This window comes from Lygodium microphyllum, chromosome 12 (assembly GCF_053477565.2).
Source record: "Lygodium microphyllum isolate KBCC chromosome 12, Lygodium_microphyllum_v1.1.10, whole genome shotgun sequence".
NCBI lineage: Eukaryota > Viridiplantae > Streptophyta > Polypodiopsida > Schizaeales > Lygodiaceae > Lygodium > Lygodium microphyllum.
The window spans coordinates 55,317,327-55,389,415 of record NC_141146.1 but is presented as its reverse complement, the minus strand read 5'-3'; positions in this window follow the sequence as shown (position 1 = coordinate 55,389,415).

Here is a 72,089-nt window from a genome sequence, read left to right as displayed (position 1 = left end):
GTTGGTTTGTAGGTAAGCAAACCGGTGGGCGGCTATATAGTAGATTCTTGAAGCACCCATTGATATTCGTTCCATGTACAAAGGTGATGGATTATAGATTTTCTCTAGGATGTTCATCATCCCAAGCCTTTGTCGATAATGCGGAGAATGCATTGCAGTCATAAACATGACTCGAAATACTAAGAACTTGTTCCACGCTTCGTAATTCTGCAAGACAGTATTGAAGGTAAGGAAATGTTTGGACAACAACATTTTCTTTACTTCATCTTATTAAGTTTTCATTAAAAAAATTCGTTTTTAGTTCGCTCTGATACCAACTGTAACGTGTCCACTTGTATTTTCAGGACATGTCTTAACAATCCATCAAAAAGAATGTCAAGAAAGCTTCGCCCGTCACTCCCATGGAATGTTACAGGGTTTGCGATCTAGGGCTTTCTGCGTATGCCATGTAGCGGAAGTATTCGGGTCGTTCCCACTTAAGATCGACCTGAATTAGGGTTTTCTTGATTGGTCATTTCCTAATGGCAACTAGTGTCAGACCCAAGCGAACTACTTTACGTAGAAACGCCAAGTCCAAAGCGGATTCATGTTGCACTTGGTTCAAGGAGAATGGGAAACAAGAGGGATGCAAAGCTCAACCTCTCTGCCATAAGGCATAATCCCATTCCGTTCCCCTAAAACAGCGTAAATTGGGTTTAATCATAACTCTGGGTCAACACTTTTGTTATTCGTGTTCATTGACGATCTTCCTATTGTCCATCGCGATTTGAAAAAAGTTCCCGGCCAACCGGGACCACCCATCCGTAGGACGGACCTATGGTCCATCCTCCGCACTTTATTCAGGTTGTTTTAGTTATTTAATTACCTAACACATTAGTTGGACATGTAACAACCAGCTTCTTTAATTAACCCGTTAGGCACTGGTTCCTTCACGTAATCTTATCACTTGACATAGAAAAACAATATTAGACAAGTTCCTTATTAACAGGTTATCAGATTTATCTTTGAAATACAAAGAATCCAGCCTGTAGGCTTATCCACAATCCGTCCGAAGGCTATCCAGCAATCCACAGGGATCACTAATCCAAGTTTTCGCCCGTAGACTAGTATGCGGGCCTCGAGATCCAATCCGGAGTCACGTTAGCCTCTTGTGCAGGGCCCGAAAGGTGAGGGATTTACGGCCAGAGCCCTCTGGCACCCAAGTGTCCTCCTGCTCCAAGTAGCGCTCAACAGAGAGACCTCTTGTGACGGGTTCGGTCCACTTGCCTGGCACGGTTAATAACCCCGTTGGTTAAGGCAGGTAGTCGGGGGTAACTGAAGCTGCCTCTCCCTTCAGGACTTCAACCTGAAGTATAGATATTCATTTATCTTTTAATTCATTGATCAAACAAAGCCAAACAGTGCTCTAAAATCTGTAGCAAGCACAAAGATTTCCATTGATCGTTTTTGTTGGCAAACTGCTAAGGAATAAATCCTTCCTTTTGAATGCATCCAGCACTCGATCCGGGATAACTTGCAACTTGGCAAAATCCCCTTTATCTTGGGTTAGGGTGTATGCTATTAACACAACTTGGTCAAAACTTAAGTTTATCAGTTGGTCTTTAGTTTCCAAACAATCTTCCTTACTCAAGAAGGATACTAAATGTAATATCCCGAATGCACGCGTGAACTGTCTCAATAGAGGATAATGGTATTGGATAAATTCTTTAGATATAAGCAAAATTTTTTTAATTAATTTTTTTAAAGCAAATCGAGATGGAGGAAGAGGGGAATAGTATGGTAGGCAAGCTCCTTGCTGGAGCTTGCCTAAAGCTATGGCTCATGCACCTCGCCACGTCCAGCATCAAGGCCATTCCACCTCACGACTGCCATCAAGGCCTTCAAGATACTCATCATCCACGTAGTCATTAATCCCCTTTTTCTCCACGTGGCCATCACACATCCAGGAAGCTTCTAAGGGGGCTTCCCTAAGCCCCCTTCCCGTGGATTCCCCACCCAAGTCCCTATAAAGTCCCCCCCTTCCCATGGATTCCCCACCCAAGTCCCTATAAAGCCCCCCCTTCTCGTGGATTCCCCACACAAGTCCATATTACCCCCCCTCACGGGTTCCTTTTAAACCCCCTTTTCCATTGCAACACCCACAAGCCCCCCTAGCCCGGGCTTTGAAGAGAAGAAGGGGAAGCCTACGAGCCCTTCCCACCAATCACCCACAAGGCTGGCCCTAGGATTTTAGGGAAGGAGAAGAAGAACTCTAAAGCCTCCATTCTTGCAAGGCCCATTCGCAAGAGCCCTTTCCGCGAACATCCTTGTAAGGCCGCAATTTTTTTGAAACTCCATTCATAAAAGCCCCATTTCCACAAACCAAGCTCCAACCTTGTAAGGCTTCCCATAAGGCCAAATTCCGCAAGCCGATATTCTCAAGGATCCACACTTCGGAAGGGATCTCCTACGTACGAGGGAGAAGGGCAAGATCTTGAGGCTGCGTACCAAGGCAAGTAAATTCATCGATCGGGTAAGGATAAAGGCAAATCGAAAGTCCAAAATTACGCCTACGATGGGCCCTAAAAAGTCACAAGGTGCGCCTGCGGGAGGTTCTTCTCCTAATATTCACGTGGATATCTCCCCAAGCCCACAAGTCTAGGTTTTTACTAATTTTGATTCCATGCAAAAGCATTGCATTAATCATGATAACTTCATGGATTAGGAAGCACCTATGCACGCTCAAAATCACCTAGTCAAGTTAAATGCAACTGGAATTAAATCGACTAATCGAACAATGATTAGAATTAGTTCATGACATGAAATTAGATCATTGGTATTTTCCATTTAAAGAATTTTCTATCCATTTAACGTCCTTAATAGTATTTTGCCTTGTCGTGCATGTCAAAGTGATGGCCTAGAACACCTATTGCCTATCATTAAGGTTGAAATTATCAAAGTGCACCTTTGACTAAGCATGGAAAGATTAATCGCACGTCACATTTTTAGACAAATATTCATTGAATGATTCATTAGGGAAAGTCATTAACCTCGTAAGAAATAGAAGAGCATGGAAATGATTCTAGGAATTTGCGTGTTTACGTAAATTGTGAGATGTTACAACTAGCGTTCTCCTTAAGAGATCAAGTTAACATCTCTAGGGATGGTTCGTCCTTGTCACAAGACAAGTAGATCAAATTATCTAAATCACCTAACCTGCAAGGGATTCACATAGGATGGCTCGCGACTGATACGATAAATAACCCAAGCGCTAACTAGGGCTTAGCACGTTAAGGACTCGACCTAGTTTTGCACTTGTTGCCAAGATGAAATCCTTGAACCAAAGGTCCTACCCACATTCATGGAATGAAGGGACAATTGGACGCTCATGCATAAAACGGTCTAAGGTTTCTACCCTAAGGATCACTCATTTAAATGATGAAACTCGGATTGAGTTGGAATTCCTAGGACCGAACGTTGTCGGCCTAGTGTAATTAGGAATGGGTTGGGTAAGAAGACACCCTAAACCCTGCTTCTCGTCTGGAGATAATTCCGTGACCAGAAAACGTCATTCAATGGGTAAAATGATCCCATGGGATAGATGCGACATTGTGCAATAAGTTGCAACGTCGCATAGACTTGTGGTTTGTTCACAAGAGAGTTTTGCCATTTCTTGAAATGAGGTTGGCAAGTTCTTACACAAGTTTAACTTGCAAGAGGATGAGTAGTCATCCTGTTACATCACCTTTCTTGGGGAAAATTGCAAAGTAAAGGGAAGTTAGGTATTTTCTTGGAAGAAAATGATCAATCAATAAATTGGAGTGACATGGTCGCCACAATTTACTATTAATAAAACCTAAGGTATTGGTTAAGTTGGGTTAACAGGGTATGGCCCTAACCCAAGGTCAAAAGGGTGAACAAACAAACCCTTGGGGATTTTGCCAAGTTGCAATTGATCCTGGATCGAATGCTGGATGCATTCGGAGAGAAGGATTCACTCCTTAACAATTGGCCAAGTAAACGACCACTGGAATTGATTGTGCTTGTAACAGTTTAGAAAGCACTGTTTGCATTGTTTACTCAAAGAACTAAAGGATGAAATGATATCTAATGCTTCAAGTTGAAGGCTTGAAGGGAGAGGCAGCTTCAGTTACCCCCGACTGCCTGCCTGACACTAACCAAGGGGGTTGTTGACTGCGCCGGGAATGTGGACCGAACCCACCGCGAGAGGTCTTTCCGTTGAACTCTACTTGGAGCAGGAGGACGCTTGGGTGCCAGGGGGGGCTCTGGCTGTAAATCCCTCGCCTTCCGGGTCCTGCACAAGAGGCTAACGTGACTCGGGATTGGATCTGGAAGCCCACATACTAGTCTACGGGCGGAAGCTTGAAATAGTGATCCCTGGCGGATTACTGGATAGCCTTCAGACGGATTATGGACAAGCCTACGGGTGGAACTCCTTGTATTTCAAAGATAAAATGATGAAATGATAATAAAGAAATTTTTTGATATTGTTTTTCTATGTCACGTGATAAGATTACGTGAAGGAACCAGTGCTTAATCGGATTAATTAAAGAAGCTAATTGTTATATGTCAAATTAATGTGTTAGATAATTACATAACTAAAACAAACCGAGGAAAGTGCGGAGGATGGATCATGGGTCCATTCTACGGTTGGGTGGTCCCGGTTAGCCGGGAATTTTTCTCAAAAATCTCGAAGAACAGCGGGAGGATAATCGAAAGCAATGACCTAGAGTTATGTCTTACCCGATTTATGTTGTTTTAGGGGAAGGGAATGGGACTATGCCTTATGGCAGAGAGGTTGAGCCTTGCATCCCTCTCGTTTCCCATTCTCCTTGAACCAAGTGTAGTATGAATCTGCTTCGGACTTGGCGTTTCTGCGTAAAGTAGTTCGCTCGGGTCTGACGCTAGTTGTTGTTAGCTAATGACCAATCATGAAAACCCTAATTCCGGTCGATCCTAAGTGGGAATGGCCAGGATACTTCCGCTACGTGGCAGATGCGGAAAGACCTAGATCGCAAAACCCGTAACATTCCATGGGAGTGCCGGGCGGAGTTTTCTAGACATCCTTTCCAAGGGACTGCTAAGACGCGTCCTGGATGATACTAGTGGACACGTTACACTAAACTAGGATGATTATTCATCCTCTTGCAAGATAACTTGCGTAAGGACATGCCAACTTCATTGAGAGAATCTTGGCCATTCCCTTGTGATCCAATCACAAGATCATATGACTCCGCACTCGTTGCGCAAGTGCTGCATCGAACTATGAGACTCTGGAGTCACGAAACAATCTGTTTCAGGTTCTTTAAGCTGACGTCGTTAAACCTAGGGTTTCCAAGCTTCATCTTTGTAAGATTCTCAAGGACAAACCCTAGTTCCTTTTACGATTACAATTCACTGTCCCTACATTCAGTGAATGTGGGCAAGTATTTAAGGTATAGGCGTTTCTTGGAATTTAACTCATCAACAAGTATTTCGCAGCTTAGGTGTTTTAAGTGTATGTCACTTTGGTTAACTCTAGAAGATAATTTCGAGATTACTTCCACATGATTCGTTGTCTATGCATAAATTGATTTTTCAATCCTAAACTTTATCGATTTGAGGTTAGGTTAATTCCAAATAATCTTCCTACACTTTGCTAACAAAATTCATGCTAAACAAGCAACCTTTCCATGATGATTCATTGCAAAGAGGATATGCATTAATAGTACGAGATGCAGTTTATACTTCTAGGCTTAATCGAAGTATACTATTTGAATGGATAATAATCTAGCTTATAATTCATTTCAATGCATGAAGCTATTTGCTAGAAATACGTTTATGCTTTCTTTATTTTGCATGTTCCATTAAATGTACTAATCACTAAGTTCCTTCGTCGTGAACAACTAGGACAAAAATCATCCTATTGCTAACAATTAACCTTGCACAATATCAAATAAAAATTAGGAAGGAAAACCTGGGTTTGGGGTGACATATCCACATGGATGCTGGGAGACGACCCCCCCGCGGCTGCGCCTAGGATTTTCTTCAGAGGCATCGCAATTGTAGTCTTTCGGACGTGGAAGGAGCTTTACAACTCCTCTTTGGAATTCCACCATCGCTCCCTTGCACCATCTGTCAAAAGTAGTTTTTGGAAGGCTCTCTCCTTGAATTCGGAAATTCGACAGGGTGTTTCAGAATCTTTTACAACTAAGACCCATTGAAGCCATGGGAAAGGCTTAATGGCCTTTGTAAGCTCGCACGAACGGGAATAAAAAGGTTTGGAAAAGACACAAGGTGCAAGAGAATTCTAAGGGAAAATAATAAGCGTAAAGGTTATAAGTAAGGGTTTAAGGACCCTTAGGCAATTTAGGGGAAAAGGGGCTTATGAGGGTTTACACACGGAGGGGGGAAATAATTCCGAGGCCAATGAGGAAGGGCTAAAGGAAAATTTAAAAAAACATAGGGGTTGGGTTCCAACTATGGGAAGGGGTATATAATGCTTTAAACACGGGGGGTAATAAAAAGGGTTTTGTAAGGCACAAGAAGGGGGTGAAAGGGTTTTTGAAGCCCATAAGAAAGGGCTTAAAGGTTAAATCACCGGGGGGGGGGAGGGGGGGGGTTTCGAAGCTAGGGGAAAGGGGGGCTTTTAGGGATTATACATGGGGGAAAAAGTAATAAGACCCTTAAGGCCTTTGTGCTCTTGGGGGGAGTGACTCCAAAGTGAAGGGAAGGGGTTTTAGCACGAGGGTGAAAGGGGCTTAAGGGCTTTTAAAACCTGCCGGGGGGGGAAGCTTAAACGGCGACTAGCAAAAAGTTGGACAGGCGGCGAGGCCTGCGATTGCAGATGGCAGCGTTGGGAGGATAGGTAGGTGGACGGCAGAATTCAGGCGGCAGCGGCAGAGTGCTCCCTCAAGTCTTCTCTTTCTCCCGTCGACTGCATCAGCGTGGGGGCAGCACTACCTTTCACCTTCTCTAAGCATCCCGGCTGCCTCCATGGCAATGGCCTGCTCCTGTTTAAATAGGGGAGGGGAGGGGGGATCCTCCCTCTCTACGTGGCGAGAGGCATGGCACTCCACACCTGTGAGCTCCCATCGAGGAGCTTCTACAACCTTTCTATTCCCCTCCCCTTCCAACACATCAATCAGCTGGGGAGGGGAGTAATAATAAAAATTTACATTAATCTTAGGCAATTAACAAAATTGATATATCATTATCCCTATTACCTAAAACGGTTAGTTCACGCGAAGAGGAAATTTAGAACTTTACATTCTTAAAACCCTTTGAGCACACATTATATGTATGATTTCTTATAGGTGGACTCCCCAGGGAGAATATGGCTAATCTTTGACTAAAAGAGATCTCAATGAGTCAAGTTTAACATAATCTTGTTGAGAAGCATGTGTCCAAGCTTTGTCCCATTAAAGAGAGAGTTAGAACTCTCTTTCTCACACAAGGTCTTTCAAAGTTAATAGCCTCTTTTAGCTACCTTCCCATGAATGCTATTTTGGGTTGCCAATCAAGCTATTCCATACCTAACAATCCTTAGGTAAAAAATTATTGGATGAAGGCACTACCTAGTCACAAAGGGATTCTTATAGCATCTTGATAATCATGCATCCCTTCTCTTCCATGATCCTACCCACCATGCAATAGATTCCTAGTGGGGATACCTTCATTGTAACTATCCTACACATCATTAGTGGTTGTGGCATCTTGATAATCAGGCATTTATTTTTAGCCATAAACTTGCCTATCATGTAACTTTAGCAAGCATACCTACACACTACACATATCGTGCATCACTTTCTTGCAATGGTCTTGTCCATCATGCTATAAATTCTCAACAAGCATGCCTTCATAGTGACTATCCTACACATCATTAGTGGATGCAATATCTTGACAAGCATGCATCCCTTTTTCACCATGGTCCTACCCATCATGCAATGCGATTTTAGTAGGCATACCTTCACGTTGCATATTGTGCACCTCTTTTTTCCCATTTTCCTTCGCATCATGCAATACATTTTTAGTATGCATGCATTGACTCCCATTACTGTGCACATCATTAGTGGTTGTAACATTTGATAATGCATCCCATTTTTGGCATGGTCCTACCAATTATGAAATGCATTTTCAATAGTCTTGCCTTCAATGCAACTATCGTGCACAACATTATTAAGTTGGCTATCATGAAATGGTTTTGCAATATTCATTGATATGACCTTGTACATCATGTGTTGTGTGGTTCTGATCGTTTAAGTCAAAATCTATCTCTATATTGGACTACATGTGCTCAATGCATTTGGGACATTGGACACACTCCTATTATTTCAAGACCTTCAACCACTTAGTCAATGACTACCTCTCACCTAGCTTCTTGAACATGAACATAAAATATATTTATAGTGAATGGGCACGCAAAGCATACCCTCAATGATGAAGGATTATCTTGCCATAGTCCATGATCTAAGATGCACCTCCTAGATTCTCAAACCCTCTATAGCCTTTGTTATGCTAAAAGAGAGCATGGTTAGGCATGAGAGAGCACAATAATACATGCAGACTTCACCCTATTGGTCCCTCATTCTCACTCTCACTCTTTTGCTCTTAAGTCACCTCTCTCTCTCTCACACACACATAAGAAAAAAGCAGGAAGGCCAGAACCAAAATTTGGCACACAGGTGAATAGCCTTTTCCTTTCTTTTTAAATATTTTTATATAAAAAGTTAGGATTAGGGTTTTCCCAATACCCTTGGATATCCTATCCATTTTTTGGACCAAAGATTAGTCTTCTCGCCTTTCATGTAGTTAGATCCATATTTCCATCTTGCGCACTACCAATTATCATTATAACTTACATGGGAGGGAGCATGGCTCTCGTTTACAACAAATGATTTATTTCCTCAAAGCATAAAAATTTCCAAAAATTTTGAGCCTTCCATATTCTTCTCTTTCTTCATGTCTTTTTTTTTTCAAACTCGTTAACATTTGCCCCCATCCTAGTAAAGTGCCAATTCCATGGCACTACACCAATGGAGCATGATGTGGTTGGCAAGAAGTGTTGGGTGAGTTAATGAAGAGATCCTAGAGGGCCAAGTTACTTTGATAGTACAAGGTAAATATGAAACATATGAGGGAAAGAAGAAATGTGTGGTGAAGAGGAAAATGGTGGAAGTCATAGGAAGTAGGAAGTATGGGCCACTTATAGCAATGGTCCTTCATGTGCTCCATGTGATGTGAGGAAATCTACCATGCTATCCATGTGAAGTGAAGAATAAAAATGTGTCACACTTAAAATATTCAAAGATATTGATGTTGGATTTCACAAGAAGGAAAAGAAAAAGAAGAGAGAAGTTTTTAGTTTTAAGAGTTACATGAGCTATAGTCAATTGATAGTAGTGTATAGAATGCACTTGTAGAGGTCTATTGTTCACAAGTTTACTACCCAAGTGGTAGGTAGATTAGTTCAAATTGTGTGTGCAAGTATTCAATGAGGAGATGGTTGTGTTTACCATAGACTTTGTAGACTCAATCACACTTTCTATGTATAGAATGAGATACTATCAATGCATTAGCAGCCCAACCAAGTTACAATTTTACTCCTCATTACATATTTTTGAAGGGGCTAGTATAGTTCAAAAAACTCTTCCTTTTTGCATTTTAGATGATAGGACCCACACTAAAATATTTTTTCAACATTTCTTTATGCTACATCATGGCTAGATAAAGGAGCAAGTCTTGTAATTAGAAGAGCAATGGGTTTTGTTAGATGGGGTTGGATCTCAACTCAAATAAAAAAGACCATTCTTTCGTTTCTAGGTACATGTTTAACCATGACACACCACTTCTTTTGATCTGGGCATGGGAAAGGAAAACAAGGTGGAGATGGTGCACTTGTGATAAGGACATAAGTAGCTTAAACAAGATAGAGGAAGCTATAATGTGATGCCGATATTGTAAGCTTCATGAGACAACACATGAACATAGGGCTAAATGCTATGTCTATTGCAAATAACAATAATATGGACAAGGTATTTTGGGAAGTAAAACTTGATGATGTTGAGAGAACTAAATCATAGGATTTAAACCCATTCAAGGGTCATGCTCCTTAAATATTTTTTGTGGTTATTCAAATAGCACAAACTTAAGAATAAGAAATTTGGCATGCTTTTGTGGTACTTCTATGCAAAGAAAGTGGAGGCAATGCACAAATAGGTTGTATGTTGAAGCATGGACATATCATGTGCCTAAGGAATACAATGAGATTGACTTCAAGCATGATGATGAGTGATTGTATGAAGGACATCATGGCATCTTTTTTTATGCTTTGGAGATTGGTGAAAACTTTGCAACTATTGCAAGGATGAACAATGAGCACGGTCTAGATTTTTATGTGTTGAAATGCATCATAGTAGGAGCATATCCATAATGCAATGACAGACAACTAGGGAAACAAGATTGTTGTAGATGCTTATGTGATCAGAGGACATTGGTACAAGCAAGTGGATGGTGTATCTTTTAAGTTGATCGACATGAAGAAGCTTTGATATACCCACATTCAGTACATGCCATGAATTCTCCAATGGATTTTATTTATCCAAATATGATTTGCTACAAGATGTGTGTGAGGATGTTTTTTGACATACATGAAGAAATTTATAATAATATTTTATTTGAGGTGTGATTCTTATTGTGAATTGCACCGACACTGATGCATGATGATGTTGGGCAAAAGGCATGCATTTCCAATGTGCCAGCAACTCTCATTTTTGTTTATTGGCATCTAGTAAAACATGAATTTGCATAAGACCTCTCATTTTTATTATTTTATATATATAGCTATATTGGTTTGACAAGTTTAATGATAGAAATTTTATGTGATAGAAGCCCAAAAGCTATAGTCTAATAGCTACCACATAGGAGAAACAAATAGAGAAAAAAATGAGGTGCATGGATAGTGGGTGGATAGTCGTCAAAAGGATGTTGTCCTACAAATGGAAGGATAAAAAAAATTGGGTGACTTCCTTACAAAATTCATAGGACCAACACCAAACACTAAATACCTAGGGTCATGATCTAGAACTCAACTAGTATTACCTTAAGGGGCTAAAGTGAGATTATTCCTAATGAGAAAATTGATTGAAGTTTGCTCCTATTTGTCTCTCACTCTCTTTTCTTGATGGATTATAAAATGATCCTTCTTGGGTGGGTGGTAGATTGGTGATAGAAAGCCTTAAGTCATAGTTCTCTAAGGTTGATCCTAGTGGGTCAATCCCATGATATTCTACTACTAGGTAGACTTGGGAGTCACCTAACGAGCTTAGTCTATGAATCCTAATTGGCCTAGATGGTATTTCTCAAGAAAGGAAACCAAGAAACTATCCAATTTTGTCTCTCTTGGGTTGGGTTGGGGTGCATACATTAAACTGTCCAACTTGGTATAGGTGCATCCCTTAGAAAGGCAAAACTAGTCTTACATTGTGCCAATCTAGCATAACAAATACATTGCACTATTGTACTTTTAATGTGAAAAGTATTCATCTAATCATTCTTCACTTCCTTTGAGAGGAGTATCTTGGCTTCTTTACCTAGAGCAATGGTAGAAATGCTCATTTTCTATGTTAGTAGGCTAGTACCGCCAAATGGCCTCCAACCTCCAAAATATCATTAAATTGGTTCTAGTGATCTAAATAGATATCTTGCTCTAGATTTTACTACATCATTTGAATCTCTATTATGCTATCAGTTATGGAACTTTCATAGTTTTATATATCTTATATTCATTCACTTATTATAAATTTCATCAACATAAAGGAACATTAAAACTTTGAAATAGAACTTATGTAAGGTCTTTGCAACTAGATGTTGACACACAATGTGTTATGTGAGTACCTTTGACTATTTGTTATGCATTTTCATTCCTCTTATTGACATGGTTTGTGTAGGGTCTTTGCAACAACATCCTAACACATAATGTGTGTTGTAAGTACCTTCCAATGTGTGGTATGCATTTGCATTTGTAATATTTCCATGCAATAAAGTTAGTTGGTTAGTTTGAAATTTAGTTAGTCAATTAATAAGTTAGTAAGATTACTAACTAAAGACTAACGAATGTAAAAACTAACTAACGTTAATAGCTAATAATTTATATTTAATTAAAAATATATTTTAAAAAAGAACCGAGAGTGGTAAATCCGATATTTTTCTGGAATTGACAAGGACCATAGCCACCCTTCACGAAAGTTACAATGTGAACGAGACTTATGAACCATATTAATCACTAGTATTAATGTGTATAGTTTGGATGGTCCAAAAATATTAGATTTTGAGTAAAACTAGCATATTCTAGATATTTTAGATATTATCCTCAAAAGAAATGGGGATTTCTAGAATTGGATGTCATTTAAAAGAAAAGACAAGTGATGTTTTAGTTAGTTTTGGAGATTTTATAAAAAGAAAAAAATAGAGAGAGAGATTGGCGAAATCACGTGTGCTGCGATTGCAGTCTACAGGCAATAGACAACACTTTGAACAAGGAGAGAAAAAATGAGTGATCTGAGAGCTATTTAACAAAGTGTCTTAGGCTTTTACCCCCGTTTTAGAGCCAATGAAACCATCAGATTTATGAGTTAAGCATTAGATTAGTGAGTTTTCCAAGAGTCCCTCCACTAAGAACTCTTATTCTCAGCCACCACTATAAGATATAGGTCTTATACCGATGTTAAAAGCAATGAAAATGTAAATAACAAAATTTTCCCCGTTGTCGCAAAAAGTGTCATTATTGGCGATGCCATTGAATAGTCAGTATTAGTGTCGCTATTTGCGTCGGTATTTGCGACACTGATACCAACACAAATAGTGACGTTGATAACGACGCTCTGCGATGCTAATAATGACGCAAATAACGACATGTGCTGGTAAATTTGCAATGCTAATAGCGACGGTAATAGGGAAAAAAATTATGCTAGGGCAACAAGCTACCCTGCCACATATAGCACTGTGTGCTTTATTTGGGCCATACAAAATAGTTTTTGCACTGTGTACAATGCTTGTGTAAACAAAAACAAAGTGTACTTAAATCATAACACTGATACATAAAATAAATACATGATCACATAATGAAAGCCACTGGTACAATCATGACAAGATATCACTACTACATAGAAAATGTCTATACAGATCAGGCAACCAAAAAGAAGGGTGTATGAGCTCCAGGAATCCAAGGGTGAGCTACATATCCTCGCCATCCGAAATCTCATCCCACCGCAAAGGAGCATCAAACGAACTCTGCAAAAAAAAAACAACTACACATCAGTCCACCATACAATAATGCATTCTAATTAAACATGGTAACTACGGACAAGTAATATGAGTGACTTACAGGGCTACCGCGTCTCTACAATCGATCGATCAATGTAGTGAGACCGTGTCTCTCTGCATATCGAGTCTCAAGGCGGATCGGATCAAGAATTGTAATGGACTGCTGCAAAGAAAATAAAATACTAACAATTAGAAACATGATTGTCAGTACAAAGGATATTGCAAGAAAATAAGCAAGCAAAACAAAAGAAAAACTTATAAAGTCCTTCAGATATGTCGTGTGGCTGCCACTCCCAAGATGATGGACCACTCTCGCCTCTAGTTGTGCCCTCGCCGCCTCGCGCTGCTGACTCCAACGTCTTGAGAATTTGTAGTCTCCTCCCTTAGTGGGCACTAGTCATGCGTGTCTAGCCACTCGAGCTTTGCAACCCCACTCTTGAGTGCCTTCCATGTGCCCGATCGTCTATGTGACATATATGCAGGTATGCAGTCCATCATCCAGCCCGTAGAAAATCTATATGTTGTGGCTAGAATCAAAAATGGCTCATGCAAGGATGCTACTATGTAGTCCTTACTCCCCTTTGGTATGTTTTTTCAATGATCTAAGATGTTGTGCCGAAAAACTTGTTGGCACAACTCTCTCATGAGAGCCATCACCCTCCTCCCCTCATCATTCATGATGATGGCTCTTGACCTATCATCGATAAGATAGGCATATCCCTCTAGGATATGCCTAAGATGGGTCTTCTCCCATTTGCGTCCATGCTCCTGGGCATATCTAGGAGACCCCTGTACATCCAGTGTACCGACCGGGGTAGTATTCATTGGTGTAGCACCCATAGGGGTGCCACCTGTAGACGGCTGAGCAAAAGCCAAAGTAACTAGAGTAGACGTCCCCACAAGTGTGACAAATCCTGGAGGTGACACAACTCCAACAAAATGACAAGACGAAGACACGCGTCCGTGCCTTTACAACAACCACCTGAGCCATGCTCCCTAGAACTACCACGAGAGCGAGGAGTCGCACCTATATCCCATGCCGACCGCGGGCTCATTGCCTCCGTATCTCTACAGCATCCCCCTGACCCTGAAGCACTCCCTCTCTCTGGCCCTTAGGGGTTTCACTATATATATATATTCTTTATATATTGTGCGTTCATGGCCTATTTATAAATATCCTAATCTATGAATTTTTCTTGAATAAAACACAACCCTTTTCTATTCAATCTGTAAGTAATCCTTTTATATGACACCTTTTTGTATGTAAAAAATGTATAAAAATAGTGTTTTAAAAATCCCTTATTTTGAACTCACGCTATATATACATATATTCATGAGCAACCCCCCCATGCTCTGGCCCAAGTCTAGAGCATCGACCTCATCTGCTCGAAGCTGAAGCATCTGATGGTACTGAAGTAGATCTACTAGAATGGCCTAATGATGTCCGAGACAACTCCTGGTCCGCCATGTCTCTAAATCTCGCCATCTAATCTGGAGACATGCGCATGAAGATATCTTGCAATTCCTCATCACTCATCCCTCGACTCATCCTGAAAAGGTCACCTGCACAGACAAAAAATGATGTTAGCATAATCAATTTAAATCATACAAAGCACGGTAATATAAATCCTAAAAAAATGATCTCACTTAAAGTGCATATCTTATGTATCCTTATAAGAGATTAGTCAATGAATTGAGTAAGTGAATGCTCTAAGTATGAAGTATCCTATGGTCCCATGTTAATCTCCTGACACAGCTCCACATACACTTGAAGTCCGATAGAGATATCACCACAAAAGGATGAGTCAACCTCATTCTTAAAGAATTCTTGGACTCCTGTATTTCCATCATTGTTAGCTAATGTTGGCTCCTCTACATGCTCCAAGCTTTCGGTGGCCTCCACCCCTTGCAATATCAACCCCTTTATTTACATATTGTCCTCATCTATGCTCAGAACATTACTTTGATCATGTACTCTCGCACTTCAGGGAGCTGAAGGTATAACATACCACCATCGAGGTTGTTGGGGATTTGGATAGAAGATTACTTGTTCACAAATACGTACAAGAGAGATTAAACTATTGTGATATGTACTATGTCGTAATACAAATAACAAACCAATAAGTTCATGCACATGTTCACAATGGGCTAGCAACACAAAGGTGTCGCGCAAATCCATCCATTTTTTTCGGAATCTATTTCAAGAAATCCAAGTGGACCTCGTCGAACTATTGCTCCAGCTCCTTCAAGTACCACTTTGAACCACTGCACATTGAATAGTATCATGGAGAAGCTATGGTAATCCACCGTAACAATACTTTGCAAGTTTCTAAAATACTCCATCTCATTTATAATTGTGTTTAGATCCATTGCTTGTCATCAACTCTCATGCTCTCTCAAACCTTGCCATGATACCACAGTCCATTGTGGGGCACATTTTGTCAATATGCTCCATGTGAAAATGCTGCCCACGTTGTCGCATATAAAATATAGATATGACAAAGCCTAAATATGTCATCACCTTTGGACTAGATCCCCTCGAGAATTCCCACCCCTCCATTGATACCTCCGCCCCTTCGCAAGATGCTGTGATCAAAGCTCCATGCAACCATCGCATTGACATAAACCACATCATCTTCTTCTCCATGCCCTCGGGATATTAAATCCATCGATGGCACGTACTACATCAAAATTTAGATTGCGCTTCCTCTCGATCTTGCCTAGCGATCTGGTACCTGGCAAGCCACGTCTCCATAGAGGCATGGTGCAACATACAAAAGCGATTCACCTTCTCCTCCATTGCAGCATCCATTCTTTTTTCTACCCCATTTCCAACCACCACATCTCTGGTCAGTCTATCATCGTCCTTCAGTGAACATAGCATTTTGTTGTCTGGATCCACCATTGGTAGCCATTGTGAAATATGCACTAGCACCTTAGACACCAACCAACCTTTAGCCATGCTATCTTTTAGCCGAGCTTTTTGTCACACAAAGCCTTTCAGGGTTTTCATGAAGCACTCCAAGAAAAACATCCATCACGTATGGATAGGTCCAACAATCTCCATTTCATCTACAAGATGCAGAAGAAGGTGGATTTTTATCGTGAGCATGCTTGTAGGCAAGTGTTTCTCAAAGAGAGAGACCGTCTCCACTGCTCCCCACCTTGCAGATTCAATAGAGGACATCTTAATCTCCTTCTCTGAGATCCATTGCACCAAATTTGACAACCTGTAAATGGCCCCGCATATTTCTGGAGTAAGGCATCTTCTGATCGCGATCAGTAGTACAAACTGCCACAAATGAGAAATCATTATGAACAATGGCTACGCTCCAAATAGCAAAATGCACATGCCAATTACAATCCGTTTGTAGTACAAACATAACATATCTTATGCCAATCATGGGATTTTAGCCTTGATAATTGGTCGTCTTTAGAAAATGCAAACCTGAGAGAACGCATCATACTCGTCGGAGTGCGGATAGACTTGACTACTTGCTTCACAATGCACTCTTATTTAGTGGACAAAACCCAAGGAGCGCGAGGTAGCTGCACGCGACCATTAGCACTCGACTGCGGCCAAAGCGCCTCCATCTTTCTTACCTCCTTCAAATCCATTCATGCCCCTATAGTGTCTCTCTTTCTTGTGATGTGGTCCCATAGTAAGCTGCCCACATTCTTGAAAATATGCATGGGATCCAACAAGTTGTTGATCTGTACGTGGGTCTAATATGGAAACTCGTAGAAAACTGAGAACTATCGCATTCCATTTGGATGTGACTTTGCGGGGACCATTTTCAGCTCGTACCAACTTGCGGCATTCATACGTGTTGGAGGTCGTCCAAGAAAGCCTTCCCTGAGTTCATGACCCTCTGGCAAGAAAGCGACGTGTCCTTGATATACCATCTTCTTCATGGTTTGTGACCTTTGGGAGTCTAACTGTGGCCCGCACAATGGACATGCATGATAACCTGAGGTAACCAGACCTGTTCCAACACCTCTATCCAATGAATACAAACTTGAACGAGATAAAATATACATATTAACAACGAGAACAGAAGCCTATTTACCTAAGCGCTCTCCAAATCCCAAAAATTCTACCATCAAGCTTGCTCATATCTTGCACGATGACCCCCTCCTCCCACAAAATCTTAAGCTCATCGACTAATGGATGAAGATACACATCCATATTTTTGACTTTGTAGCGGCTAGGGATGAGTAAGCTAAGGATGAGATGTCCTTTCTTCGTAGAAAGCTATGGAGGAATATTATAGTTGACAAGGACTATAGGCCATACACTGTAAGAAGTTGAGCACGGACCGAATGGGTTCATGCCATCCATTACAAGATCGAGCCAAAAATTCCTTGGCTCTCGGGCAAATCATGGGAAGGTAGAGTCAATGTGGCTCCATGCACATGAATCCACTGATATTCATTGAACTCCATCTATGGACCTTTTCTGCGCATGCCACGTTGTCAAGCTCGCCATGCCAGACATATGAAACATGTGGTTTATGTAGGGGATAAGCAAAAAGTGTATAAGAACTTTTTGAGGGATGGTTTGCCCTTGCAAGTCCTGTCGATACCTGTGAGCACCACACTTTGGATATGTCTCCATAGTCTTGTATTCTCCTTGAAACAATATGCAATCATTGATACATGCATGGATGCTGTTGTAGTCCATGCCAAGCTTTCGTAAAACATGTTGTGCATCATCACGAGACTTAGGCATGGTATTTGCAGTGGTATCTTCAAGCGAGATACTTGGCACCCATCATATAATGATATGGATGCTTCCTCTCTAAGTGGATCTGAATTCTCGACATCCATGGGAATCAATGCATCGATCATTGCCTCCATCTTAGGCTCCAAGATTGTAGGTAGGTTTGGAAGGCTACCTGTCTCCTCTGGTATTGACAGTATAGATTGGGTAGTACCTTCCAAGTGGTGGATTGGCTCAGGCACTCCATCCATCGCATGCCCACGAACTCTTCTAATTGGCGGCAAAGGGTGCACTCCTCCTTTGGGACAAGACGTCACCTCCTTGGATAGAAAATTTTCCGGCCACACCCAATCTTCTTGTATATGGTATTCAATTAGCTTGTGAGTACAATGCATGATTGATATTAACTTTTCTTACCATTTGCTGAAAATCCAAGATTGCCTGATCAATGATCTCAGATTGAAACTCATCGAAGTGTCGTATGTATTCTATAGACAATCGATGTTTTCGTCTAATTGCCAGCTTGCATTAAGAGCAAGGACATTGGACACGCTGATTAAGATACGCCTCGTGATCTTGAATAAGAAGACCTTCATAATTTTCCATTTTGTCTACGTTACGACAAACAATTTGTTTTTGTTATCATTCTTTTTTTTTTCTTAAATTGTTTGAGAAGGGATTTCTTCTCTTGTAATTCAGCAAAAATTAACGTATGTAAAGTCTCTCTTGTTCCTTCTTCTTTTTTCTCTTCCTCCCCCTCGCTCATTTTCTTTAATGATCACGGCTACGACTATGATGAAGACCACGACCACAACTACGACTACAACCACGACCACGACCATGACCACGATCATGACCACAACCACAACTACGACTACAACTATGACTATGACTATGTCTATGACCACGACTACCACAACCATGACCATGACCACGACCACAACTATGACGACCATGATCGCGACCACGACTACGACCGCGACTACAACCAGGACTATGACTACAATGACCACGACCATGACCACGACTATGACCACGACCACGACTACGACTACCATGACCACGACCACCACCACGACCACGACTACGATCACGACCATGACCACGACCACCACTACCACTAGCATGACTACAACCACTATAATAACAAGAAAAGAAAAAAAAAACTACTACTACTACTACTACTACAATAAACAAGAAAATAAGAAAAAATACCACCACCACCACCACGACTACTACTACTACTGCAACTACAATAAACAAGAAAACTAAACAACAATAAATAAGAAAAGAAAAAAAACTACTATAACTACTACTACAACAACAATTAATTTTCTTTTCTTTTTTCCTCTCCCTCCCTCACCCTCTCCCTCTCTTTCTCTCTTTCCCTATCAGGTTTAATGTTTTTTTTCTCTCTTTTTCTCTCTCCTCTCCCTCTCTCATTTCCTTTTTTCTCTTTCTCTCCCTCTCTCATTTCCTCTCCCTCCCTCACCCTCACCCTCTCTTTCTCTCTTTCCCTATTATGTTTAATGTATTTTCTCTCTCCTCTCCCTCTCTCATTTCCTCTCCTTGCCTCACCCTCTCCCTCTCTTTCTCTTTCCCTATTAGGTTTAATATTTTTTCTATCTTTTTCTCTCCCCTCTCCCTCTCTTATTTTTTTCTCTCTCCTCCCTTCTCTCATTTCCTTTTCTCTCTTTCTCTCCCTCTCTCGTTTCCTCTCCCTCCCTCACCCTCTCCCTCTCTTTCTCTCTTTCCCTATTAGGTTTAATGGTTTTTCTCTCTTTTTCTCTCTCCTCCTCTCTCCTTTTCTTCTCTCTCTTTCTCTCCCTCTCTCATTTCCTCTCCCTCCCTCACCCTCACCCTCTCTTTCTCTCTTTCCCTATTCTGTATATGGATTTTTCTCTCTTTTTCTCTCTCCTCTCCCTCTCTCATTTGCTTTTCTCTCTTTCTCTCCCTCTCTCGTATACGCTCCCTCCCTCACCCTCACTCTCTCTTTCTCTCTTTCCCTATCAGGTTTAATGTTTTTTCTCTCTTTTTCTCTCTCCTCTCCCTCTCTCTTTCTCTCATTTTTTATCACTCTCTCAAATTTTTCTCTCTTTTTTCTCATTTTTTTCTCTTTCTCTTCCTCTCTCATTTCCTTTCCCTCCCTCGCCCTCTCCCTCTCTTTCTCTCTTTCCCTATTATGTTTAATGCTTTTTCTCTCTCCTCTCCCTCTCTCATTTCCTTTTATCTCTTCCTCTCCCTCTCTCACTCACTCTCCCTACCTCACCCTTACCCTCTCTTTCTCTCTTTCCCTATTAGGTTTAATGTTTTTTCTCTCTCCTCTCCCTCTCTCATTTCCTTTTCTCTCTTTCTCTCCCTCTCTCATTTCCTTTCCCTCCCTCACCCTCACCTCTCTCCTCTCCTGGTGCGCAGATCGGTCGCAGAATGCTCACGTAGTGAATCCCGGAAGGTCCCCAAGAACAATGAACTCTACCTTTTTGCACAAAAAACAATGTAAAAGCATGAAGGACAAGAAGCAAGAGACCAATTGGGTTCAATATCCCCCCATGCCTTGTGTGAGCGCTTCACAAAGCATGTATTTTATGTATATTTCCATCTTCATGCTCAATAATAGCCCAATTTACAGAAATATGACAAGATTTTAGCTTTTGAGTTTGCTTTCTACAAAAATAGGAAAATAAAGCTAATGGACGGTGCCCATAGAGTCTGACACGCCCAATCTCAATGTCCAAATAGAAATAACATATCCGTGCGCATAGGCGCATACAAAATAATAATCAATAATCAATGTCTCAATAGACATAACAAAATATAGGCGTGGCGCCTATCAAAATATAATCCAAAGGTCGAATACTCGCTAGACTCCAATGCTTTCCTTCGCCACTGCTGCTATCTCTACACATCAACTGAAGCATTCACAATTGTTAGTAAAATAATACAATTAAACTGACAAAAGTGAATACCTAGCAGTCTTCAACTACATAAATAAATCAACTGGTTAGAAATAAATCCTAACCTTAATTTATTACGAGTGCGCACTCTAAACTCATAAACGTTTATTAATTTAATATGCATTTTGCGGAATCACCCGCTATGGAATCATCCACGTACACACTAAATTAATGAAATGCACGAAAAGGACAGGCGTCCCCATCAACTTCTCGCACAAAGAATCCTCTTTGTGTATGAGCCCCGGTCATCTAAGTTTACGGAATCCACCGTAAAACCTCACGAAATCCACTGTGGAATATGCCTCGTGAGGTTTTGCGGTGGATTCCGTAAACTTAGATGACCGGGGCTCATACACAAAGAGGATTCTTTGTGCGAGAAGTTGATGGGGGCGCCTGTCCTTTTTAGGCGTTTCATTAATTTAGTGTGTACATGGGTGATTCCATAGCGGGTGATTTCGTAAAATGCATATTAAATTAATAAACATTTATGAGTTTAGAGTGCGCACTCGTAATAAATTAAGGTTAGGATTTATTTCTAACCAGTTGATTTATTTATGTAGCTGAAGACTGCTAGGTATTCACTTTTGTCGGTTTAATTGTATTATTTTACTAACGATTGTGAATGCTTCAGTTGATGTGTAGAGATAGCAGCAGTGGCGGAGGAAAGCATTGGAGTCTAGTGAGTATTCGACCTTTGGATTATATTTTGATAGGCGCCCCGCCTATATTTTGTTATGTCTATTGAGACATCGATTATTGATTATTATTTTGTATGCGCCTATGCGTATGGATATGTTATTTCTATTTGGACATTGAGATTGGGCGTGCCAGACTCTATGGGCACCGTCCATTAGCTTTATTTTCCTATTTTTGTAGAAAGCAAACTCAAAAGCTAAAAGCTTGTCATATTTTTGTGAATTGGGCTATTATTGAGCATGAAGATGGAAATATACATAACATACATGCTTTGTGAAGCGCTCACACAAGGCATGGGGGGAGATTGAACCCAATTGGTCTCTTGCTTCTTGTCTTTCATGCTTTTACATTGTTTTTTGTGCAAAAAGGTAGAGTTCATTGTTCTTAGGGACCTTCTGAGATTCACTACGTGAGCATACTGCGACCGATCTGCGCATCAGTTTGTGCGAGAAGTTGATGGGGACGCCTGTCCTTTTCGGGCATTTTATTAATTTAATATGTATTTTGCGGAATCACCCGCTATGGAATCATCCACGTACACACTAAATTAATGAAACGCCCAAAAAGGACAGGCGTCCCCATCAACTTCCCGCACAAAGAATCCTCTTTGTGTATGAGCCCCGGTCATCTAAGTTTACGGAATCCACCGTAAAACCTCACGGAATCCACTGTGGAATATGCCTCCTGGCATCATCTCCCTCTCTCATTTCCTCTCCCTTCCTCACCCTCACCCTCTCTTTCTCTGTTTCCCTATTACGTTTAAAGTTTTTTCTCTCTTTTTCTCTCTCCTCTCCCTCTCTCATTTCCTTTTCTCTCTTCCTCTCCCTCTCTCATTTCCTCTCCCTCCCTCATCCTCACCCTCAACCTCTCCCTCTCTTTCTCTCTTTCCCTATTATGTTTAACATCTTTTCTCTCTCTTTCTCTCTCCTCTCCTTCTCTCTTTTTTTTTCTCTCCTCTCCCTCTCGCATTTCCTTTTGCTCTCTTCCTCTCCCTCTCTCATTTCTTCTCCCTCCCTCACCTCACCCTCTCTTTCTCTCTTCCCCGATTATGTTTTTCCTCTCTCATTTCCTTTTGCTCTCTTCCTCTCCCTCTATTATTTCTTCTCCCTCCCTCACCCTCACCCTCTCCTTCTCTCTTTCCCTATTATGTTTAATTGTTTTTCTCTCTTTTCCTCTCCCTCCCCCTCTCTTTCTCTCTCCCTCCCTCTCCCTCTCTCTCTCCCTCTCCCTCTCTTTCTCTCTTTCAATGTTTCCCTTTCCCTCCCTCTCCCTCCCTCTCTCATTTCCTCTCCCTCCCTCTCCCTTTCCCTCCCTCTCTCATTTCCTCTCCCTCCCTCTCCCTCTCCCTCTCTTTCTCTCTCATTTCCTCTCCCTCTCTCAATACACACAAATTATAGCAAAAAAAAAGTAAAAAAGAGAGAGAAAACTCCCTTCCCCTCTCTCATTTTCTCTCCCTCCCCTCTCCCTCTCCCTCTCTTTCACTCTTATTTTCTCTCCCTCTCTCAATATACACGAATCATACCAAAAACAAGTAAAAGAGAGAGAGAGAAAACTCCCTCTCCCTCTATCATTTTCTCTCCCTCTCTCTCTCTTTCTCTCCCTCTCTCATTTTCTCTCCCTCTCCCTCTCTTTCTCTCTCCCTCCCTCTCCCTCTCCTTCTCTTTCTCTCTCCCTCCCTCTCCCTCTCCCTCTCTCATTTCCTCTCCCTCTCTCAGTATGCACAATTTATACCAAAAACAAGTAAAAGAGAGAGAGAAAACACAAAAGCAAAGCAAGAATGGACAACGCACTTAGTGTAAAGGCTCGAAGAAGGGTTTGGTGGCTCCTCTTCGCCCTCCGTACACCTCCTTCTCTTCTTCGCGAACGGTGGCAGTGGTGGCGGTGAGAAACCTTCTTTCTCCTTCTTTCTCTCTTTCTCTCCCTCTCAGCAAGATGCTAGCTCTCCCTCTTGCTCCCTTTCGCTCTCTCTTTCATGAATGGGTAAAAAATGACGCGCTCGGGTTTCGGCCCACATTTTTTTCCTTTGGGTACCATCACTATTTGCGTCGCTATTAGCATCACATTTGCAACGCTAATAGCGATGCAAATAGCAACACCGCTATTTCTCATTGCTAATGGGCGTTGCTATACCCTCATATCCTTGTAGTGCACATCCCCTCCTCTCTAATTCATTATAAATATGAGGCATGGGGAGGCACAAGGGAGCATAAGGAGACCTTGAGAGGTTGCGAGAGAGAGGTAGAGAGAAGGATACACCTCCAAGAGATTGAGAAAGAGAGAGAGAGAGAGAGAGAGAGAGAGAGAGAGAGAGAATAGTTACCCTGAGGGGTTGTGAGGGAGAGAGTTAGCTCAATTCCCTCTATCTCAACCCTTGACTTAGCCATCTTCTCTTACACTCTCCCATCTCGAATCTATTATGCCTTCTTAATCTCTTGAGTCTACTTACGGACGATTGCCTCCAAGCAAAGAATGTCACGTGTGGATGGCAATTCTACAACCAACAACGAAGCTTCAAGTGAAGGCATCATTGTCAATCCAACTGCAGTTCTAATCGTAAGTAATGTATTTCTAAAATTATGAGTACTTGCTTTGATTCTCGCATGAGATATGTTAGGCTCCATACTATGATGCATGAGAATAGGTCATGGGAAGGAGGAATAGGCCTCTTCTTACATATTTGAAAGATGGAATTTGCAAAGTGCATGTATTAAGGAAAGTTAATTGCACTTAGTTGCGTATGGTGTATTCGTTGATAGACCAATCACTTACGGGTTATGAATATCATAATCGTAAAAAGAATAACATTAGGAATTGTGCATACAAGTATTAAGTAAATTTTGCATAGAATCGCTCTTTGATCCCAAGGGGCAAAGTGAATATGCAATGGAATTATTATCGCGTCTATTCTTGTATTGTTTGGAAAAAATACAATTATTTTTGTTGGTTGATTGAATAACACCCAAAATGTTTTTTTTCAATCAATTGATTGTTACATTTTTGATTTGGATAAATATTCCAAGTGATTGTGTTTGATGGTAAAAGCATGGCAAGGGTCAATAATGACAAGTAGTCATGGCAAATAAAGGAATGTTTCATTGAAAGATGATATTAGGTTGATCGCCTTGATCGTACTTGATTCTCAATAGGATTAATTAAGGAAGGATATTTTGCATGGGTCAATCATCTACAAGATCGCACCGCGGATTTCCCCAAGAGGGCACTGCTCAATTCACGGGCCAAAGGTCGAGTGGTGAAAAGGCCAACCATAGAAATTGTTTCTCACTCCTAGGTTGCATGGGATCAGTGGAGCTCTCGACACCCCTTGCCTAGACTGGAACGAAATTGTAGACTACTATGAACCCAACAATTAGGGTGTTGGAAGATCCTATTCTAGATAAAGGATGGAAATTTTAGTACAATGTGATTTGGACACGTACTTTTGTTGGACAGAGAGATACATAATTTCTCCTGTATGGGCAAAAGACAAAAATTAACTTGAGGATAAGTTAAGGAACTTGTTAGTCAAAATAACTACTTATTTTGTTTTCATGTTAGTGCTGTCATTTACACAAACGAATCGTGTTTCCTAAAAGGCCTAATTAAGGAAGTTGATTTTTAATGGCATACATAAATGTGATAGGACCTAATTAGAAAACTAAAGCTATCAAGGGAAGTGGATGGAAAAAATCCCCGACAGGGTCTTACGGCGGCACGGTGGTCCTAGAGAACTAGGGGGACTTCTCACAAGTATTTATCGCCATTCAACTTTAGGTATTGTCAATTTAGAACCCAAATCATGTCGTTTTAGGAGATGCGAATGGGACTATGCCCTATGGGTAGAGAGGTTGAGCGGCGCATCCCTCTCATTTCCCATTCTCTTTAAACTAAGTGCGGTATGGATCTGCTTCAGATTGGGTATCTCTACGTAAAATAGGATGTCCAAAACCTGATGCTGGAATGTTGTTAGGAGACCTTGGTCCTAGAAACCCAGATTTCAGGTTGATCCTAGTGGGTTCAGCCGTGACCATTCCATTTCGAGGGACTTGGGAAACCCTAGGCGACAAACCCCGAAACATTCCGTGGGAGTGCCAAGCGGCAACGCTTGGATTCATTTCTCGATAGACCACTAAAACGTGCTTGGACAGCCAGTAGACAGGCACATTACAGTTGGTATCAGAGCCAAAATTTATAATGATACGTGATTGATTAATGTATGGTTCATAGACATATCCTAAATATAATAACCTAAATGATATGGATTGATTGTCAAGCATCTTTTGCACCTATGAATGCTGATATACAAGAGAAGATATTGCTTCTCAAGCAAATTAAGGCACTCGAGTTTGATGGAAAAGGAATAGACGTTGCACTAGAGGTGGAGATATGGATTGAGTCGATGGATGATTATTTCTCTGCTTCGGAAACTGCTCCTACCAACCAAGCAATGATAGCCAAACTTAAGTTAGACTTAAGTTAGTTGGCGAGGATCGATTATGGTGGAAGCAATGGTGTAAAGATCAAGGTATTTCTGAAGTCGCTGTTACTTGGGCTTAGCTGAAAGATGCTGTACAAGGGCAATACCTTTCTCCAACCTACCAGACTTTGAAGATGAATGAATTTTTCAAGCTCAAGCAACTGGAATTAACCTTGGAAGCTTACTACTCAATGTTTGTAACCCTACTAAAATATGCACCACGTATGGATATTGCACAGCAAGTATCCATATTTTGCCATGGCCTGAACACTCCTCTGAACCACCGTCTTGAAGCAATGCGTCCAACAGACTTGCAAGATGCATTACTTTGAGAAAATCCAATCATCCAAGAACTTAAATCAGGAAACTATAGTAAAGATGATTCCTGAGATCAGGACAAGAGATGCCACTTGTGCGAAAATATAAGGCACATCCAGAAGAGATGTCCCTACTGTCAATGCTTCCATTGTAATGAACTAGGACACATCGAAGCAGACTGCCTTCATCTAAGCCCAAAAGACATTGAGCCTCTAAGGAAACAAAGCTACACAGGTGCAGTCTATCTATATATAGAAGAATCAAATGAAGATGAAGACCTAAACCTACAACACCTCTTCAGGATGACTAGAAATCCTAGAGATTTTTTTGACATGAAATACAACTTGCATTAGAATAAACTTTACTCTTATAACTATAGTTAACCTAAGTAATATGTGTTGCATCTATTTTAAGCCTAGAACTTGTAGATGATTAGAGATACTCTAGCAAGGAATGACAGTTATAAGTTGCAATGAATTCTTCTTAAGTCATTCCTTCTCAACTAATATAGATTGGGTCTTCCTAGAATGTCAAAGCTTTGGAAGTATTCTTTAATATTACGAGAAAAGCCAATTGTCCATGAAGCTCAGTCTGGAACTAAGAAGAGGATAATCTAGGAACATAGTTTCCGAGATAAAGGACCCCTCCAATCATCTAAAAGGATCCTAGGACAATTTGGTCTAAAGAAGAAAATCCTGCCAAGGACAATCAAGAATCTTATGACCACAAGTGATAAAGTTCTGCGATGTTTCTATTGCATGGAGTTAGGTCATTTCAAAAGGGAATGTCCAAAGCACCCTAAACACCGATGCTTCAAGTGCCACAACATTGGACATACCCATGTCAATTGTTCCAATAGGACTCGAAGAGAACTTGAACTTACAAAGAATGAAATTGTACAAGCTCTAGTGATCCAGAATATACCAGATACTTAGGAAAAATCTAGAAGATATTCATGAGATGTAACTACAATATATTTTCTCTTGTAATCAAGACTCGGATATATCAAATACAATAGGTTGTTTTTTCAAAAGACCGAATGCCTATGAGTAATTAGAATAGCTCAATGAAAGTGTGGTGGGCCCATAACCCATAGGCTCCAAAATGATACCCCCAATTTCTCTCAAGATAAGGACATCCCGATTTCTCTAAGCGTTGAAGTATTCACACTGACTTTTGATGGAGTCATCCAGTGATTTCAGGAGCTGTGCGTGCTCCTGTGCATGCACGCTGAGTCGAAATAAAGGATTCAGCAGTCACTAAATGTTTGCATAGATCCGATGGAGTAAGCTAAATTGACTGCGATATTGGAAGGCGATGGCTGCTGCTTCTGGTCATTGCCCCTAGTCTCAGCGATACAAAGTGCTTGAGAGAGAGCATGCCTCATAGCTTTACCAGAAGCTCCTGTATTTTACCCATCAGAAGCATAGTTGTATATTGAACAAATCAGACCAGAGGCAGAGCCATATGGGATCTGTCGGATAGTGCCTCCAAAATCATGAAACCCACCTTTTGTTATAAACAAAAAGTCTTATGCTTTTTCCACAAAGCTGTAGGAAATCCATCAACTAGAGATGGGACCTGCTGCTCAGGATGCTGAGACATTCAGACTAGAGTATTGCAGGTTTCTTGAGAAAGAGGGGCTTAAGCCAGCAAGTTGGCCAAGTTTTTTTGGGCAAGGAATTGGATTTGTGCAAGCTATTTAGAGCGGTGAAGTGACATGGAGGTTATTAGAAAGTGATGAAGGAAAGTAAGTGGGGAGAAGTCTTACAGATTTTGGATCCTTCATACACTTCAGCAGCTCAGACAAACTCTTTGCAGTCAGCACTATGTAAAATATATGAAGCTCATTTGCATGCATATGAAACTCACAAGTCAAGCTTGGCAATATGTGGGTCCTCCCACGATTGCTCTGCAAGGCTCTAATGTATCCCTTTCAGCTGCACCATATCTAAATTTCCTGCCCTTTGGCAAAACTCATCTCTTCCCCTCAGAAGCGAGGAGTGAACAGTCCTGTTACTATCTACAAAGAGCAGAAAGTTTTTATACCAAGAAATTCTGAGATGCTGAAGTCTTCTTGAGGTACTACTGAAAAGATCTAATCATTTTTGAGATGATACTGATCAGTTGACGGCCCTTGATTGGTTCTTCCAACCTCCTGGTACCTGTTTAAGAACGGGGCTGCACTCCTTTGAGATTCCATATATTACTAGTTTTTTGTATATGATAGAAAACTCTGAGAGCATAAGAAATCAGATGTGTTGTACAACAGCTGGTTCTCTCATTGTCAGTGCACTAAGGGATATGCTTGACTATGTTGTACAACAGCTGGTTCTCTCATTGTCAATGCATTAAGAGATATGCTTGACTGGATTATTAGATAATGCCCATTATTCTGTTCAACGTAACTGTCATCATACACCTGAATGCAAAACAGTTTATGAGATACTTCAAATTTTTCTGAACATGAATCTCATGTAACTCACTTGACAAGGAATATAGTGAACTTTGGCATCAAAAATTTGATTTCTTCTTGTTAGTCTCTTCCCTTGTTGCAACTTGAACTCCATGTTCAGCAGTCCTTACACGAAATCTATGACACTGTGCTACTTTACAAATATAATAAGGGTTTTCTTTCTACCCTAATGAAAATTTATCATGACATAGCTTTCAAGTATTGTTAGTTATTTTGGCTCATTTTAACTTGGGATCAACTAATTATGATATGTTTACACAGCTCCATTGCTTGGGCCCACATGGAATTGATCAATTCTATCATTTGCTTTCTAGGGAGCACCAATATTGTCTACAAAAGAGCAAGGGACATTTCTATTGGTGATAAAATGCCAATAGCATTGAAACATGATATTATTGATGATAGTCCATCAATAAAAATGGTTGCTTTTGATGTTATAGGTTAGTACAACCTTTCAACAATATGATTTCTATTTTGAAGCTTACATTAGACCTTGATCTTGATTTCCTCAAAAAGTAGAACTTTTTTGTTGACACTGCTAAGTCTTGCAGATGTTCATTTGACAAAGGAAATTGGCATTTATAACCCCTTTACCCTTGATGGTGACATAATTGTGGATGACATTGTTGTTTCCATGCATAGTGGTTGGTTTCTTGATAATATTTTTGATGCAATGGGAATGAGTTGGATGCTTCCATTTACTTATCAGGCTAGTAATCAATGTCACATTATGAACATCTTTTATGGTTTTAAAATGATGTTCACTCAATATCTTCTCATACTTTCAATTCTTGCAGGTACTATTATCTCCAGTGCGTTCATTATATAAAAACCTTGGTCTAGATTCTTACAGAAACTTGTACATGATTTTGGATAGGAATATTAACATATCCCACCAAACTACTTTGCATGGCATACATTTCCTTTTCATAATGTCCATAGGAGCATTTCTTTTATCTCTCTTAATCACAAATATCCTCAAGAAAAAAATGACAAATTTGAGTACGAAAATGAGATCCAACAAGGTTAATTGTCCTAGTGAAACATGCTTTGGCATGGCATGCATTTATACTTGAGATATATCCCCTGTTGTGAGCCACCTAAAGGTTCATCATATTCTTTACAACATGTTATAAGCCTACTTTCTACTTCTCCAAACATTAGTCTTCTATATGTCAATTAATTAAAACAAAAGAAAGATGTAAGAACTATTATATGTACCGTATACAATTATTAAATTAGAGTGGACATATTATGAAGAGACATGGCTAAATTTCTATCATTTTTTTACACATCCATTTCCTAATAGAAATAAAAAGATGTTAAATTGTGCTATGTGTCTCACTTGATTGTTTGAAGCATAGCATGCTTGCCTTTGAGGTGTGTAGCTTTCAAGAGTGTTTCACATAGAGTGGGAAAAGCTACATGGTATGGAAAATTCCAAATTGCAAAGATCAATAGTTTTTGTAATGTGTTTGCCTAATATAATGAGATTAGGAAAGGGATAATAGGGCCTAACATGTATGCTTTGAATATGGTTGGCCCAACTAACTAAGGCACATATTCTTATTCTATGATAAAAATTGATATTGACATGGTGATAGTGTTAAAATATACTGGACTATTTTGGAAACTCTTGATTCAATCTAGTAATAAATCTCTAGAAAGGGTGGTGTTTTAAAACATCATTGGAACTCCTTTCAATCAATCTCAAATATTGATTTTGGGTTTCACTCCTCCACATAAAGTCTTCCCAAGCAAGAAGATCACATAGAACATGTAAATAGAAAAAAAATGAGAAATGAAAACCAAATTTCATAAATGTGAATAAATTTACATTTGAGCTTTGTGGTCAATTACTTTGGCATAATGTCTCAAAGTTCACCAACAGAGCTTTTGACATGGAGCATTTTGTACCTTCACTCTTTTATGTTGAACATGTTGAGATGTAGAGAGAAAAGACATGTAGAGATGCGGGAGAGAGAGAAGAGACACATCATGTACACTCCCAAAGATTATTTCATATTGATCACAATCTATATATATATATATATATATATATATATAAGTGAGACTAGTCTTGATAAGGTGAGCTATATATAGCTTAAACACCCCCACTCAAACAAAGGTCTCTAGCTACACATAAAAAAACCCTTGGAAAGCACAAGGGAAAAACTAGAGCTCATATATAAAAATGTACAAACATAATCAAGAAGGATTATTGTGTGCATGTCAAGTGAATCCGTGCATGTGAATTGAAATTGAATATGTATGTACAAAGATAACCAAGAGGTCTAAGGTGTATGCGCATGTGTAAAGTGTATGGTGCCTAGAAGGAGTATGTACAATGGCACTAGAATGTCATAGTAGATTAATTTCCAAAGATTGAAGTTGAGACAACTCCAAGTTTTGAGCAGCACAGTAGAGTGAAGCATTTTTTATTGAGTCCTTTGGTGAATATATATGTAGTCATTTGATCACTTGGACAATGTTCAGTCATGATTGTACCTTTCTTTACTTCATATTGAACATAATGATAATGCACTATAGTATGTTTAGACTTGTTATGTTGAACATAGTCTTTAGTAAGACTAATAACACTTTGGTTATCACGTCAAAGTGGTTTGCTAAAGAGAGGAGCATGGCCAATATTTAATAGAACTTGTTGAAGACATACTAACTCTTGAGACATGAAAGACGTAGCTACATATTTAGCCTCTGTAGTGGAAACAACAACACAACATTATTTCTTGCTAGTCCAAGAAACAAGACAAACCATTGAGAAAGAAACCATTTCCACTTGTAGAATGCATAGATAAGTGAGAACTTACCCAATTTGAATCTGTATAATCCAAAAGGCGAAGTGAATGTAGAGAATTAGAGTTCTATTAATATCGATAAACCAACCCAAAATCTTTAGTGCCTTTGAAATACTTAAAAACATGTTTAGTTGTAGTCCAATGTTAAAGGCATAGAGAGCTAAGATGTTGTCCAATAAAATTAGTAGTAAAAAGAATGTCAAGGCGAGAATTTAAGCTAACAAATTGAAGGCATCCAACAAGATTAGCATAAGGTTGATGTAATGCTAATTGTTCATCATTCTGTAGAAGTGAGAGTTTTTAGTAGAGCTCAAAAGACAAGGAGTACTAGCAGGAATGTGCAGAACCCAAACCAAACTTTTGAATAATATCTTCAATGAGCTTTGTTAGACGTAGTAATAAAACACCCTTTTCTCAATACCATTGAATCTAAATACCAAGACATGAGTATATGTCTCCAAGATCCACCATGTCAAATGCAGAAGATAAAACCTTCTTTACTTGTTGAAGAAAGTTGAGATTGTTAGAAACAAGTACGGTATCATCCACATATAGAGAAACAATAACAAACTATCATTGCATTTCTTGACATATAAGTTAGGATTTGAAGAATAAGAGATAAAACCTTGTTTTGTAAGGAAGAGATCAATCTTTTGATACCAAGCTTGTGAAGATTTTTTGAGACCGTAGAGTGCCTAATGAAGTCAGATATTTCATATGTTTGACTACAAATCCCTCTGGTTTCTCCATGTATATCCCTTCCTTTAAATCACCATTAAGAAAAGCAGTTCTCACATCCAGTTGGTGAACCTCCAAATCAAACTCATGGAAAAAACTAACAAGACCTGAATAGTGGTATTACAAACAATAGGTGAGAAAGTTTCTTGATAATCAACTCCTATGATTTGTGAGAAACCTTTGGCAACTAGCCTTGCTTTGAATTTGTCAAATGTTCCACCTTTAGAGAGAAGAGAGTCATACTCATCTTCCATGGCCTCCTACCATTGTTCCTTTTGCGGGGATGACATGGCATCACTATAAGAGACAGGGTCTTCACAAATATTGAGACACTACAAGATATAGACCTTATAGCGATGTTTAAAGCGACGAAAATACAAACAACAAAATTTTCCCCCGTCGTCGCAAAAAGCGTCGTTATTGACGACGCCATAGAATCGTCGCTATAGGCGTCGCATTTGCGACGTAAATAGCGACGCATATAGCGACGGTTACAGAGAATTTGCGACGCTGATAGTGACAACAATAGCGACGCGTGCAGTAAATTTGCAACGCAAATAGCGACGGTAACAGAGAAAAAAAAAATTTGTGGCAGGGCAGCAAGCTGCCCTGCCACATGTAGCACTATGTGCTGTATGAGAGCCATACAAAATAGTTTCTGCACTGCCGCATACAAAGCGGTTGCAAACAAAAACAATGTATACTGAAATCATAAAACTGATGGATGAAATAAATACATGATATCGCATAAAATGCGATTGGTACAATCATAAAACAATATCACTAATACATAGAAAATGTCTACATAGATCGGGCGACTAAAAACTAAAGGTATGTGAGCTCTAAGGATCCAAGGGGAGCTACAAATCGTCGTCCCCCGAAAGCTCTTCCCGCTGTAAAGGAGCATGAAACGGATTATGCAGAAAAAGAAACAACATATCAATCCACATACAATAATGCATTCAAATATCTCATGGTAACTACGGACAAGAAAGATGAGTGACTTACTGGGCTGCCGCGTCTATACAATCAGTCGATCAATGATCTGAGACCGTGCCTCTCCGCATATCGAGTCTCAAGGCCTTGCGGATCACGATTTGTAATGGAGTGCTGCAAAGAAAACAAAATGCTAACTGTTAGAAACATGATTGTCAGTACAAAGAATATCTCAAAAAAACAAATAAGAAAAACAAAAGAGAATCTTACAAAGTCCTCCAAATATGTCCTGTGGCCGCCACTCCCAAGATGATGTACCGATTTGGCCTCGATTCGTGCCCTCGCCGCCTCCCACTGCTGACTCCAACGTCCTGGTGAATTTATAGCCTCCTCCCTCAGTCGGTGCCAGTCGTCTGCATCTAACCACTCGGGCTTTGGAGCCCCACTCTTGATTGCCTTGCGTGCGTTGGATCGTCTATGTGACATGTATGCACGCATGCAATCCATCATCCAGCCTGTAGAGAATCTATCCACTACGGCTGGCACCGGGAACTCCTTGTGCAAGGATGCTACAATGTACTCCTTACTCCCCTCCGGTATGTTCCTCCAATGATCCAGGACGTTGTGCCGAAAAACTTGTTGGCACAACTCCCTCATGCGAGCCATCACCCTCCTCCCCTCATCATTCATGATGATGGCTCCTGACCTGCCATCCACTAGGTATCCATAATCCCTAGGAGTGTGCCTTGTATGGGCCCTCTCCCATCTCCGTCCACGCTCCTGGGCATATCCAGGAGACCCCTGAACATCCGGTGTATCGACGGGGGTACCCTCTCCTGGAGTGCCACTCAAAGGGGTGCCACCAGAGGGTGTGCCACCAAAAGGAGTGCCACCAGAGGGGGTGCCACCAAAAGGAGTGCCACCAAAAGGCGTGACATCTGCCGACGGCTGCGCAAAAGTCGGAGTAATTGTAGTGGACGTCCCCACAGGTGTGACAAATCCTGGAGGTGACTGAGCTCCAGCTGAACGACGAGACAGAGACACCACGTCCGTGTCTCCACAGCAGCACCCCCCTGATCCTCCTGCAGTCGCAGTCCCTCCCTTTGGCCCAAGTCGCGAGCGTCGAGATTGTCTGCTCGAAGCTGAAGCATCTGATCGCGGTGAAGCTGATCTAGCAGAGCGCCCTGACGAAGAACGAGACAGCTCCTAATCTGCTATCTCTCTGAATCTCAAGAGCTGATCTGGACACATACGTGCCATCATCTCCTGAAACTCCTCATCGCTCATCCCTTGACTCATCCTGAAAATGTCGATACCTGCACAGATAAAAAATAATGTTAGAATAATCAATTTAAACTATACAAAGCACATTAATATAAATCATTTTTGAAAAAACCCTCTTAAAATGCATATCTTATCTACCTTTATGGAAGATCTAAACAACGAATTGAGTAATACAATTCTCTAAGAATGAAGTATTCTATGGTCCCATGTTAATCTCCTGACACAACTCTGCATACACTGGAAGGTCGATAGACATGTCACCACAAAATAACGAGTCTGTCTCGTTCTCAAAAAATTCTACGACTTCTGTATTTCCATCATTGTTAGCCGATACGGGCTCCAAGCTTGCGGTGGCCTCCACCCCTTGTAATTTCGATCCCTCTATTTGCATATTTTCTTCATCTATGCCTGGAACATCGCTTTGATCGTATACTCTCGCACCTCGAGGAGTTGAAGGTATAACATACCACCATCGAGGTTGTCGGGGATTTGGATAGAAGATTACCTGTTCACAAACAATTACAAACCGTCTTCAAACCATTGTGACATAAACCATGTCGTATTACAATTAGCAAGCAAATGCCTAGTTGTACCTGTTCACAATGGGCCGGCAACACAAAGGTGTCGCGCAAATCTATCCATTTTTTTTCGGAATCTATTTCGAGAAATCCAGATGGACCTCGTTGAACTGTTGCGCCAGCTCCTCCAAGTACCACTTTGAACCACTGCACGTCGAATATTATCATGGAGAAGCTACGGTAATCCACCGTAATAATACTTTGCAAATTCCCAAAATACTCCATCTCATCCACAACCGTGTTCGGATCCGTTGCTCGTCGCCGGCTCTCTTGCTCAAACCTTGCCATGACACCACAGTCCATTGTGGAGCGCATTTTATCAATACGCTCCACTCGAAAATGCCGTCCGCGCGACCACGCTACACTATATATTTTGTACTGCACATTGAAACACTCAAATTAGATGTAGCAAGCAAATTTAGATACGACACATTCTAAACCCCTCATTACCTTTGGACTACATCCCCTCGAGAACTTCCACTCCTCCATTGAGACCTCTGTCCCTTCGCTGGATGCTGCGGTCAAGGCTCCATGCAACCATCGTGTTGACATAAACCGCGGCATCTCCTCCATGCCTTCGGGATATCGAATCGGTCGGTGACGCGTACTGCGTCGGAATTCAGCTCGCACTTCCTCTCGATCTTGCCTTGCAATCTGGTACTTGGCGAGCCACGTCTCCATGGAGGCATGGTGCAACATACAAAAGCGATTCACCTTCTCTTCCATTGAGGCATCCATTCTTTTTTCTACCCCATTTCCAACCACCACATCTCCAGTCAGCCTGTCATCGTCCTTCAACGTTCATAGCATTTCATTGTCTGGTTCCACTGTTGTAGCCATTGTGAGATATGCACTAACGCCTCTGACACCAACCAACCTTCCGCCATGCTACCTTCCGGACGAGCTCGTTGTTGCACAAAGCCTTTCAGGGTTTTCATGAAGCACTCCAGGAAGAACATCCATCGCGTATGGATAGGTCCAGCAATCTCCACTTCATCCACAAGATGCACAAGAAGGTGAACTTGTATCGTGAGCATACTAGTGGGCAGGTATTTCTCAAAGAGACAGACCGTCTCAACTGCTCCCCGCCTTGCGGATTCAATAGAGGACGTCTTAATCTCTTTCTGTGAGATCCATTGCACCAAAGTCGACAGCTTGTAAATGGCCCCGCGAATTTTTGGAGTTAGGCATCCCGCGATCGCGATCGGTAGGACAAACTGCCACAAATGAGAAAGCATTAAGAATAATGGTCACTTTTCAAATTTCAAAATGTCCACGCTAATTAAAATCCATTCTGTTCACAAAACTGGCATATCTTATGCCAATCGTGGGATTTTAGCCCAGAAATCTGGTCATCTTTAGAAAATGCGGACCTGAGAGAAGGCATCATACCCGTCGGAGTGCGGATAGACTTGATTACTTGCTTCACAATGCGCTCTTCTTTGGTAGACAAAACCCAGGGAGCGCGAGGAAGCTGCACTCCCCCTTCAGCACTCGACTGTGGCCAAAGCGCCTCCATCTTACCTACCTCCTTTAAATCCATTCGTGACCCTATAGTGTCTCTCTTTCCTGTGATGTGGTCCCATAGCAAGCTGCCCACATTTTTGAAAATATGCATGGGATCCAACAAGTGGTTGACCTGTAAGTGGGTCCAATATGGCAACTCGTAGAAAACTGAGAACCGTCGCATTCCATTTGGATGTGAATCCGGGTTTACCATTTTCAGCTCGTACCAGCTTGCAGCGTTCATATGTGCTGGAGGTCGTCCAAGAAAACCTTCCCTGAGTTCATGATCCTCCGGCAAGAAAGTGGCATGTCCTTGATATACCATCTTCTTCATGGTTCGTGACGTTCGGGAGTCTAACTGTGGCCCACACAATGGACATGCATGATAACCTGAGGTAACGAGACCTGCAAGGCGATCCACAACCTAGTGAATACTTGATTGAATGAAATAAAATATAGATATTACCGGCGAGAACAAAGGTCTGCTCACCTGCGCACTCTTCCAATCCCGGAAAGTCATGCATCGTCCACATGAGAATGGCTCGAATGTTGGCTGACCGCCGACCATCGCGCCTGCTCATATCTTGCACCGTGACCCCCTCCTCCCACAAAATCTTAAGCTCATCGACTAATGGACGAAGATACACGTCCATATTTTTTACTTTGTAGCGGCCCGAGACGAGCAAGCTAAGGATGAGATGTCCTTTCTTCGTAGAAAGCCATGGAGGAATGTTGTAGTTGACAAGCACTATAGGCCACACACTGTAAGAAGTCAAGCGTAGACCGAATGGGTTTACACCATCCATGGCGAGACCGAGCCGAAGATTCCTTGGCTCTCGCGCAAAGCCTGGGAAGGTAGAGTCAATGTGGCTCCATGCGCGCGAATCTGCTGATATTCGTTGCACTCCATCCGTGGACCTATTCTGCACATGCCACGTTGTCAAGCTTGCCATGGCAGACGTGCGAAACATGTGGTTTATGCGGTGGATGAGCGGAAAGTGTCTGAGGAATTTTTGAGGGATGGTCTGCCCTTGCAAGTCCTGTCGATACCTGTGAGCACCACACTTTGGGCATGTCTCCATAGTCTCGTATTTATCTCGAAACAATATGCAGTCGTTGATACATGCATGGATGTTATTGTAGTCCATGCCAAGCTTCCGTAAAACATGTTGTGCATCATCACGAGACTCAGGCATGGTGTTTGCAGGTGGCAATATATGATATTTCAATAACCTGAAAAAATCATAAAACACCTTGAAAAATCCATCCATGTTTGCAATAATACTGTTTTAAAAAAAAAACAATGAAGTCTGTGTGCAAAGTACCTGAATAACTCAGTCACACTCGTATTGCTCCAACCGTATTTTGCTTGCACACTTAAGAGTGCAAGAAATGTCTTCAACCGAGATACTCGGCACCCATCATATAATGGTATGGATGCTTCCTCTCTAAGCGGGTCAGATGTCTCAACATCCATAGGAATCAATGCATCGATCATTGCCTCCATCTCAAGCTCCAAGATTGTAGGCAAGTCGGGAAGGTTGTCTGTCTCCTCTGGCATTGACGGTATAGATGGGCCTTGCGAGTGGTCGATTGGCTCCTGCAATCCATCCATCGCACGTCCACGAACTCTTCTAATTGGCCGCAAAGGGTGCACTCCCCCTTGGGTCGAGACATCAACCCCCTGGATACAAAATTTGCCAACAAGACCCAATCTTATTGTGTATGGTTTTCAATTAGCTTGAGAGTACAATGCATGAAAAATGCTAACTTCAAATTACCGTTTGCTGAAAGTCTGCAATCGCCTGATCAATGATCTTAGATTGAAACTCGCCAAATCGTCGTACGTGTTCTATAGACAATCGGCGTTTTCGTCTAATTGCCAACTTGCATTGAGAGCAAGGACATGGGACACGCTGATTAAGATACGACTCGCGGTCTTGAACAATAGGACCTTCTTCGTTTGCCATCTTATCTACATTATAGCAAACAAGGCTTAAATGGATAGCTTTATGGAGATGTACGTCAAGTTGCAAGTTGACCATAAACCTTGCATTGTATATAGTAGTCGAGAGATTTTCCGATGTTATATCTCGACCTTGTATCATGCTCAACGATTTGTTTGTCCCGGTAGATAATTTTTTGTTATATCTCGGCTTTGAGTATAAGTAATCCATTTTAAAATTAATGCGCGCCATCTATGAAATTTTATAACTATAGTAATAAAATTTATTTCAATCAATTCTACTCATAGTCATAAGACCTGAGAGAAATTATCCTATACTCAATTTAAGGGTTTCTTCTTCTATAACAATAATTTTGGGTTCATTTTGATGAAGTACGTGGCCGTATGCAAAGCACATTGCATACCATTATCAATACGTATATTATCTTAAATTTCCTTCCCTTCCCTCTCCCTCTCTTTCTCTCCCTCTCCCTCTCTTCCTCTCTTTCTCTCACCCTCTCCCTCTCCCTCTCGTTCTCTTTCTCTCCCTCTCTCATTTCCTCCCTCCCCCTCCCTCTCCCTCTCCCTCGCTCCCTCTCCATCCCCCTCCCTCTTTCTCTCCCTCTCTCATTTCCTTCCCCTCCCCCTCCCTCTCCCTCTCCCTCTCCCTCTCCCTCTCTTTCTCTTTTTCTCCCTCTCCCTCTCTATCTCTCTTTCTCTCTCATTTCCTAAACAAGCAAAAAATAAAGTGATTTAAACATCCTCCAAGCAAAAGGGAGAGGGAGAGATACAATGCACTCTCCCTCTCTTTCTCTTTCTATCCCTCTCTCATTTCCTTCCCCTTCCTCTCCCTCTCTCTCTCATTTCCTCTCCTAAACAAGCAAAAAATAAAGTGATTCAAACATTAAACAAGCAAAAGGGAGAGGGAGGGAGAGAGAGAATGCACTCTCCCTCCTTCTCCCTCTCTTTCTCTTTCTCTCCCTCTCCTATTTCCTCCCCCTCCCTCTCCCTCTCCCTCTATTTCTCTTTCTCTTTCTTTCCCTCTCCCTCTCCCTCTCCCTCTCTTTCTCTCTTACTCTCTCGTTTCCTCTCCTAAACAAGCAAAGAAAAAAGTGATTTAAACATTAAACAAGCAAAAGGAGAGAGAGAGAGAGAGAATGCACTCTCCCTCTCTTTCTCTCCCTCTCCCTCTCTTTCTCTTCCTCTCTCTCCCTCTCCCTCTCCTTCTCTTTCATTTCCTCTCCTAAACAAACAAAAGAGAATGATTTAAACCTTCAACAAGTAAAAGAAAGAGAGAGGGAGACTCACCAATGAGATATGGCGAGCGTGGGTGGCTTCTCTTTGCAACGAGGGCTCCTCCTCTCCTTCGCGAACAACGACGGTGGCGGTGGCGGCGGCGGCGGCAGCAGCAAGTCTCTTCCTCCTCTTCTCTCACAAAGCCTTGGCTCTCTCCCTCGCTCTCTCCCTCGCTCTCGCTCTCAAAAGGCGAAGAAAACAAAATGAAAATGGCGCTCTCGTTTCGGCCGCGCTTTTTTTCCCTGCGGCGTCGCTATATGCGACGCAAATAGCGACGCATATAGCGACGCCAATTGCGACGCCAATAGCGACGCATATAGCGACGCCGATATCCGCCGTCGCTAATCGGCGTCGCTATTGCCCCATTCCCTTGTAGTGAGAGCATTCTCAAGAATATCAACATCATAAACATGATAGGTACCATGCTCATTATCAATTGGAAAATCAACATAAAGATCAACACCAAGGTCATCATTAGTAATAATAGGTACATGTTGGGAATCCTAATTTGAAGAGTCAATATTATCCCATGAAGGAGGTTCATCATCATATAGAAAAGGAAAAGAAGTGAGTAATGAATTTGTATCATCAACCTTCTCTAGTGACCACGTCCTCCCAACATCCTCTTGAGACCTTGTGCTTCCCATAAGTTGCTCATTGAAAATAGCATCACAAATTATGATTACCTTCTTAGAGGATGGATCATAAAACTTGTATCCCTTAGAAAAAATTGAATATCCAATGAAAATAACTTTCAAATCAGGAGGATCAAGCTTTCTGCGAGTCTCTTTGGGTACATGAATATAAGCAATACATCCAAAAGCTCAAAAATATGAAGTAGAAGGAGTTTCACTTGTCCAAGCATAGTAATCAATATTTTACAAGAAGAAAAAGTCATAGAAATATGATTTTGCACAAATACTACTACTAAGATTGCTTTAGCCAGAAACATTGAGGTAAGCTAGAATGATTGAGCATACATTGCATGGCATTGAGGATAGTCCTATTTTTATGTTCAGCAATACCACTCTGTTGAGGAGAGTAGGGAACTATATATTCATGATGAATACCTTGTTTATTACAATACTCATCAAAATCATTTGAAATGTATTATCCACCATTATCATTGCGAAGTTCCTTGATGCAATACCAATATGAAGTTCTGCAGCTTTTTTATATTGCTTAAAATATAATAAAGCTTCTTATTTGTGTCGCAAGAGAAAAACAATGGTGTATCTTGAGAAGTCATCAATAAAGGTCATGAAATACGAATATTAAGATTTCGATGGACGAAAAGGTCCACAAATATTAATGTGAATAAGATCAAGCAAATCTCTGGATTTCGATGGACGAAAAGGTCCACAAATATTAATGTGAATAAGATCAAGCAATGAGTTGTGGTGGAAATGGAAAAGGGTTTGTGAAAATGCTTTCCAAGTGCACAATATTCACAAATACCCATATGAGGACAATCTTTGAATTCCATTCCTTGAACAAGGTCATGTCGATAAAGATCGACAAGCTTAGAAAAATAAAAGTGAACAAAGTGATGATGCCATATTTTGTTGTTACGATCGCTAGGAGTCGTAACGATGTTTGCAACATCTTCATTTAAGGACAACTAAAAAAGAGTACCATTGCGAGAAGGAGCGACAGCTATGGTTTTGGCGGTCTTTCTCAATGCGACACTTGGTATGGTCAAAACTGACAAAGAGACCAAGATCCATAAGTCTTGCAACTGAAAGAAGATTTCTTTGTAGATTTGGAATATGTAAAACTCCATGCAGAATTCTTGCTAAAGAAAGAGTACGAAGATATAAATCACCCATACCTTTGACTTGATAGGTTGTGTCACAATAAGATAAACTAATTTCTTGGCACAAATAAAATGATACTTATGTAACCATTGGGACTGATATGTTATGTTTTTTGTAGCACTAGAATTAATAATAAAAGAGATCTATTATGAACATGAAGTATCCTTTCCAGAGAGATAGAATAACTCACACAATTTGCTTCTTCAATAGTGTTGTGATGTGCAGCAACATATGCTCTATTACAATCTGAATCAAAATGCCTCTTGAAACATACATGGGTTAGATGATCACTCTTTGTACAATTCAAAAAGAGATTACTAAAATAAGTTATAAAATTATAAGTCATTAAAATTGTAAAATAATTATTTTAAATTTTATTTATCTTTTAAGTTTATCTTAATTATTTACTAGATTCTATAATTTATTTAAATTTACTTTTAATTATTTAAACACATCCTAGATTATCATTAATGTTCTTCACTTATCTTAATTTATTATCATGTTTTTTGGTTTATTATTAGTTTTATAATCTTATTTTAATTTTCTTATGATTTGAATTATTTTAATAAAAATTTTGCCAAAATTAATTATTCTTTTATTATTTTCGGTTAAAACTTTTAGCTGGTTTCTCTTAAATTAATTTAACTACTTATTAATTTCCTAAGTTAATCTAAATTTTTACTTATAAAGTTTAGAGATTTTAGACTTACACACACACACACAATGATTAGGAAAAACATGAAAAAGAAAGGTAAATTAATCTTATTAGGGAGAGAGGGGACCCCGTGAAAAGAGGTTACGCATGTGCATGTTCTTCTCACCTCCCCCATGCCTTCCTACCACAAATCTCCCCGTTGGTGCCATACTTTCATCAATCACTTAAGGGAAGAGAAATCTTTAATAGACATATATATATATATATATATATATATATATATATATATATATATATATATATATATATATATATATATATATATATTAGCAGGCATTCATGTGAAGCCAATCGAGCATTCACTTCAACTAAAATAGCCCCACAAAAGTGCATAGACATTAAGGGCCCCTCCTTCACCCCTAATTCTGAGAATACTACCATGATCCAGCTAATTAGGTTTAGCATTTTTATTTCGAAAATTCTTAAGAAAACTAAATAAAATAATAGGTCAAAATGTTAAATTTTTTAAATTATAAATAAACTAAACCCTATATCCCTTAATCCTCAACTAATACTAAAAATCATTAAAGTACTAAAATGAATAGTAAAAAAAAGTGTTAAAATAGCCAAAGCTTAAAACATTAAAGGTAAGATCAAATTTATCGTATATAATTAAAGCTACATTATGAACAAATATATAATCATTTTTAAAAATCTTAAATAATTCAAGTAAATGATTAAAAATTTAGATTAGAGATTAAACTCAAGTTTCTTCCAAGTTACTTTTAAAAAATACTAGACAAAAGCTTTAAAAACTAGGAAAATTTAGATGTTAATGTAAAAAATTTATTGAAAAATCCTTGAAATTTAACACTAAGATTATAAAAATTCTAGGAGGACTTTCTATTTAAACTGTCATTCAAATATCTAATGAATACTAGTATTGTTGAACATCAATTAGATCATAGTCTTGAAAGTATTTAAAAATTACTTTATTTAGAAATAATATGTGTTTGATTCATTTTGATAGATTTACACTAGTCTTGTCAAGGAGCCATAAAATTAATCTATTTAGAAATAATATGTATCTAAAACAAGTTTTGGCATGATTTTACTAATTTACTAGTAACTTTCACATATCTACATTAGTATTGAAAAATTATAAGATTCATTGATTCTAGATTAATAACCATGATAGAAAATTTGAATAGTCTTATTTATAATTTTGATCTATTTTAAAAATAGCATTACAAAGAAAGCTAAAAAATAAATATTATCTTTTCTATGTAGCCCTAACTTCAAGTAGTTCCATTCTATGGTGAATGCAGTTTTCTACCTATTGTTTGAGTGAACTTGCACCTAGTTGTAACCCAAAAATTCCATCAAGGAAGCTGTAAGCCTCCTTTCTTGCAACCCTTTTTAGCATATGCTTTGTGAAGGGTAATAGATAATTATCTCTCTTCTTGCTACACTAACCTTGCTATAATTCAAGCACGCCCTAACCTTTCTATAATTCAAGCATGCCCTAACCTTTCTATAATTCAAGCACTCCCTGATCTTTCTGTTTTTATTTAGCATGAACGATAGGTGAAACCTAGGATGTGTACTTAATTTCATCAATGAATCTTTCCATTATTCTTCAACATGATGATGATAAGTGAAACCCAATCCATGTGCCCAATTTCATAAATGAATCCCATTTTTAAGAGTTTATCTATTTCCTCTTTCACAAAATGTACATGTTTAGAATTCATTACATATGGGCATTGTTTCAGTGGCACCATCATGGGGATATTCTGGGTGATGATGCTAGGATCTACTCCTTTGAGCTATTCTATGAACCACACAAATACATCTTTGAATTCTCTCATGAGATTAACTTCCTTTACCTTGGTGGGTTCCTCATTCTACTCATTGGTATATCCTTGATGCTTATTTTCTAACATTACTACAATTTGATCTCCTTTCATAAACTCAATTAAGCATTTCGGTGGATATTTGGTTTTTTTCTACTTCTTAGCATCTATATCCTTGGTGATCTTCCACCTTTCCTCCAAATTTATTTGGGCTAGGTGGATTAGAGGGTTCCCATTGGTGTATTGAGTCTTAGATAATTGGTAACATGATTTCCAGATCACTATTATATCTAACTTTTTCATTGAATTTGTAATCACATCATTCACTAAACAAGGGTGTTTCACCTAGTGGGACTTGACTCAAGCCTCGTATAGTGCAATAGACTTTGCCATACCTCAAGCCATAATCACTCATAGTCTTGCACCATGAGGTACTCAAGTCAAGTTTGAGCTGGACCATTTTATCAATGACCATCATAGGTGCTTCTCTATGCTTAGAGTCCATGATGATTTGCTCTATTTTATGTCCTTTTGTTTCATAATTCAGTGTGTCAATTTCATTATCTAAATCCTCTCCCTTAGATTCATAATTTTTGTAAGCACTTTTAATATTTCTTTCATCAAAATATTAATTATCAAAAAGCACATTGTGGTTTAGAGTATTGCTTTGATCTAGAAGGCCCTAATCGTACAGAAGGTTAATCTTGATCCATTTCCATTATCGAGTGGTGTCGCACGGGATTCACACGGGGGTTCGTGAAAGTTGCTCACCGCAGGGACGCTTGGCAAGATGGGAGCAAAAGATAAGAAGAGTACTTAAATCAAGATAAATACATGGAGTAAAAGAATGGTTAGGATTCTCATTCCGTCCATTACATATGTCGGCATGAGAAGGAGAAGTGGGAATACAAAGATTTCAATCTTCTCGATATGTTCTCATACACAGATTTCTTGATTGATACACACAAGGAATAGAATGGAAGAAGTTCAATGAATCAATTGACAAGATATCTTCAAAGTTTGATCACAAGAGAGCATAATTTGTCATGAATATGCATGAAAAGAGAAGCGAGTTGCAAGTGTTTTTGATAGTGTAGATAGGTCACTTCCAAGGAATAAGGTTCCATCACCCAAACCATTTAAAGGTTTGATTACTGCAGCAAGTTTGTCACCCCTTTCCATGCACCACGACTAGACAGAATGCTCCTCATCAACTACACCTTCATGTCTTGTCAGATAGTTGACATGTATGAGTTTCTAATGTTCCACATGAATATGATTTTGTGATAAGAGTTGCAATTTTTGGTGATAAGATGCTCATTGGTGGGCAAGCATGAGCTAGATGTCCAATTCCTTCTAAGATAGCACTAAGGTGGAAGTTGTAGGAGCGTCTCGTGATTGCTTAATCTTCTCCACGTTGTCCCTAAAGCACAAAGACAAGGCAACAAACAACCATTCATCGAATTAATTTTCCACCACCTTTACCTTATGAAAGATAGAGCCATGTTGCTTCTTAACTTTGCCGAAGTAAGACCGATAAGGCCCACAACTTTGCCACCTAGCTACGTCGCCATCCTGTGCCCGTGATCTACACTATGACTTCATGTTTCAAACACCAGTCGGTAGTCATCTTTCATCATCATACTGCCTAACCATAAATGAAAATCATCAATTAGGCCGCCATATCACCTCCATACATGAGACAACATGCCATGCATTTGCCATGGCACGAGTCACACTTCGCCATCATAGAGGATGGCTCAAAGGCACTATTCGTGATCTTTGCAACAGATAGCTGCTCATGGTATGCTTTCTTTGCTGATATTACTGAGATACAAGCCTATTGAGATTGGTGTAGGTAGGGTGATCAATGTCAAGAGAGTGTCGGTGCGATAAATCACCTCATTGTCAAGCAGTATTGCAACATTTGTGTGCTCCAATAGAGTAGACATCACATTATTATACGGCTCAACAATAGAGGTTCAAACTTGCAGAGATGGTGTAACGTGTCCACTAGAATCATCCCGGACACGTCTTAGCAGTCCATCGGGAAGGATGTCTAGAAAGCTCCGCCTGGCACTCCCATGGAATGTTACGGGACTTGCGATCTAGGTCTTCCCGCGTCTGCCACGTAGCAGAAGTATCCTGGCCGTTCCCACTTAGGATCGACCTGAGTCTGGGTTTTCCTGTTTGGTCATTAGCTAGCAACAACTAGCGTCAGACCCGAGCGAACTACTTTACGCAGAAATGCCAGGTCCGAAGCGGATTCATGCTGCACTTGGTTCAAGGAGAATGGGAAACGAGAGGGATGCAAGGCTCGACCTCTCTGCCAAAAGGCATAGTCCCATTCCGTTCCCCTAATACAGCGTGAATCGGTAATTCCAAGTCATTGTTCTCATTACTTGTTTCGGTGATGTTGATAATCCTTCTGTTCGTCGAAGACTTTGAGAAAAGTTCCCGGCTAACCGGGACCACCCATCCGTAGGACGGACCCATGGTCCATCCTCCGCACTTTCCTCGGTTTGTTTTAGTTATGTAATTACCTACCACATTAGTTTGACATATACAAACAGCTTCTTTGATTAACCCTGTTATGCACCGGTTCCTTCACGTAATCTTATCATAGGACATAAAGAAAACAATGTCAAACAACTCCTTTATTATCATTTTATCCTTTTATCTTTGAAATACAAGGAGTTCCCGCACGTAGGCGTATTCATAATCCGCCCGAAGGCTATCCAGTAATCCACCAGGGATCACTAATCCAAGTTTCCGCCCGTAGACTAGTATGCGGGCCTCGAGATCCAATCTCGAGTCACGTTAGTCTCTTGTGCAGGGCCCGGAAGGCGAGGGATTTACGGCCAGAGCCCCCTCTGGCACCCAAGCGTCCTCCTGCTCCAAGTAGAACTCAACGGAGAGACCTCTCGCGGCGGGTTCGGTCCACGTTCCCGGCGCGGCTAACAACCCCCTTGGTTAGGGTCAGGCAGGCAGTCGGGGGTAACTGAAGCTGCCTCTCCCTTCAGGCACCAACCTGAAGCTTTAGATATATTTTCATCCTTTAGTTCATTGAGCAAACAATGCAAACAGTCCTTTCTAAACTGTTACAAGCACAATCAATTTCAATGGTCGTTTAGCTGGCAAACTGTTAAGGAGTGACTCCTTTTCTCCGAATGCAACCCGCATTCGATCCGGAATCAATTGCAACTTGGCAAGATTCCTATCATTCTTGGGTTAGGGTCATACCCTACCAATACTTTAGGTTTTTGTTGTGGTAGGTTCCAGCGACCATGTCGCTTTAGTTTATTGTCTGGTCATTTGCTACAAGGCAAATACCTAACTTTCCTTTTCCTTGGCAATTATCCCCCAAGAAAAGTGAGTAACAGGATGATTACTCATCCTCTTGTAAGTTAAATTCTTTCAATAACTTGTCAACCTCATTTCAAGAAATGACAAAACTCTCTTGTGGACAGATCTCAAGTCTATACGATGTTGCAACCTTTTTCACATGTGTTGCATCTACTCATCGGGATCATTTCACCCATTGAATGGCGTTTTCTGGTCACGGAATTACCTCTAGCCGAGTAGCAGGGTTTAGGGTATCTTCTTACCCAATCCATTCCTAATTATATTGGCCCACGGCCCTAGGAATTTCCGACCCAGTCGGAGTTTCATCATCTGTACGAGTGATCCTTAGGATGAAACCTTAGATCATTTTATGCATGAGCATCCAATTGACTCAATATTTAGTGAATGTATGTAAGATCTTTGGGTTTGCGGGTTTTGACTTGGCAACAAGTGTAAAACTAGGTCGAATTCTTATCGCACTAAACCCTAGTTAGCACTTGGGATACTTATCATATCGACTGAACCATGCCCATATGAATCCCGAGTGGTTTATGTGATTTAGACAACACAATATACTTGTCCTGCGACAAGGATGAACCTTTCCCAAAGGTAATAAACTAGATTTAATGGAGAACAAAAGTTACAACTACACCAATACGTGTAAACATGCGATTCACTGCTTCTACGCATCACATGGTTCACAATAACCCTATCCTTCCTTGGTAAGGTAAAAATGCCTGATAATCCGAACACTAACTTCCCTAGGTCCTACTAGGACTTACATCAAATAGTCATGCCACTTACAAGTCCATAGATCATTTTCGTGCCTTCTATTCCCTTTTCGAATAACATCTTATGGGTGTTAACTTTCCCCCATGAATCATTACAAGGAAGATCTATCTAAAAATGGGACATGCCATTAATCTTTCCATGCCTAGTAAAAAGGTGTACCTCAATAATTTCAACCTTGTAATGAGGCAACAGTTGTCCTAGGCTCGTCGCTTTTGAATACACAAAAGGAAAACTTGCTGATAAGGTCTTACAAATGCAAAGACACCTTATGCTCTTTTCATTCACTCCTTTGAATGTACCAATGATCAATTTTCATATCTTAAGCTATTTCTAATAAATGTTCAAATAGTCAATTCATTTTCCAACTGCATTTAACTTGACTAGCTGAATTCGAACATGCATGAATGCTTCCTAATCCGTGAAGTTATCGTGAATAATTCAATACTTTTGTGTGGAATCCAAATAGATAAAAACCTGGACTTGTGGACTCATTACTTTGATAATGTACCAAAACTACATGCAACTAGCCTTCTACTCGTTCAAATTCATGACATAATTCAACCTTGCCTAATGTTTCAAGAGATGCTTTATCACATGTATTTCCTTCCAATTTCCGTATGCATTAAAATTAAGCGAAAAAAATGCAATTGCCTTTATGAGCTAAGCGTGCCTAATCTTTTCCTTATGCGGAAATAACTCGAAAGAACCTGGACTTGTGGAGTCGAGGAGATGTCCACTTGTACATTCGGAGATGAGCCTCCCGCGTTCGCACCTTGTGATCTTTTGGGGCCATCGTAGGCGTAGATTCGGTTTCTGAATTCGCTTTTGTCGTCTACGGGTTGTCTTGCCTTGCCATGCAACCTTCCGACCTTTGCCTTTCCTCGTAGGCGGAAGATTTCTTTACGGGATGTCGCTTGCGGTAAAAGGGCTTTAAAGACTTATTGCGGAAAGCCTTTCCCGACGGTCTAGTGGGGGTCCTTACGGCTTCACCTTCCCCTCTTCAAAGCCCCGGGGAGGGGGTATTAATGGACCTTTGGGGAGATGTCGTGGGAAAGGGGGTTAAGGAGGCCCCCCCCTTAGAAGCTTCTAAGAAGCTTTAGCTTCTTCAGGACCACGTGGGGGGGTCGTGAACAACGTGGCGGCGGCTGAGATGGCCTGCGACAGGCGGACGGCCCGGCAGCGTGACTGGTGGACAGGGCGGACTGGGCGGCAGCTACGGCAGCTGGTGGCAGCACGGCGGCTCCTGCACGATGGCGGCGACTCCCATGGCGACCAGCACGGCCCTCCCTCTCCAGCACGGCCCTCTCTCTCTCCCTCAATTCCTCCTCCACAGCTCCTTTCTCTCCCTCTCCCCCCCCCCAGCACACCCCCTTGATGGGGGGTGTTTATATAGGCATGGGGGTGGGGACGAGGGCCTCCACACACGTGGAGGGTTCCCCTCATGCAGTCCCTCACTTCACCCCTTCTTGGCCATCCCTTTCCCCTAGCCACACATCGGCTGGGGAAGATAATAAAAAGATTTGCAATAATTCCACCTTTATCCCCTTATCCTCCTCCCAAGAGGGAGTTTTTCCGCAGCTATGCCGGTTTGAATCCCCGACCTTATTTTCGTAAGGTGGAGTGTCTCCATTTCCCACGTGTGGCTATAGATTAGCTGCTGGCACTAGTGATAATCTTTGCACGAGATTTACACGACGTGCGGGAAGTCAATATTTACGGCACGCAGTGTGCGGAAATATTACAGATGGATACACAGTAAACCAATTTTATACTTTTTCCCATAATCCACTGATAGTCACTCCAACAAAAGGGAGCCAAGGTCTGAGCCTGTACCTCCATGCTTCTCCGCATTGTTCATCTTCATCAAGGCATCATTCAACACACTGATCCTCACCGTGGTTGAAGCAATGTGCCAGCAACAGAGTTGTAAGCAAGCTTGGAATATTTCTCAGCATTCAGTTTTGCAAGAACAATTGGCCAAGTGTTTTATTGTGGTGTTAACCTTCCACATTCGTTCATGGAATGCTACTCTCATGAGTTGCTTTAAGATAGTACCCAGACTTGGCAACTTCAATAGCATATTCTATGTCATTATAAAAGGTCCAGCTACATAAACACCCCTATCATCTGTGAATACCATCCTGACCACGGCTTCCTATTTCATAGTTCCATCAGAACTATTTGCTTTTGCAAAGATGGTTATATTAATAGCTGCAAGTAGAGGAATAACAGTACCCTCAATATACATCCCTTAAGGACTGCTAAATAGTGGAATCTCTGGGTGACAATCATCAAGTTATACATGGACATGGTGCTCTTTAGGATAAAAGAGATATTCCTTGGTTGCTTCAATTTATGTATCAATGAGCATGTCCCAACCAATAGTATTTTGTGCTCCCACATGTTTGGGAAAAAATGTCAACTTAGCATCTCAGCTTCATTTCTGCAGTTAAGGGCAGGATTTAAGAGCAGCTCATGGTTTGTCTTAAACTCTACTTTTGGTTTATTATGTCTTTCTACTTCTTGGCATGGAAGATTCTAGAGACACATAGTCACTGTAAGAGTATTATGTATGCATGTTAGATAGGGCCTTAGAGGATTCCATTGTTGTTGCAATTACTTCCTCAATGTCATAGTTGGAGATTGCAACATGTCCCTAGTCAAGATCATCACCATGTACCAGTTGAGTCTCAAGGGAAGGTGCATCATCCAAAAAGTATGTTGTGCCATCGAAATAGTAATTCCAGCTTGCGTGCATTTTCAATAGCTCTCTAGTTTGCATGGCCATCTTGAGCTGGTGTAAAACTTGAAACAAGACCCACAATAGAGTAGCATAATGCCCAATCCCAACTGATCACAAGAGGAGTATTTAACTTTAGAGCACAATCAACCTTTGCCAAGAAGTCAATGCTAGAATGTATAAAAGGTAGAGGGGCAGTGGTCACAACATAGAAAGTATCCTCCTTCTCCACAATGAATGCAAATGTCACATGTAGCAGTACTCCACTTAAATGTCCATGATATGAGCTGAAAACTTTTAACTTTCATAGACTTCTAAACATTGAATCAATTTCACTTTTGAAGAGACATATTATCTGTGCTGGCAACATCCGAATTACAAGTCACATGGGGAAGGACCAAAGCGAAGGACAAACATTATAATCTTTTCCTCAAGTTCAGAAACCTTCATATGAACCTATTTTTCCATGCATTGTGCCCTATCAAGAACATGCTTTGGAAACAAGGACTTTGTGCCCAATCACTCATGCAGTTTGCAAATTAGAATCCATGCTATGCAATCAATCGAGAAATGTTTACAAAAAAAAAAGAATGTATGGAAGAAATTGTGCCTAACCTAGCTACAAGTGCTCGTGCGTCATGCAAATAAAAATACAAAAGATACACACAATGGAAAATAAACTTCTAATGACGATGACTAATGTGATCAATTTCTTGGTGGATAACTCTGCCCTCAGATTTGTAGTGGTGGATGTGTAGCGTCATGACATCTGCCCCCTCCAAACCTACACATCCTCTGGATGGGCCACCACAGCTACCCATCCTCATCATCGCCAAGCTCGACGGTCAATGCAATATCTTCATCTTCTGTAAAAGCATATGCAATGTCCACATCTTCCATCTTCACCATCTCTTGTCTCAAGTCCTTCATAAATCACATCATCCAACTCCTCGACTGCATAGGCTACATCGTCCTGTCTTTTGAATAGTTGGATTCTCTTTCCTGCAATCGAAATCCACAAGACCGTACCATCAAGCTCTGCTAAGGAATATGTAGCATTGTCACGGACATGTTGCACTAAATAGGGCCCAAACCATTATATAGAAACCTTGCAGATAGCACTATACTAGTTGTCTAGACTGTTGTCATAGACCAACACCCAATCTCCTTCCTTAATCTCTTTAGGCCTCAATCTGTGTCTGCTATCAAAGTGGTCTTTGTTACAAATCTTGGCCTCTTTGAGCTTTTGAATTGCTCTCCCAATATCTTCAGGTCTTCTCTCCAACTGACAAATATAAAGAGCCAAAAGATCTTCTCTAGTCATCTCTTGCTGCCATGGTAAAGCAGTCCAAGTAAGTGTGCAAGTCTCTGTAGGCACAATTGGCTTTTGCCCATATATCAACTCAGCTAGCATATAACCTGTAGTCACACTGTGAGTAGTGCGATCATCCCATAAGGCATAAGGCAACAACCTAGGCCACTCCTTGACCCATCCATCGCATGCTTTGGCCACTCCTTAACCCGTCCACCACATAAGGCAACAACCTAGGCCACTCCCTGACGTGTCCACCGCATGTAACCTATAGTCACACTATGAGTAGTGCGATCAGCCCATAAGGCATAAGGCAACAACCTAGGCCACTCCCTGACTCGTCCACCACATGCTTTGGCCAAGGCTTTCACAATCGGCAGATGGCATCTTTTGATATTCCCGTTGCCTTTTGAATTATATGCCAAATTCAAAGCAAGTTTAATGCCAAGGCGTGAGAAAAACTCCCTAGCCTCATCAGCATCCAAGTCATCTCTATCTGCAGTAACTTTTCCAATACATGCATACTTGCAAATAACATCCTCCAACAAAAACTTACAAACCACTGAAGTAGACTTCATTTGTAATGCTCCTCCTTCCACTTGATTTGTGAGATCTTCTTGTGAAAAACAATATAGCGCATCTGCCATAAACCAACAACCATAGAAATCAAATCCAGAACCCACTTGTAAGAATACTTAGTGGGTAGGTAGGATCAAGCTTATATCTATGCCTCATTGAAGAGAACAATTGAAAATCAAGGAATGTCTCAACAAACTATGAGATATCTCTGTACATGCCACTCCACCAATAGTGCTCTTTGATCTTCTCATAAGTCGCCCAAACAACTCGATGCCTAGCCCAAATACTTTCATGGAATTCTTTCATGATCTGCACCTGTGAAGCTCTATCATAGACAACTCTCAATGGATGTCCTCCTCGCTTTCGTGGATGCTTCCAAAGTAGCCCACTTCGCAAGAAGATACCATAAGATTTTCTCCTTATTTTCTTGAAGTTTGCTTCAAACCATCCATCCTGTCTAGACATGGTACTCAAATAACGACCAATCTGGAAATACTCTCCTGTATACAAAGACTCATCAAAGCTTTCCAAAGCAGACACATGACAAATATAATCAGCATGCATGGTTGAAGATCAGCCCCATCATCATCATCATCAATGCAAGAAAAATCAATATCATCATACCTTGCTCATAAAAGTATATCGGCTACTGGGATGTCTTTACGTCCTATGTGCCTAAACTCAAGATTCATGGATTTTATGTACCCAATCCACCTAAGCATGGCAATATTTGGAGTAGAATAACTCGTGATCATACCTAAAAGAGGTAAACAATCATTTTCAACCACCACATCATAGCAGCAATGAAGTACTCTATGTCATTCTTGAGAGCCATGACAACTCCCAAGAGCTCCTTAATTTGAGAATGCCTACATTGCCACTCATTAAAGACTTTCACCCCAAACTAAATATCATACCTATTTCCATTTGCATCGTCTTGGCCAATAGCCCATCCAATGCCGATAGGACTAGTATCAACAGTAAAAACAATAGGTCTTCCACACTCATAATCTGCCTTTCAAAGCATCGGGGTAGCTCTCAATAATTTCTTCAATTTCTACATAGCTTTAGTATGCTTTATCTCCCAAGAAAAATGTTGCTCTTTCCTCAAGAGCTGATAGAGATCATCTACAATATGAGAAAAATGAGGAATCCAAATAAGATAAAACACACAAGCTCCAAGAAACTTGTGAACCTCTGAAGTAGAAGAACAACTCTCCCCAATCTTCTCTATGGCATCAACCTTCATAGGAGAAGGCTTCCTACCATAATATCCACACATATGTCCCACAATCAAAACTTCTTTGTCTCCAAAAATGGACTTCAACCTTGGCAATGTCAAATTCACTTCCTCTAGCCTAAAAAGAACCTTCTCAACATCTCTAATATGTGAAGCCACAAAGAACATGCATCCATGATCATCTAAAGAATCATCTTTTTCTTTCTCCAAGCAACCCTTGATAGGTAAATCATCAATGAAAGGCATGGTAAGCTCAGGAATAAAAATTTGTAGAACCTTGTTCATCCCATTCATCATATGGGCAATCGAATTAGTGGCTCCTTGCAAAAGCGAACACATTCCCACAAGGCCTAAAGGTGTCTTCATTGTAGTCAAATCTCTACTCTCAGGGGAAAGTTGGAACTGATCATATACGGAATAAAGATCATCGAGTGAATAGATAGAACATCCAAAAAAAGCTTCGGTAAACTCATCCACAATAGGTCCTGCACCAACATTTTGAATAGTGACCTTGTTCACTAGCTGTAAGTCCTGTTTGAATCTAAGCATCCCATTCTTCTTAGGAATTGTGAACCATCTATCGGACTATGGAGCTGAAGATGGCTCTGGAATCCCCATCATGGTCCACTCATTCAAAAGCTCCACCAATTTGGGCAAGTGAGCCCTCGGTACAGGAATAGGCCGTAGATTCCAAGGGATATGCAGAATGGTAAAAATAACCATAGGCATCACAACCCTAGGATCAACACATTCAGTCTCATGTGGAAAAAAAGAAAAATCTTTTCCATGTCTGTATAACATCTCTTCAAAACATCTTACTTCTTTAGGAAGCAGAAAATATTCAATCCCAATCTTCATGTCTTTCAATGTCTCAGCTGAAAGCTTATGTCTGATACTTGCAGGATCTCGTAAAGGAGGTTGCAAAGCAGCTCTCCTAACCATCTCATCAATGTCCAAAGGTAGCAGTCCTACAACTAGTCTAACCTTCTTGTCATTATGAACTCTAGCTTCATTGCTACAACCTGCAAATACATCCAACTCTTTTTGCTAAAATATGTCAGCAAACTCTTTTGAAGCATGAAATCATAAATTTTGCAATACATTGCCAAAGAATGGACCTCTAAGACATATGAAAACTCTTGATTGTTAGTATTCATCAATATCGAAAGATCTTCCATAGTATCCGAGCATGAAAGCCCATCATAGAGACCATGTATTCGGTCTTCTTCCTACAAAACACCTGCAAAAATCAATTCTTTTTCTTTTCTTTTTATATACCCACATCTCCAATAGAAATCTTTAGGTTCGAACAAGCAGCATACAAATCTCATGCAGTGTTGTTGGTTGCACGCACGCGCCAACCATGATCCACATCAACTGGTCATCTACCAGTATCATATAAACCTTGCACTATGACATTAATCTCGGAGCCATGATCTAAAAGAGCAACACAAGGAGTCTTCGTCTCACCAAGCTTGACTACAGTCTCTGCATTCTCACAAGCCTAGTGACTACGAGAAAAATGGCGAGAAAGGCCCTATAGACGCGCACTGTACATGCAAAAAAGCGGGCACGTTTATAAGCGCGTGTATCAAAGCGTCTATTTATGCTAGTATATAGAACACGTCTATATATCTGAGTTTATAAACGCGCCTATAGATGCAAAAATAAAAGCACATATTTTTCATTTCTCATAAAGTCCCTAAATATGACCAAACCTCTTAACAGCTAGTATTTGTTTGAATACATTACCAACTTTACGTCTTTTTTAGTATTACAAATATACATCCAATCATTCAAAGCTAATTATATATATGTGATTTCATGCCCTATATACATCCAATCATGCCCTATACAAATGTGATTGGATAGGGCATGATTGGATGTATATATGACATAATTACACCTAGATCACATGTAGCCAATGTGCACATGCCCTCTTTTCATCATCTTTAGCCAGTATGTCCACTTGTTGGTGACTAAAATAGATCACTGTTATGGGAACTTTTTGAAGTCAATGGAGCATCCTAAAAATGAGGCATCCTAAAAATGAGAGAGAGAGAGGACGGTTAGACCGTCCTTGCTCTCTAGAATCTATGTATACGATTCACGAACATAGAAATGGCATCATGTCAGCAATGTTAAGTTTTGAAACTATTGACTATATATGAAAACTGGGATGTTTTTAGTAGAGAGAGAGAGAGAGGGAGAGAGAGAGAGAGAGAGAGGTAGAGGTTTTGTTAAAGGTGGCCGTGGGTGTGTTCGAGGCTTCGGGAGGGCAAGGAAGACCTGTGTCTCCATGGGAAGCTTGTGCAGAACCATGAAACAGTGCAAGTCAGCTCCAGTAGAATATCTTTCTCATTTCTAATCCTGCAACCTTGCCCTTCGTACCTGCCGCGCCCCCCCTCCCGCCCCTCTCTCTGTCTCTCTTTCTTTCTCTCTCTCTCTCAACATAGGTTGTGTCCATGAAGTCTAAGTAGAGAGTTGGCCAGCCACAGTCATATAAACATAGATATTGCGAAAGAAAAGGAGAAAGAAAAAAGTAAGATTGCGTTCAGCGCCCATGAAGAAGGATAGTGAATATACTGACTATTTGGTAGGAGATCCCAATTCACAGGGATTGACAATGGATCGCATGTGATGATCCTCTTATGAGAGACATCTGTACATACCATGGACTATGTAAGTCATTTGAGATCGATACAATAGCACCAAGCCGGCGGCCTCGAAGGTTGGCTCTCCATGCCAGAGAAGTTTGTGGCGCGTGATGGCCCTCATGACAGGATCAACCAGAGATCAATGATCGGCAACAACATGATCATCAACAACTGCACAAAATTATATGGAATGTTTGTGCAACCCGACAGTGAGGCGCACCTCGAGGCATGCTCTGTGAAGCTTATAATGCAACCTACAGTGTCAAAAGGTGAGATTCTTCCTAGTAGTTCTTACTTTTGGAGAGAGAGAGAGAGAGAGAGAGAGAGAGAGAGAGAGAGAGAGAGAGAGAGACAGAGAGAGAGAGAGAGAGATGATGGCTTCAATTCTTAGCATTTGGTTTGTACCCTGGTTAGCTTCCCAGCTTTTGTATGTGCATCAGCATGCGTGTTTTACCTCAGTTTTTCCTTCTAAGATGCCAACTGTGACATGCTTTAGAAGTATCACAAGTTAGGATGAGCATACTAAGCCATACAAAGAAGCGATTTCCTTCTTTCCAACAATTGAGCTGCGCTTGAAGGCTCTCAGCAAAGGGATTGTGAGACTTTCAAACCAATCAGGTATGGTGAGAGAGAGAGAGAGAGAGAGAGAGAGAGAGAGAGAGAGAGAGAGTGTGTTTTTTTTTTGTAGTCGAGTGCAGTTTTCCATCTAGTCTAATGAACCGGTTGCTCCCATTTATGAACGATGAGATATTCATAGCCCTTAAAAAATTTTGAAATATTTTGTGCCACAATGTGAGTATTAGATTAGGTTAACCTCTACTAGATTGTTTCGAAGTCTTGAAACTAACAGGGACACATGATGGTACATTGCCCTGCATATCTAGAAAGTGTAATTTGACACGATTGCTAATTAGTAGTATCAACATCTAAATTTAGCAAGGTTGCCAGAACCGAGTCTTCACAGTTCAAATTAGGCTTTAAATTTGATGCCCAAGGTTGGGCTTCAAGACAAAATCAATGACACTTTTATCCTTTTTGGTGAGCTTCATTTTGACACCTTTGCTCTAAATTTAGGCATCAACAAGTAACTTACAAGAGAGCATTCTTAGATGCAACTTAAGAGATAACAATTCTTAATATAAGATGGTAAGGTCCCATAATACATGATACAAAAAAGAAGTATAAACTAGTGTGGAAAATCACAATAAAAACTTTGGTTTTATATTCTTAAGACCAAAAAAGTTTCCAAGGTCTAAACTCTTTTACATCATAGTTAATTGATAAAGTTCATCATGATAGAAACAAGGTGAGCAACAAGCAAGAACTACAAATCAAGTAGTCTTCGTGCCTTTACTAGCTCCCATTTCTCATAGATCAAGGCCCATTCAATGCTTTTGATGTCAAGGCCAATAAGAGAAATTGGCATTAATGCCTCAAGAGTTGACACATCAATTTGCTTAGAGAAGCCTCCTTCACATGCTATTTATGAAGTAGGAAGAACCAAAAGAAATTTCCATAATCTCATCAAGTTTGGTTATGTTACTTGCCAATCAGAATTGCTGGAGAAAACATGCCATGCATCCTTCATACTCATTCTCTCTCATAAAAACTATAGCATGTTAGTGAATGCATAGATTTCGTTTCCCTCATTCATATACTCATTCTTTCCATCCACCACATGTTTTAAAGAAGTACATTTTCTAGTCCATTCTATTCGAAATTTTCTAGAGTACTCTTTTGATGTTGTTGTGGAGTTTCCTGTGTTAGCTGCATTTTCTGAAGTGCTACCCGACATATCAAACATTTCTATATTATCCTCGCCAAACAAACTCTGCAATATAAACTAGTAGAGTCTAACTAAAATATATAATGCCTGCAAATAAGAAAGAGGCTTGATTTGTTGGACCACTATGCACATACAATCTATCAATGAGTGTAGTGAGACCATGTCTCTCTATACATCGAGTCTCCAAATCTATAGGATCATGGTTTGTGATGGAGTGCTATAAAGAAAACAAAGTAGCATTGTTATAAATAAGATTATTAGGACAAGTGATATTCCAAATAAGAAAATAAGAACTAAAAGAAAACATAAAAAATCCTCCAAATAAGTTCTATGGCCACATTTTCCAAAGTGATGCATGTATAGGGCATGATTGGATGTATATACGACATAATTACACCTGGATCATAAGAACAAATGTGATTTCATTTGGTATATATGTCATATTCCCTAAATGTATGCATTGATACTTACAACATGGATGCAAACTTTTTGATATTGAAAGACTAGGAAAGTCATGTCATGTTAATCCAAAAACAAACAAAAGCTAGCATCTAATCAATTTAATTATTACTATACGTCTGTCAGCGCGTGTAATAAGTATTATCTGTGCATATACACGCACAATTACACGCGCTTACAGACGCGCTATGAAAATATAAAAAAATTAAAAATTTTGTGGCTTTCTTTTCAAACCAGTGCTTTCTTGCGTTTTTTGCAGTTTGAGCTCGACATCACTAATCATGTCTATCTATCACTTCATGAAGACAATGAGGGAAGGAAATAAGAGTAAAAAGAGGACAGGAGGAAGGAAGAGCCAAAGAGTAAAGAACAAGAGCCAAACAGCAAGGAAGAGAAGAAGATTCAAGCAACTTACCAAGGGAAGGGAGAAAGAGGACAATGAGCTTGCAACCTAGCCGCCACCCGTCGGAACAAGCAAAGAAGGTGAGTTCTTCTTCTCTCTCTCAATCTTGTTTGCTTTCTCTGTCTGTTTGTCTCTCTCTCTCTCTTTACATGCTATAGACTGTCATCTTTGGAGGTTTTTTTGTGCCTTTTTTCACCAAGTTTGAAAAAAATGGTCAGACTGTGCGCGTTTGTCAGCGCGTCGAGATGACAGTGTAGACACATGTATAGACGAGGAAATAGACGCACTGATAGACGCACACAGAGACGCAGGTATAGACACAGCATGCAATATGTTTTATCTACACGGGGCAATATGATTTTTCTTATGTAGATGTGGAATCCTGGATCTTCCAGCACTGATCCTGAGTTGGAATGCATGAACAACACCTTAGCAGAGTTTTCTAGAGGTGTTAGTAGCTTTTTTGGAGGTTTTCCAAACAAGGAGCAAAACATGGAGGAGATGACCAATTATCTTGGTCGCCCTCCCACTGCAAAAGAGGTTTTCAGTGTGATGTCTAGGACACCTATCACATTTTTGCCTAGCACTACCGCACAAACACCAAACCTTGGCACACCTCTACTAACAGGTACTCCACGCACTATGCATACACATAGATGAGCTGATGCACAGGGATCAGCTGAAGTACATGGATCGGTCAAAGCACGTGCATCTGCAGAAGCATGTGCATCGAGTGAGGTAGAGGGTAGTGCCCATCGAGGGAGGAGGGAGAGTCGTGCAGGAGGACGAGGAGGTCGAGGGTTTTGTGGGGGTTGCCTAGGAGGTGGCTCTCGATCACCCTCACCGGGAAATGAGAGAGGTGAGCCTCCACAATTGTACTACTCTGTCACTGATGTTGGTGGTAACTTGTATGACTCTGAGGGGAGGGAAGTGATAGCCTACTTGAGGAGTGTCATGCATGCCATATACAAAGATTGCATGATTCCCTTCAAGCACCAAGAGAATTTCAGGATTCTCAGATGATTGGGGACGGTCAAAGGTAAGAGATGCGCTTCATAACAAGAGGTCTCACCTTATGATGCCTACCAAGGAGTCATTATGGAGACAAGAGCAGGGGCGCCCTGGATATGGCCAACCACCCAATTGCCACCGTAGGGAGTGGAAAGAGGCCAAGAAGAGAGCAGTAGAGAAAATGACAAGTCGCTAGCATGCAGAGGCGCGACGTATCCAGATGGCAACCATGGGATCATTGCATTATGGATCGGGTGGCAGGGAGTCATGGGAGGTTGAGTTTGTAAGTATTATTTGATTTCTTTTTTTAAATTAAATTTTGTAATTTATTTCACTTCATTATGTAGTGTGTTCTAATACGTTGTATGTTCAAATTATTTTGTAGTATCATATCGTTGGTAGGATGCCTACTCCTAGAGAGGTAGGCTACCATCGAGGTCATAACCGGGCATCCACTTGGTAGCATTTCTACGAGGAGGGACTCATCACGGAGGAGCAATATAAGCGTGCCATGAGGATTCCACAACCGGAAGAGGTATGTTTTATTTATTACATGAAAAGTATAGGTAACTCTAATTTATTTTTTGTAATGGTATTTATATACCTTAATCCTTTGTGTAGGTGAACCCTGATGCAGTTGAGGATAGTGAAGGGGGGACTAGCAATAGTGGTGGCGGCAACGGCAACGGCATAGGCAGCGGTGGTGGTAGCGATGATGATGCCTCTTCTAAGGAGATGTAGAGGAGCCCCATGCATGCATGCCTCCCCTTGGCTTGTAGTTTTCATTTTTAATATATATTACTTTCAGCTAGTGCTTGTGACCATGACCATGCTTGAGGTCACAAGCACTAGAACTCATCATGTAAAAACGTTTTATCTATATATATGAAATTTCGTGTTCTACATACATTGTTTTGTTTTCAGTACAAAAATCTTCAAAATAATCTTTCTTTGTTTTTCCTAAGCATACAATTTGTTGTTGATGGGGGAAAAAAAAACCAGAGAGCATGTGCAAAGCCACATGCTCTCTGGTTTTTTTTTCACACCTCTGTTTTGCGCGTCTATCAGTGCGTCTAAATTGCAGGATAAATGTGTGTCTATTCTCGTCAAAAACTTGCAGAGTAAATACTTTTTTAGACGCGTAGATACACGCGTGTATAGACATACATTATGAATATATCCACTTTTTTATAAATATGACTATATATTTGCGTAGCGCGTCAATATGCACATCTATATGCGCGTCTATATGGGCGTGTAACTCTAACTATAAGCGCGCTTTTTAGACGTGAAATTTTAGACGCAGTAGTAGACGCGGTAATAAACGCGCCCGACATTTTCTAACACAGATCAAATATTGCATCTACAAGCGCGTCTATGGAGCCTTTTTGTTGTAGTGGGACTGCATACATATAGAGCTCCATATGTAGACACCTCAATAGTCTCCTTATCAGAATCAATCTCCTCAATCTGCAGCACGTAGAGAATAGCCTCAACAGTTAAAGCCTCTCGATGGATCATATCCTGTGTTGGCTCTTCAATAACTTGTCATTTTCTTTTAATGATATCAATGATAACATCATGAAATTCTCTTTTGGCAACCCCCAAGACTTCTCTAAGATTAAATTATATTTTGCAATTAATAACCCGATCCTCAAGTACCTTTTTCACGTCTGTGGTCATCTCAATGTTGGATAGTAGCTTGAATCCACGTTGCTTTTTTCGGCTTCAGATCCTTTGTCTTTGGGGCCTTCTGATATTCTTATACTTTTGGCTTATGTACGTCAGTCATACTATGCTGCTCCAGTCTTGAAGAAGAAGGTTGAAGGATTGGATCAATCCTTGAGATTTCGCGATGAAAGCATAGATAGAAAAGACATCAATGTGATCATTCCATCCAGTCCCTTTTTTTATTACATCTCCTATGGCTAAAAGTTCGGATGATGAAGCTTACCTTTCCTTTCTGCATGCAGTGCATAGAACCATAGAGGAGATTTGTCCTTCGGCAACTACTCCAATTGAAAACCATAAGCAGCAGCTTCTCTTGCCACCTGTTGCATCACGTAAGAAGAACACAAAAGATATTCCTCCAATACTTTCTTCCTACCTCCTTTACCAAAATTTGGTTTAATCGATTGCTCTGTATTTCCAAAACATATCATCTTGTCCTTCCAAGTCACCAACTTGAGCCTTTTTGCCTCTTCAAAATATTGATAGTCCTTATGCTCATGTCTGGACTATCGCACCACATGCAATGGCAAACACAATCATTTCTCAAAGAATTTATATGAGTAGAAGAGATTGGGAAAGAAATTGGAGTTGGGTTAAGTGGCTGCTGCTCTCTTCTGGTCATCTTAATTTGAAGATCTTTCAAGTTCTTTGAAATTTCCTCCACCATGTCTTTGATAGTTAGTTTGGCAGATGGTTTTGACAACCGCAGAAGGAATGGGCATATGGCATAGAAGTAGGCATAGACATAGGGTGAGAAATAGGAGAAGAAGTTGAAGAAGCAATAGGAGAAGTAGGAGAAGTCAAGGTAGGAGAAGACATTGCTAGAGGTGTTTGCATGCCAATCTGCAAGCGAACCTTCCATCTCCGCCTCTTTGTCAATGTGGAAACCACATCAACAGCACCTTGCCAATCTGTCTTCTATCCCATATGCTATGTACGGTCTTTAAAAAGCTCTCCCAACTCATCCTGAAGTGCAAGATCAATTGCGTGCAAGAATAACTCAATTTTTTTCGAGTTTAAGGCTCTTTGCTCTAATGCATCCAACTGGTTGTATCACTCTTCAAACTCCCACAACAACTCAAAAGCAACAAGACCTTTGTTGGAATGATAGACCTACTCTCTAAATGTCTTCCATGTAACAATACCATAATCCTCTAGAAAATATTCATCTTTGAGCGTCTTCTTGACAACATTCAAGCTTGAGTCTTGCACAAATAAATCGATCACTCTAACATGCAAAGTAGACGTGACAAGCTGTAGGAAATAGTTGCTCCAGTTGGTAGGAACTCCAAAGAAGTGCATCTATCTTTCAAAGGCCTTAAGATAGGCTAAAACATTCTGGCCATCAAATAATTTGCACTCACTGACCACATCCTTGATCACTTTGGTTGCTCCATGTGTATGCTCTTGTTCTTGATGCAACATTCGTTGTTGATCCAATTGTTGCTGATGTAACTGTTGGTGTTGCTGCATCAATAACTACATCTGTTGATTTTGCATCATAATAAATGAAAAAAGAGTTTATAATAAACTCTTCATCTCATCGGTCAAAAACGAAGAAGCAATCGATCAAGTGGGTGGAGTATTCGAAGAGTCTTCCATCTCGATAATTAGAAATGATGCTTTCACGTCAGGTTTACCAGGTATCGCACCTGATTCACGCGAGGGTTCATGAAAACTGCTTGCCGCAAGGACGCTTGGCAAGATGGGAGTAAAAGATAAGAAAAGTACTCAAATCAAGATAAATGCATGGAGTAAAAGAGTGGTTAGGATTCTCATTCCATCAATTACATATGTTGGCATGATAAGGAGAAGTGGGAATACAAAGATTTCAATCTTCTCGATATGTTCTCATACATAGATTTCTTGATTGATACACATAAGGAATAGAATAGAAGAAGCTCAATGAATCAATTGACAAGATATCTTCAAAGTTTGATCAGAAGAGAGCATAATTTGTCATGAATATGCATGAAAAGAGAAGCAAGTTGAAAGTGTTTTTGATAGTGTAGATAGGGCACTTCCAAGTAATAAGGTTCCATCACCCAAATCATTTAAAGGTTTGGTTACTATAGCAGGTTTGTCACCCCTTTCCCTGCACCATGACTAGAGAGAATGCTTGATATCAATTGCACCTTCATGTCTTGTCGGATAGTTGCCATGTATGAGTTTTTTATGTTTCACATGAATATGATTTTGTGACGAGTGTTGAGGATTTTGAGATAAACTAGTGAACACGGAAGAGAAAGAGATATCAGTTAAGCTTCACAGCTTTATACCAATATAAATATATCATCATAACTTCACTTTCACATGTATTGTTCAAACTAAAAGTAACAGTTTTTGGTGATAAGATGCTCATTGGTGGGTAGGCATGAACTAGATGTCCAATTCCTTCTGAGATAGCACTAAGGTGGAAGTTGTAGGAGCATCTTGCAATTACTTAATCTTCTCCACGTTGTTCCTGAAGTACAAAGACAAGGCAACAAACAACCATTCATCGGATTAATTTTCCACCACCTTTACCTTATGAGAGATAGAGCCATGTTGCTTCTTGACTTTGCCAAAGTAAGACCGATAAAGCCCACAACTTCCTTTATTATTTTCTTTAGCATTCTTCTCGAGTTTTTGTAATATATTCTAGCGTGAAACCTTTCACACAGTCGAAGAGGAGCAGGTGGCCGAGTCTTCTCAGATATGATAGCTAGTGTTGGTGTCTACATGGCTTGGCAATCAAATGTTTTGGTTGCTGAGAGAGATGGTTGTAGCTCCTCATCAACAAGCTAGAAGGTTCCTTCAATACGAAGCAACAGTTGTATTTGTTCTGTAGAGCTCGCCAATGCCATTTTCAGCAACCTCCTGAATGCCTTTTATAATCGTCCGATGCCTCGTAAAGCTTTAGAAAAGCTTCAAAAAAAGCATTATTTGAGGCACCAAAAAAATTTCTTTAATTTGTCTTTGATTGACATCCGAGATTACATCGTCGTGCCCCCGTTGTCTTCAAACCGCCATTATTGCCTCCCAACTACATCATCATCATCCTGTGCCCATGATCTACGCTATAACTTCATGTTTCAAACACGAGCCGACACCCATCTTTCATCATCATACTACCTAATTATCCATGAAAATCTCCAATTGGGCCACCATATCACCTCCGTACATGAGACAACATGCCATGTATTTGCCATGGCACAAGTGACTTCGCCATCATAGAGGATGGCTCAAAGGCACTGTTCATGATCTCTACAACAAATAGCCACTCATGCATGTATGCTTTCTTTGCTCATATTACTGAGACATGAGCATGTTGGGATTGGTGTAGGTAGGGTCATCAATCTCAAGAAATTGTCGCCAATAAATCCCTTCATTGTCAAGTAGTACTGCAACATTTGTGTGCTCCAGTAGAGTAGACATTGCACTATTATAAGGCTCAATAACAGAGGTTGAGACTTGCGGAGATGGATACACAGTAATCCAACTTTAGACTTTTTCCCATAATCCACTGATAGTCACTCCGACAAAAGGGAGCCAAGGCTTGAGCATGTCCCTCCACGCTCCTCCGCATTGTTCATCCTCATCAAGGCATCATTCAGCACGCTGATCCTCACCATGGTTGAAGAGTTGTAAGCAAGCGTGGAATATTTCTCAACATTCAATTTTGCAAGAACAACTGGCCGAGTGTTTTATCGTGTCGTCAACCTTCCACATTCGTAATTCGTGGAATGCTACTATCATCAGTTGTTTTAAGATAGTACGCAGACTTGGAAACTTCAATAGCATATTCAATGTCATTATAAAAGGTTCAACCACATAAACACCCCTATCATCTATGAATACCATCCTGACCACGGCTTCCTATTTCACAGTTTCATCAAAACTATTTGCTTTTGCAAAGATGGTTATATTAAGAGCTTCAAGTAGAGGAATAACAGTACCCTCAATATACATCCCTTAAGGACTACTAAATAGTGGAATCTCTGGGGGTGAGAATCATCAAGTTATACATGGACATTGTGCTCTTTAGGATAAAAGATATAATTTTTGGTTGCTTGAATCAATGTATTAGTGGGCATGTCCCAACCAATAGTATTTTGTGCTCCCACATCTTTGGGAACAAATGTCAACTTAACATCTCAGCTTCATTTCTGCAATTAAGGACATGATTTAAGAGCATCTCAAGGTTCGTCTTAAACTCTACTTCTAGTTTATTGTGGGTTTCTATCACTAAATTTATTGCTTATTAAACATTCTCTATTTATTAAATTTATGTCAATAAATTAATGAGTCGCTTTTCTTTAAGTGTTGATGATGATGTAGCATGGCCATGAGACCATTTAGAGACTAGTATTCTTAGTGCATCACTTAATGGAGTGATCAGAGCATTGTGACAGGGATATCTGGTACAAGCAGTACAAGTTATGAAGGGGGAAATAAGTGTCTGCCAAGTGCAAGAGTGTGCACAATAACCAAGGACTTGCACATAAATAAAGATGAATTGAGTTCTAAGAAGAGGAAGTACATTAGCATTGTGTATATGTATTTATGTGTGCATCCGGGGATGCATGGGAACGTTTACTTGTGTGTGTAATGAGCATTGTATTCATTTGGGGTCATTCTCTCCCTCACAAGTCAAGGTTTAAGGTCTTTGTTTTCATTAAGAAAGATAAGAGATATAATTCTCTCACTAAGGAAGACAAGAGACGTGATCCTCTAGAAGTGAGGAGAGAAGTGATTTTCTCTTTCTAAGGTCTAAAATGACACAAGCTTTTGTGTGGAATAAAATCTTAAGGTTGAGGCCCATGGCAATCTAATGAACTCTCCTTATCTATGACTCAAGGTGGTTGCATGGACCACAAGTTAAGAGTACAGTTCAAAAAGCTTATTTTTTCTTTTTAGACATGGAAAATCCATTTTTAAAATATCTCGCATTGAAAAATAATATCTGAAAATAGACCAATAGGGTTATTGGAAACAACGAGATCTACAACTTTTGTGTTGGAATAACGCACAAAGAGATATCTCGAAATTAGTGCTGCAGAGTAGGTCCTATAACAACCACATATTGCATGAAGATCAACTCAAGTCTCTCTCCAAGAAGAGAAGCTCTTGAAAGCCTATAAAAGAGGAGGCTCTCCTTGGGTGTCAAGAAGGTGGAAGGAAGCATCACTTTGCATGCATCCACCAAGAGAAGAAGAGAAGGTGCAAGTGATGCGGAAACTCTGCTGAAATCAAGTTCCAAGACTCGGAGAAGAGAAGGTGCAAGTGTTGTGAAAGCTCTGTTGAAATCAAGTTCTAAGAGGAGAAAAGAAGGTGCACATGCTGCAAAAGCTATGTTGAAATCAAGCGCCAAGAGGAGAGCCCTACACATATTGTGTAGGAGAGAAGTAGACTCAAGAAGGATCAAAAGGTGCCAACTTCCAAGTTGTGCAAGTGTTAGCCGATTGTATACCATTCAAGGAATCGTGATCTTGTTTCCAAGATCTACACGTAAGAATTGGTTTATGTGTAATGGATAAACTTTCTCCTTGTCAATAATATAACTCCACAAGGGGGGGGACTAGCCCATCTTCCAGTCCCTAATGTATTGTCAGTTTCTCTCTCTCTCCTTTTTTTTCTCTCATCTATTCTCCCTCTGTGCCAGCATAATATTTTCCATATATATTTTAAGTATATAAGAAAGTCGAGCGTGTATCTCAAATCTTATAATAGTGGTATGAGAGCAGGTCTCTTTTCTTTTCTCAAAGTAAATTCGATCCTTGCAAGAAGGTAAAGGTGTCAACTAATGAAGCACCTATAAGTGAGCAATTACATGCTCAATTTATAGAGTATCATAGCTTGTTGGAGATTCCCGAAGTACGTCAATTGATTGACAACTTAAGGGCAAGGGAAGAAGCTACTTATGAAGGACCAAATCCTCCAAAAGATGGTGATATTGGAGGAAACACCATTGCACCAATTGATGGTGAAGGTGCAAAGCATCCAATTGCCGAGAAGCTTCCTAGAAGGAAGGACTCTTGGGGCAAGAAGAGTAAAAATACCTCACCTCGAGTGAGGCAGATAAGTAGGGAGTCATCTCCCTCAACAACCAGCTACTCCCCTGATTACTCAAGTTCCTCCTCCTCCTCATCAACTTCTAGTTCCTACTCTCTTGGTTCTAAGTCTCATGCAGTCTGCAAACGGACAAAGAGGGACCATAAGAGGAGCAAGCTTAAGAAAACTAAGACTTTCAAGTCTGGGGATAAGGACATAAATTTTGACTCTTACTTTTGTAAGAGAGATCCTACTAAGGTGTTAGCCTTTGTCAGGCAATTTGAAGTTGCTTTTTCTGATGGTAATTTCTCAGAAAGTGTAATATTTCCGTTTGAAATATTACTAGACCAACCTCCCGCACATCGTAAATTTGTGAAAAGGTTATCTCCATTTCCGGTAGTTGATTTATGATCGTACGCGAGAAAAGGAGTACTCCGCATTGGTAAATCGGGACCGAAGAATCATGACCTCTCCATTGGCAAAACGGGACCGAGGTTTAAATAACCCGCATAACCATAGGTAAACATCCTCTTGGGAGGAGGTCAAGAGGATAATGTAATATTTATTGCAAATTTTTTTTATTACTTTCCCCCAGCCAAAGCGTGGCTGAGGGAAGGGGATGGACTAAAATAGGGAACTTGAGAGGTGGAAAGGAGAAGAGCCATGCAGGCCACCACGTGGGAGGGTGTCCTCTCCCCCCTTTTCTTATATAAACCCCCTCTAACGGGGGAGTTGAGGGGGCTGAAAGGAGAGTCGGGAGACTGATAGAGGGGAGGAGCTGACAAAAGGCGGCCGTAGAGAGGAACCAGAGGAGGTCGTGTTGCGAGGAGGGGGGGAAGGAGCGACATCGCTGCCAATGTGCTGTGATGCACCGTGTGAGGGAGGAGTTGCTACATGAGCTGCCAGTCGCCATGCTACATCAGAGGAAGGACGAGGGAGGCTCCATACATCGTTGCCGCATTGAAAAAGTGGGCCGCCACCAGCCGCTGGGCTTGCCACTACTGTTGCCACTCTCCGCCACGGGCTATCACGCCACCACCAATCTCTGCCAAATCCCCCCCCTCAACGGCATCGTCGGTCTCCATGTCGCCACGTAATTGATAGAAGCTGCTAGAAGCTTCTTACAAGCTTCTAAGGGGGCTCTCTAAGCCCCCTTTTCCATTACACTTTCACAAGCCTTTATACCCTCCCCCGTTTTTATAAACCCCTTCCCATGGATTCCTCATAAAGCCCATTTTTTTTCCCCCATGGGTTCCTTTTAAACCCCTTCCCCATTGAATCTTCTTTAAGTCTACTCTACCCTCTGGAATTTAAATCCATCCTTCCCATTGCAACTCCTACAAGCCACCCCCCTAGCCCGGACTTTGAAGAGAATAAGGGGAAGTCTACAAGCCCTTCCACCAATCACCCACAAGCCCATTCCTAGCCTCGGAATTTTGAAGAGAAGAAGAAGCAGCTTATAAAGCTTTCTTTCCGCGAGACCCATCGTAAGAGCCTCTCCGCAAATAGGCTTCAAAGCCCACAAGCCATCCGTAAACCCAGTCCTAGCCACCACTCGGGTTCTTCCTAAGAAGCTCATCAAGGCCCTTTTTCCGCAAGCACTGTTCATCTGAAGTCCCGCGAAGGAATCTCCTATGTACGATGGAGAAAGGCAAAGATCAAAAGGCTGCATACCAAGATGAGTAAAATTGATAGACCACGAAGGCAAACCACAAGCCGAAATCATGCCTACGATGGCCCTAAAAAGTCACAAGGCACGCCAGCGGGAGGATTTTCTCCTAGTATTTACGTGGATATTTCCCGGAGTCCACAAGCCCAGGTTTTATCTAATTGGATTCCACACAAAAGTATTGAATTAGTCACGATAACTTCATGGATTAGAAAGCACTCATGCATGTTCAAATTCAACTAGTCAAGTTAAATGAAATTGGAAAATGAATTGGCTATTTGAACATTTACTAGAATTAGCTCAAGATATGAAAATTGATCATTGGTACGTTCAATGGAATGAATGAAAAGAACATAAGGTGTCTATGCATTTTTAGGACCTTACCAGTAAGTTTCCTTTTGTGCATTCAAAAGTGACGAGCCTAGGACAACTGTTGCCTCATTGCAAGGTTGAAATTATTGAGGTACACCTTTTACTAGGCATGGAAAGATTAATGGCATGTCACATTTTCTTTAGATAAATCTTCTTGGTAATGATTCATTGAGGAAGTCGTTATCACCCGTAGGAAATAGCAAAGCATGGAAATAATTCTAGGGGCTGCATTAAATAGGTTAACTCTAGCTTCAATTGCCATGAATCTCATTTAACTACGTGTAGTTAAGAAAGGATTGCATGTTGCACATTCATCATACGTAAGAACTTCATTCATCAAGAGATGTAGTTAGGGAAAGGTTGCATGGTTCATTAAGCATGAAATCTTAAAAAGCTTAGAAAAAGAATTGTGAGCATGATTCGTGAATGCAAGTCCTAGTTGGATCAACGGAAGTTATGCCGAAATTTAACATGCCTTTTGGCCTTAACAAGAAAAGTTAGGGATTGAGTCGTATGTAGATGCAATGAATCGTGTGCTTACGTAAATTGTGACAAAATGCAACTAGTTTTTCCCTTTTAGATCAAGTAAACATCTCTAGGAATGGTTCGTCCTTATCGCAAGACAAGTAAGCTCGAATACCTAAATCACTTAAACCGCAAAGTATTCACATAGGATGGTTCAATCGATACAATAAATACTCCAAGTGCTAACTAGAGTTTAGCACGTTAAGGACTTGACCTAGTTTCACACTTGTTGCCAAGTCGAAACCATCATACCCCAAAGGTCCTACCCACATTCACGGAATGTAGGGACAATTGGACAGGCTTGCAAGAAACGATCTAAGGTTTCTATCCTAAGGGTCACTTGTTCAAATGATGAAACCCGGATTGAGTTGGAATTCCTAGGACCCTGGCCTAATATAATTAGGAATGGGTTGGGTAAGAAGACACCCTAAACCCTGCTTCTCGGCTGGAGGTAATTCCGTGACCAGAAAACGCCATTCAATGGGTGAAATGATCCCGTGGAATAGATGCAACACATGTGCAAAAAGTTGCAACATCGCATAGACTTGTGATTTGTTCACAAGAGAGTTTTGCCATTTCTTGAAATGAGGTTGGCAAGTTATTGCGCAAATTTAACTTACAAGAGGATGAGTAATCATCCTGTTACATCACCTTTCTTGGGGAATAATTGCCAATAAAAAAGAGAGTTAGGTATTTGCCTGGAAGCAAATGACCAATCAATAAATTGAAGCGACATGGTCGCCAGGATTTACTATTAATAAAACCTAAGGTATTGGTTAAGTTGGGTTAACAGGGTATGGCTCTAACCCAAGGACAAAAGGGTGAACAAACAAACCCTTGGGGATCTTGCCAAGTCGCAATTTGATCCCAGATCAAATGCTGGATGCATTCGGAGAGAAAGATTCACTTTTTAACAGTTGGCCAAATAAACGACCACTGAAATTGATTGTGCTTGTAATAGTTTAGAAAGCACTGTTTGCATTGTTTGCTCAAGGAACTAAAGGATGAAAAGATATCTAAATGCTTCAGGCTGAAGGCCTGAAGGGAGAGGCAGCTTTAGTT